Here is a 68,768-nt window from a genome sequence, read left to right as displayed (position 1 = left end):
GGCCCACTAGGGCTTTACACATAGAGAAAGCCATCTTCCCGCTATCCGCATCAAAATTTACCAAGCTGTGGAATCCTTCATGATTGAACACTCAAAAAATTACATCATTAGAGAGAGCAAATATCTGCTGAATGTGTGATTTAGGATGCCCAAAAGGTGGGACAACTAGATTCAAATGTTTATTTTGATAAAACAATAAGAAAGCTAAATTTTCTGTTGCTCTTTTGAAATCCTAAAAGTATTCCTGCTTTATGCCATCCACCACTGATTCTCATGTAAGGTAAGAATGAAAACAATGGATAAATAAAAGGATAGATAGTTTATTCTATTAGAGGCCCATGCAAGAGAATTACATTATCCACAATTATATTTTCCACGTAAGTTTCCTTGAAGCTCCACATTATCCCCTATGAGTTAAAAGCACTGCAGAAAGTATATTGCAGAAACAAAATCTTTTATTGAACTGGGAAGGATACCAAGTCGAAGCAAGAAACGTTTCCACAGATTTTTCATGCATTACAATTTGGCTATGACATTGTTCTTTCAATAAAGGTAAAGAAAACCACTTAAAATATTGGATCTGACTTCATACCTTGGATAACAGAGAACAGCAAGCTCTAGCAACAATCTTGTTGCCTTGTTCACCACTATCATCAATACATCGGAGAACTGCATCAATACCACCACTTTCAGCAATGGATTTACATATTTCATCCTGCACTAGGAAAATCTTAAGAGTCAACAAAAATCCAATAAGTCGATACAATCTCATACAAGTATTTAGTTTTTCTATCAGTACAAGTTAGTTGCAAAATAAGACAAAATTGTCACTGAATCATTCACCAACTATGAAATTTAATTACTGTATTGTGCACAATAAGAAAATTTGTCAAAAAAAATGTTCACGAAGAACTCTCAATATCTTTGTCCATCTTGCAAGTAAAAAGATCATACTACTGTTTTAAACTGATAAGAATATCAAGGAATGATTTTAGTTGTTTTGATAGGTAGATGTAACCAATGCATTGGCACATGAATTAAATATGTAACCTCACCCTCTTTCTGTTATTTTTTAGGAAAAGATATGCTATATTATCCAAATGTGGCTAAAGCAACATCAAGTTAACTTTGGCAACTTGTCTAAAAACTTACATTGACAGCAACAGCCTTTAAAGCGACACTTGCTGAAACTAGACCAGGTGAGCTAAGCCCTGCATGTAGTGAGTCCACTAGAGCTCTTGCAACTCCAATTTTCGCAAAAACTCGTGCATAACCATAAACCTGAAGTTCGCAGACATCACAGATATACTTTAGAACACTTGCACTTTAGCTTTAGCATGAGACCCAATTGAATGCAAAAAGCATGTAACACCAAAAGAAGCAAGCTTGCTTAGTCTACTATCCAGGACTCCAAAGAACCACAATCAGGGTTCAAAGCCCAATCTCACACAAGTTTACCACTGAGAAAGGATATTCATGTACCTTCAAATATTTTATCGATCAATTTGTTAAGGGCCTACTTCAATGACCCATGGAATTATCATAGTCAACTGTTTATGTTTCGTTTTGTCTTGAATGTGGCCAATTCTGGAATGATGCCATTGACAAAACTAATACTAGAAACTTGAAATGGGATGAATTTATTATTATTTTTGTTCTTAACTGTTACTTTGCAAAAGTTTATATGACATGAAAAACTGATAGTCTCATACTTCCAAGTAAATTTTGACAAATCCATTTCTTAAAGACAAGAACTAACAGTTCTACATCTATTACATGTTGAGTTTTCAGAAGTAATTGCATTGTACAAAGGATTTGTCTGAGTTTTTATGAGTCTTTTACTTACTTGAGAAGCCACAACACGGTTATCATCTGGTGTTAACAGAACACGTATAGCGTCATATATACTCTGGATGCTGCCTCTACTCTGCCCATGCTGGTCACTCAGTATTCGCATGATAAGCTCATCAGTTTTCAACTCCATGAATGACTCTTTGATTACTTCATTACCAGTTGAGGCCGCGGAAACAACCATGAAACCATTACTCAAGATGTCTAGATTTTGACTGTAATCATTAAGAATACCCACCACAGTAGCCGGTCCACCACTTGTGCGAAATGTTTCTGTACTTTGAAGATCTGCAAACAACAAAACAGAAATCCATTTCAAACTGAGAGTACACAAACTCAAGCATGCCACAAGCTATAAATTGGTGTATCAAAAATCACAATCCCACCTCTAATAGATAACCTACAAGGTATGTATATCATAGTAACCAATCTAATTATAAAAAAAATATCTTAGTAACCAATCTCAAATAATTATTCCTATATTTCCTTGTATCCAAACTTCTTTTCTGTTAAGACATTCGGTTTTTATTTTATTTTACTGTTTTTCCCACTTCTTACACTACCTTTTGCATTTCATTATTGATTATGAAAATCCCGAAGATTCCACTAAAACCAGCTTTTAATCACCATATCCAAAAGGCAGGTATGATTCATTTGAAGATAATGAGCGTATAGAAGAATGCCTGCTAAACATTACTCCTTAGACATCTTATGATATTATCCGAGTATACTAACTCCTCAATAAAGAACTAAGCACGGTTAAATGTAGGAGAGATACACACGCGGAGGTCACCAAGTGAAGTCTTATATAACATGTTAGAACTATTCATTCTTCTGTTTGTATATTAGTAGATTAGGTATTCCAGCACGCGTCGAACTCCACCACAGAAGCTTATATTATTTCCACAACTAAAGTAACATTAACTATAAGGACCAAAGAAATAGAATGCATCCTCTATAACTGTAATACCATGAAGAAGTGATACCAATGCCCTCAAAGCCGAAATGAGAATCTGCTCGCACCCACTTCGAATCTTTGAACAAATAGAACAAAGCAATTCCACCCCACCATTCCTTGTTGCTATTGCCGCATTCCCCGATACTTGGTCACCGCACAGCTCTGTAAGCTTATCAAGAAATTCCAAAAGGTCGTTCAAACTCTTTTTGCTGATTTCATCCTTTAAATCCGAATCCAGCTGCTTCAAGGCAACCAAGCTCTGTATGACTGGATTATCCTTTACGCCACCCTCTCCTGGAAGGCTCGTGACGATCCCTGCAACATAAATAATAGGCTTTGTTTGGATGTGAGGATGTACTTGGAAGGTTCAATCATTATAGGCTTTGTTTGGAAATATGCGAGAAACAAATAGAAATTGAGATTTTGAATTTCATTATTGCGAGATCTGTTTTCACTCTTTCCACGGAGTAAGCAATATCATTTCATCTCAACGTTCACGAACATTAGAAGCATCCAAAACGCCCACGGCACTAAGGAAAACCTCTTCCTCAAATAAGAATGTAATGTCGTTTAATTTCATTTCTATTTTGATTTCACTGCATTATGTAGGAAACAAAACTGGTGGTAATGTAAAAGTGGGAGTTTCAGAGGGTGGACCGGAGAGATCGACGCCCTGGAGAGTTAGGGTTTGGATGGCGTCCTGGAGGGCCTCGGTGGGGTCCATTCCAAGATCGTCAATGTTTTCCTTAACCAGATCGTCGAAGGCTCCCTGCGAGATCGTACGACCAGTATCCGCCGCCGCGGTCTTCTTATTTGGGCCCATCTGCGTCGCGATCCGTCTGATCCTCCGGAGTTGGAGTTAAGAGTGTTGAGCTGAGCAGGTGCTCCGAACAATTTTGAAAATAGAAGCAGGGGGTAGAGGCCAGAGAGAGAGAGAGAGAGAGAGCATGAACATAAGATGAGTTGGTACTTTCGGGCTACTTGTCTGGTAATTTGTCTTCTCTATTCATCTAATTATTATCATTTTTTTAAAAATTTTTATATAAAATATAATTAATAATTCAATTTTTTAAAATTTTAAAATAAAAATTATATTTTAATAATATTTTATTTAATTTTTAATTCCTATCCCATTTTATCTCATCTACTAACCAAACAAGTCTTACCTTCACTGCTGTATTTTACCCAAAAACTACTTGGCGTACAGATGCTGCTTCTTTAGACGACATGTAGGTGTAGCTGACATTGGCTATGGGCCTTATCTCGAGCTCGAATTATTTAACCCGTTTGACGGGCCTGAAATATGAGCCCAAGCCTACCCAAAATCATGGGGGATGGAGGAAAAAATTTCCAAAAGGTTACCATTTCCCTATCATATAATAATAATATGATAAATTTTACGGAATGAATGATGTTGTGTGCAATGAAAACATCATCGTCACGTCAGCAAATGTATACGTAAATAATGAGTTGTTCAGCCACGTTGGTCAACCAAATTCAGTTAAAGCCCCATGCCTTTTGAATTTCCATTACCATTGGAATATTGACTGGTTTTGTTAGTACTTTCACACTTCAAAAAGATAATGGTTGAAACGCGAATTTCCTAATTAATTCCAGGAATATGTCACCAACCCAAAACTGCAGATACGCAACTCCAGCAGCTTGGATATTTCTTTGAAGAATTTTGTATTGCCTCATGATCATGTGCTTCCTTCCTGCATAGCGTTGATTAATTCCTTGGATAATGGGAGATCAGCTCTCTTTTTTCCAAACTAAAGTAGTATTTTTTTTGTTGAAGATATATATACCTAATTGACTTTCTATCAATGCCAGTATTACTTTTGTAGTAATAGGCCGAGTGAATATCGGCTTCGATACTAGTGGAATTTATTGTATATTTTCAAATTTGTACCAACCCAAAATTGAAATTAAAGGCCGTGGCCGTCAATTTGGCCGTTTTGCACTACTGTTAATTCTCTCTGCTGATCTCTAGCTAGCTCCCTTCCTCCCCATTGTATAAATATCCATTAACTTCACCCTGTCAATGCACCAACCATCTTATTTTACATTGTTTCCTTCCTTTGGTATCAACGAGCTTACCTCTAAATACAGTACTACTCTACCCTGTAGTTGCACTCCGATAAAAGATATGGGTGGTTTCACTATCGCACAGGCTCTCGTCCTGATCATTGTGGCTGCTTCCATGTTGGCAGTTAGTACGGCCAACAGAGGTGCCCCCCAATGGCCATCCAGAGGTAGCCGTTCCCATCAATTACCAAAATGTAAAGAAGGTCCCAAGAAGATCATCGTAGGAGGGTCGGAGCAGTGGCGCTTCAACTTCACCTACACTGAATGGGCTCTCACCAATGGCCCCTTTTACATTAATGATACTTTGGGTGAGTTCTTTGCAATATAATATTCCAGCTTGTAATTTTATCATCTTTCTGAATGCATGCATGCGTCGTCTCGTTTTGATGTTAATTGTATTGAAGTAGCTGTACTCTATATATAAATGACAATATATATATATATATGGTGGTTGCAGTTTTCAAGTATGATTCACGTCACAGCGTATACTTGCTACCAAACCTTCGGAGTTTCTTGAACTGCGATTTAAGCCGAGCGAAGTTGGTGGGGAATGTGACACAAGGAGGTGGGAAGGGGTTTGAGTACAAGCTGCAAGAGTGGAAGCCTCACTACTTTGCTTGCGGTGAGCACGATGGCATTCATTGCAATCTTGGACAGATGAAGTTCTTTGTGATGCCAATGCTCCGTTGGTGTAGATCATAATTAACAGATCAGAACGTGCCACAAGAAATTTACTGATACCTGCTTTTGCTACTCTTTTTTTTTTATAAGTTTGTGTTGTTTTTTTGTGTGTTTTGTGTTGAATAATGAGAGATATTTTTTCTCCTTCCGCTAGAAGTTTGTGTGACGAATTCTAAATGATTGAGAGGATAGCTAACTAGTGAATAAATGTACTCCATAAACTTGGTATTGATGTTTTGCATAGGTACTACTATAAACTTCCATTCTCAATGTTTTTTTATATATAGTATATATGGACTCGGCCATGTAGTGAGAAACTGAAATAATCAAAATTTCATTATTTATGCGCTTTAGTAATATTGTTCTTGTACTCTTCGTCCGTCTATATATACATGCTTAAATTCCCAACGAAAGAAACATCGATGTTACATCCTCACCATCAATAGTACTGATGATGATCATAAAGAACAAGCACAATAAAATCTCTAGAGATCACAACACGATCCGTGCATGTCTCCGTGTGCAGTCCTAACATAATATGCATGTATGTTACATCAAAATGACTCAATGTTAAGTGATGCCAATCATGTCTTCAAAGCCTAAAAACAAACAGAACCTGCTCGCTTGGACCCCATTTTGAATCTTTGAGCGAATAGAACTAACCGCACCACCCACTATTTCTTGCTATACTATTGCTGCATTTAGAAAAACTACAATATCAGTCTTGCAGCCTCGTAACTTCCAAACCTCGGAAGCAACCAAAACGGCTCAGACAATTAGAAAAACTTCAATAAAAAATGAGAATGTAATGTGCTATGATCCTGAATGTTAAAAACTTAACCAAATTTGTATCCAACAGTATGATCGTGAGAGTAATTAAAAGTTTAACCAAATTATTAGTTATATACAACAGTTTTAGAGCTTTTGAATCAATGCTCGGGTCTTTAGCATAATTTTATTTTGTTCCATCTTCTTCATATTTCCCGGCCCTACATTTTTTTGGGAACGAAGCGGGTGGAAATCATGTAAAAATATTGAGGGTACTTTCAGAGCTTGGACCAAAGAGATCGACGCCCTGGATGGTTAGGGTGTTTATGGAGCATAGAACGGTCTCAGACCTCGGTGGGTCTTGGACTGCCTCCTAAAAGATTTTCATTTCTCATAGCTGAGTTTCAGCCCTTAAGTGATCGACCGAGATCATCGGTTCAAGTTTTTCAAATCTTTTTGAAGGAATAAAGAAAAAAATACTAATGTACACATATACGTACAACTAAGAATACTTGATTAATTAGATACGGTATGATATAATTAAACACCCTTTTGAAAATGTCAAGAGGCTATGTTTATAATATAGACTTCCGACGTCCAAACAATTAAAATTTTCTTAGATGGTAACATATCCATCTCGAGATCGTCCATGTTTTCCTTGATTATCCAATTGTTAAAGGCTTCTTAGGAGATCGTAAAGTCAAGAATCCCCGATCGATGTAGTACTCGTCTTCTTTGGGCCTTGTTGTGAAAACAATGACAGACAAAGCAAAAGCAAATACAAACAAATCAATCACATGATACAAAATTAATGTAGTTTAACAATGTGCCTAGGTTCACAGAATTGTTAAGGATTTTATTGTATTGAGGAATAACAAAAACACTTTGGGACGAAATCTCACTATTCAAAATATTAAATTATTCATTAAGTACATATTTATAGTGTCATACGGGAGAAATCCTAATTTTTATTTTTCTACATTATTTGCTTGAGCGGAGTGATGCCGATTCTCTTTCTGCAATCGGTGAACCACTATGGGATCATGAGATTTTCAATCTGTTGGTTGGGCTTGACAACTCCTACAACGCCATAGTCACCTCTATCTCCACCCGAGTGGATCAGTTCTCTCTATATAATGCTTTTGCATATCTCTTAAACTTTGAACTTCGACTTGAGCAGCAAAATGTAGAAATTGATATCTTTATTGGCTCTGCTAACATGGCTACCAGGAATCATGGCCGTGGGGGAGGTCCCAACCATCGTTCCTCACCAAATGGTCGTGGTTGTGGGTAGTGCTATAAGGATCTATAATCAACCGATGAATTCAAACCGATAAGTGCAAAAATGTATATTTTTATATTTTTGTCTTCTTTTTTTTAATCATTTGTTATATATCTTTAAACATTTTTAAAAAATAGAAAAAATACAAATTCATTAATATTCACTTTCTTAACCATTAAGTAAAAAAATTTAAAAATAAAAATAAAAATAAAAAAGGCAATTATTCATTTTTATCGGTCACTATTATATGTTCAACTAGCATTTTCTATAGTATATATAGGACAATCTGAAAAAATCATGTTATCATCTAATTATTTGGAAGAAAAATATTTGGTTAACAAAGCTATAATATAAAAAAGTTATTTTTACAAATTAACCTTCATATCATGAAGTGTATGATATATAGGTTAATTTGTCATTAAGAAATATACAATATTTATCAGTTTTTAGATTTTCTTCCAGTGGGTTCTCTTTGCCTAGCTAGGGATTGATCTATCAGCTGAAATCGTGTCTAAATCGTTTATAATTTATTAAGTACTAATTAAGGGCTTCGAATGGATCATGTGATACATACAACTCAGAACGAATCCATTTATTTTATGGTGCAATGAAAGCATGATCATCCTCACGTCGGCCAAAGTATATATAAATATATATATATATATATATATATATTAAGGCTTTTTTTTGTAAAAAAAAAAAAGGAAAAGAAAAAGGAATTTACATATATATGTCTTAAGAATTATTAGTTCTCGGTGTTGAAGAGAAGAATTTCATAAATCAAGCCACGGTTACAGAGTATTAATGTCTTTCCTTCTATGTAAAACAAAATATACATAAGTGTAAATCTTTCCTCATATAAATACAATAGCACACGGGCCTCACTTGATGGTGTGAGATTGCCTACCATTATTTTATTTCGCATTTCCACAGTACTTTAAGTCAAAAGTCTCTTTTTTTTTTTTTTTTTTCTTTTTTTTCAAAGGCCTCCGTCACCTCCTGGATCATCAAGCTCTCCTTCCCAAACAACACTCCTCAACCTGTAGAGTTTGGTAACTATCAAACTTACAAAAGATAATTACCTTTTCCAATGTGCCCAGATTTTACCTTACCTACGTGGCCAACAGCTCTTCGTCTATATGGATGGCACCATTTCTAGCCTTCCCCGTCTCCTAACTATAGAAGGATCTTACACCAACCCTCAATCCAGCATACCTGCAATGGTACAATCAGGATCAAGTGATCATTGGGGGTCTCATGTCATCACTCTCGGAGCCCATAATCACACACATGGTTGGAATTGAGACCTATAGAGAGGTATGATGTGCCCTCAAGCGCATGCACTCCAATCATGCCTGAGCCCACATCCTAACCATTCGACTTCAATTGTCTACTCTGAAGAAAAGCAATATGTCTATCAAATTATTATTAAAAAGTAAAGAGTGATGTCGATACTCTTGTTACAATCGATGAACCACTATGGGATTCCGAGATTCTCACCTATCTGTTGGCTGGGCTAGACAACTCCTACAACACCATAGTCACCTCTATCTCTACTTGAGTGGATCAGTTCTCTTTATATGATGCTTTTGCATATCTCTTAAACTTTGAACTTCGACTTGAGCAGCACAATGCAGCAATTGAAATCTTCATTGGCTTCGTCAACATGGCTACCAGGAATGATAAGAATCATGGCTGTGGGGGAGGTCCCAACCATCGTTTCTCACCAAATGGTCGTGGTCATCGCGACAATGGACGCGGACGTAGCTCTCACTCTCAACCCTCTAGTTCGAGTCCAATTTGTCAAGTATGTGGCAAAACTAGCCACTCCACCATTTAGTGTTATCATCGCCTTGATCTCTCCTACCAAGGCTCACAATCGAACATGTAAAGCTTTTACTGTTCAACCTCAATCTCAAAGTGATCTCAACTAGTACATAGACACCGGAGCCACTAATCACCTCACCAATGATTTCCAAAATTTGAATCTTGGTGTAGAACCATTCCATGAGATGGACACTATTCAAGTCGAGGACGACACATGTTTGCCTATTAAGCATATTGGTTCTACCCACCTCTCTCTTCCCCATTCCAATTTTAAATTAAATTCAGTTTTACATGTGCCTCATATCAAGAAAAATTTTATTTCTGTTAGTTAGTTCAGAGCTGACAACAATGTTTTTATTGAATTTCATGCCGATTATTTTTCTGTGAAGGAAGAATGCACACAAAAGCTTCTGTTCCAAGGCAAAATTGAAGATGGGCTCTACCCTTTCCGTCTCACATGTCTACCATCATTTCCTTCATCTCTCCAAGTTCTCTCTTGTCAACGTGTTCCTTTGGATATTTGGCATTCTCGTCTCGGCCATGCCTCATACAAGACTGTCAAGCACCTCGCCTTCACTGCTTTACTTCCTGTCTCCTCAAATAAACAACCAGTTGTCTGTACTTCATGTCAACAGGGTAAAAGCCATAGGCTTCCCTTCAAAACTTCGAATACAGTTTACACTAGTCCTTTAGATTTAATATTCTCGGATGTATGGGTTCATTCTCTTGTAATGTCTGAAAATGGAAATAAATACTATGTTTCATTTGTTGATCATTTCAACAAGTTCACATGGATTTTTTCAATTCCTACCAAATCATTGGTGTTGTCAATTTTTATCTCTTTTCAAAAACATGTTGGAAAGACTACTTAGCTGAAAGATAAAATGTGTTCAAACTAATTAGGGAAGGGTGAGTTAAGATCTCTCAGCACATTCTTTGGCCAACACGGCATTACACATCGCATTACTTGTCCTCATACCTCCCAATAAAATGGGTTCGTAGAATGCAAACACTGTCATATCGTTTAAAGTGGTCTTTCTCTTCTCTCCCACTCATTTTTGCCAAAATCTCATTGGGATAGTGTCTTTTGCATGGCAATTTATATTTTCAATCGGTTACTCCCCTCACCATTGGGTTCTTTCACTCCTTTTGAAAAAATTTTTCAAACTAAGCCCGATTATTCTACCCTCTGTGTGTTTGGTTGCTCTTGCTAGCCTTATCTACATCCTTACAACAATTGATCACAAGTTTGATTTCTGCTCTAAAAGGTGTGTACTCATGGTTGTGGCTACTTACATGTTGACAGTCAGTATGGCCAACAAAATTGGCCCCCATTGGCCGTCTTTCAATGGTGGCCGCTTTCATCAGTCAAATTCATGTAAAGATCAAGGTCCTTTTTTTATAAATGACACTTTGGGTGAGTTCCTTACAATATTCATCCTTTTATATATCATCTTTATGAATGTCTCATCTTTTTATCATTTTTATCTTGGTAAAAGCCCGGCTGTTATAATTTAAGTCTCCATGATTCACATCATAGTTTAATCTGAATTGAGAGTCAAAAAATAAATTTATAGTTTGAAAATAAATAAAAAATTAAAAACTGAAATATAGACCGATACGACTGGTACAAAATATATATGAAACCTATATTGGCCCAATAACCAATAAGGCAAATACTGGCACGATATAGGACGAGATTAAAAATAATGATTGGAATACGTGCTGCGAAAGTGGCAGCCTCACTACTTAGGCTTCGTTTGGATACTAAACTCATCTCAACTCATCATTACAACTTTTTCAAATTCTAATACAAAATATAATAAACAATTCAACTTTTTCAAATCCCAAAATAATAATAATATTAAAAAATAATATTCTAACAATATTTTATCATCTCAACTCAACTCACTTCAACATTTAAACACAACCTTAATTTGCTTGCGGTGAGCATATGGCATTCATTGCAATCTTGGACAGATGAAATTCTTTGTGATGCCAATGCTCCGTTGGTGTAGATAATTGTTGGAAGAGAACGTGCAGCCACGGGAAACTTATTGCTACCAAGCTAGCTAGCTAGCTACTTGCATGCTACTCTCTCTTTTTAATTTCAGCGCTTAATTGTACTAAATAATGAGAGATCTATATATCATTTTTAATTCCCCTTCAGCTGAAAGATTGAGTGACGAATTCTCAATGGTATTTGAGATGATGATAAATAGTGAATTGATTGACGTGGTAATGATGTTCTGCAGAAGGAGTACCTTAGCCTTCCATGCATCCTAGCTACGCTGTTTTTGTTTTTTATTTTTATTTATAATTTATTGATGAAAGCACGAACTGATCATTAATAATAAACCAAGCATTACTCAACCAAGCTGTTCGATCGGCCAATACAATCCATGACTGAATACTTGAATATGCATGAAGGCAAATTATATGTGTGTGTCACTACAAGAAAATTACTTATTTACGATCAGTTAATTTTAACCAAATGACTATTTATAACTAAAATTAATTACGAATAGTCTTTTGGTTGCAATAAATTAGTTACAAAAGCCTATTTTCCTTGCAGTGTGTGGAAAATTCTATACATATGACACCACACCATCATTTTATTTTCATCTCATTAAGTAAGATGTGACATATTTATCACCATTAAATGATAATTTATTGGATGCATCTTTATCATTCAATAATGATGAATATGGCACATCTTACTTAGTACGATGAAAGTGAGATGGTAGTGTGATGTATAACATTATTCTATAATATATCTACTCTATTATAATAAGTGGTTATCTAACTATGAATAATAACTTTTATTTTTTTTCATTAAGTCATGTTTTATCAATAGGCCCTTAAAACTCTTGATCATTTGACGTACAGCTCCCTTATAGAATTTAATAAAGTATCATGTTTTATCAAAAGGTCTTTAAAACCATTAACCATTTGACATGTAGCTCTCTTGTAGAATTTAATAAATGATCATGTTTTATCAAAAGACCTTTAATAGCCCCGCGGCGCACATGTTGAATTGACATATCTTTTTCATGTCCTTTTTATTCTGACAGTGTACTCATTTTCTAAATACTTAAAACACTCAATATATATAATATTAATTATTAATTTAATTAGAATATAATTATTATTAATATTTTAATTAGTAGAACTATAAAATGTGAGAAAAATAAAATTAAAAAAATTATTAATTGATAATATTTTATTATTATATAAAGAGTAAATAGATAATTCAATATGAATACATACCAATACTCATATTTTATTAAAGTTTAGATTTTTTTTTTTAATTTTAATTTTTTATCTTTCTTTAACTTTATATTTTTTTTAAATAAATAAATTATTAAATTTTTTATTCTTTTTATTTAAATCATTATGTCAGTACACGGGGCGTTACCTGTATATATTCAAATGTACAGTACTTTCACGTAAAGAGTTTTTGGGGAGTACTCTACTACTTCCACACAGCAGTATAGCCTATATGGACTAGCGAAACCGGTGGAAATGTGAAAAGGATGGTTTTGGAGCTTGAACCGGAGAGATCAACGAGCGCCCTGGATGGCTAAGGTTCGAATGACATGTTGGAGGGCCTCGGAGGGTCCTTTTAGGAGCCCAACGGCTGTTCCAAAAGCCTGATGGCTAAACCCTGAACCCCATATATAAGATCCGCGTAACAGATCATACATCGATCCCGAGATTGTCCATGTTTTCCTTGATCATCGAATCGTCGAAGCCTTCTTACGAGAACGTCGATCCGTCTGATCGTACGGCGTTGGGAGTTCGGAGAAGTTGAATCCCATACAGAGACTCAAAACGATTTGAAATACGAAGGCAAAACGACATGTATATAGATAGCTAAGCCACTCAATCGATCGAGTTCACTCCCAGCCAATTTATTAATTGTATGTCCACGACATGAATTAATAATTATAATTTATAAGTCCAAAGTGAAATTAGTACGTAATAAGTGAAATATCATGATCTTTATTCTAGATTTTATCATCACCCATTATACTAGCTGATGTGGTACCTTAGGTCCTAAATTTTAAGTATAATAAATCAGTCACTAGTTGACTGTGAATGATAAAAATAAAATAAAAATAGCATTGCTAGTATTAAAAATATAACCTACAAAATCATGTTATCTTTGTCCTCAAATCGTGTCTAGAATTTATATATATATATATATATATATATATATATATATAACACGATAAAACGTACATTTAGTTGATGTATCATGATCATGTGGATCATCCCGCGTTTTTATTGTTTTTGAAAATATTGTCAAATTACTAACTACATATATATAACATGATGCATGCACGGACGGATAATGTAAATGAACGAGAATGATCAGACCAATGGCTAATTTAGATTTATTACCGAAGCTGTAGTACACAAACAAATTAAAGCTTTTAACTAAGGGGGCTTGGTGTATGATCATATGATATCATGTTGCTTGGTTTAGGCCTGATGATATCCAAAACTAACATTGACCCAAAAGCTAGCTAACTATGGGGCGCATGCATGCAACACGATGGTTTTGAAACAGAACAGAACGAAACCAAATTTATTATGCAATGAAAACATCATCCTCACGTCGGCCAACGTATAATATAAGTTTAATTCTAAACTTTAATTCTCAGCCATGCATGTTTGTCAACCTATTTCAGTTAAAGCCCCATGCACTATCTGAATTTTCATTATCCGGTTTGACTTTGTTTTGGAGATGATCATGACTAGCTATATAGCTATGAGAAATTATATTACAGTCATGAAACACGTATGCGTTATGGAATCTTTTTAAAAAATATGAGTAAATACAAGATTCATGAAAAATAAAATTTAATAATAGATTCTACTTTTTTTCAAAACAATTACATGATGCTTGCATACTCTACGACTATACGTAGGATTACTCTATAGCTATCTATATTCATACTGTTGATGGAAAATGGAAAATGATTCTAGCAATTTGTGCTGACCCAGACTTTTTTATTTTTAGTTGAAACGCGACGTTTCTTAATTTCAATGGCACCAACCCATTGCTGATATGCATGCAGCTGCTTGGATATTTCCTTCCTTCCAAAATTTTTGAGTGCTCCCACATGTAGCATTGTGTCGATCGACGCGGAGGTCATGAACGCATGCAATGCCATGATATGATAGGGTGAACGGAAGTGACTTCATGATCGTAAATGATCAAAAATAAATTAAGGACAATAAAATAAAATAAATGACGCAAAGATTTATGTGATTTAAGAATAATTCTATTAATTGAAGTTCTTTAGATCATACACATGCATGCATCTACGTTGCATATATAATTTAATTTATTTAGAAAATAAATTTTTAAATTTAAATATTACAAATCAAATCACATAGCTACGTGGATGGTTGTGGTGCAAATGATGATTTCGAATAACACAACTCGAACAGTTAGCTAGGTTTATTAATTTTTTTGACCATTGCTGCCTTTTGGCCGGGATGTCATCATATACAGGAATATCGGAGGAAATAAAAAAAGAAGCAAGAGAAAAGAAAGTCCAAATGGTAAGTGGAAGACTAAACTCGTGGAAAATTGAATTTAATGAAGGTGCTTCACATTTCTTTACTAACCCAATATAGCAATAGGTCATGAATTTGGCGTTTTGCACCAGTACCTTTTCTCACTGTTTTCTCCCTTCCTGATCTCCGGCCTTGTATAAATACCCGTTATCTCACCCTGTAAATAATAAATATACCAACATCTTATTTTATAATCTATCATATCCTTCGGTATCAGCCTCTATATTCACTAGTACTCTTCCTTAAAAAGCTGCACTTTGACAGAAGATATGGGTGGTTTCACTTTTGCACAGGTTCTCGTCCTGATCATTGCGACTGCTTCCATGTTGGCAGTTAGTACGGCCAACAGAGGTGGCCCCCATTGGCCTTTCAGAGGTCATGGCCGCCGCTTCCATGATCAGCCAAAATGTGAAGATCAAGGTCCCAAGAAAATCATCGTAGGCGGGTCTGAGCAGTGGCGCTTCAACTTGACCTACACAGATTGGGCTCTCACAAATGGCCCCTTCTTCATAAATGATACTTTAGGTGAGTTGACAAGTGACATTAATATTATTCCTTGTTCTATATATCGTCTTTCTGAATGCGTCATCTGGTTTTATTGGCATGCATGAGTTCCCGTTATCTTGGGATTCTGATTCTTATATATTTTGCCAAATTTCCTAGCTATACGAGAAATATAATCTTTTATATATATGATCATGACAATATATATAATATATATATGGTGGTTGCAGTTTTCAAGTATGATTCACGTCACAGTGTATACTTACTACCAGACCTTTGGAGCTTCTTGAACTGCGATTTAAGCCGAGCGAAGTTGGTGGGGAATGTGACACAAGGAGGTGGGAAGGGGTTTGAGTACAAGCTGCAAGAGTGGAAGCCTCACTACTTTGCTTGCGGCGAGCACGATGGCATTCATTGCAATCTTGGACAGATGAAGTTCTTTGTGATGCCAATGCTCCGCTGCATGGTGTAAATAAATTTATATATATATATATATATATATGTGTGTGTGTGTGTGGAAACATATAATATACAGCAAATACTGGCTGGCCTACTGATCATCTCTATTTTAAAAGTTTGTGTTTGTATCAAATAATGAGTTTTAATTAAGTTCTGAATAATTGATATGATCAGAGCGAATAAATGTACCAGTAGTGTGACTTGGTGTTATATATATATATATATATATATATATATATATATATATATATTTATATATATGTATACCAGCGAATAATTAATGTAGCAGGCCAGTGGTATGGAGTATTCTTCCATATTAATCCTGGCATGGCTAGCTAGCTCATGTTCTCTACTGTAAACCTTTTGCAACATGGAAATTAGTTGTATACAATTGGCTCTCACCCACGTTATGGCGTATCATTATCATTATTTTTTGGGTACAGATCATATATTAATAATATCAACGGTATGGATGATCAGTGATATAAATCTCAACAATTAAACATATATGATTCCGTTTTCATTTTTTATTTATTTAAAATGTAGCCGCACTAATTAAAACAAGATAGTTAATTCGAACATAAACATGACAGGGAGTACATCTCGAATATTACAGGACCTCACAACGCATTAAAATTGTGTTACAACCCCGAGTATCGGCCGGATTTAAAAATTAAAAAAAAAAGAAAAAAAAAAGTGTCTTTTGGCAAAAATATTTGGTTAACCTGGATACTCGATTGAGTTCCAAATAATTTCAAAAATCTGGATCCTTCTCTATTAATTAGGCAGGTACCCGAGCCGCATTATGATTATAAGAAAATTATTTATTTGTAATCAGTTATTTTTAACGAAAATGATTATTTTTTATCAAAATTAGTTTATTTTGATCACAAATAATCGTTATCGTCACAAATAATCCGTCACAAATTGTTGTTTTTCTTGTAGTGATAGGTTCAAGTCCGGATCCGAGTATAGCCGACTATCCGAATCAATACCCGAATCAACGAACAATACTAGTTAAAAAATAATAGGTTCATACAGGAAAACTTATAGTACTATATATGGAATTGAACCCAAGCTAGATCACTAGGCAGCTTTCCCTTAGCTGATAATTCTTTATTACATATCATGTTAAAGAATGTACTAAAAACTAAAAATGAAATCAAATAATTGATCTGATTCGAAGCTTTCCTGCAATTCTTCCCGGTACGGAATGGGTAAAGAATGATCAAGTAATTATAAAAAAGAAGATTGTGGTGAAGATGATCAAGAGGGTGTACGTGCACAATTAATGAGAGTATGTCAACTCTAATATCAAAGGAAAGTAAAAAGACTTTTAGAAAAAAATCAAACAGGTCAGAGCTGTTTGAGCAGATTTCGAAACCTATACATTTATTAATTAATGTTGTATCTCACATGCACACCAATATTGGAAAAAGGGCGTGGGAGTGATCATCATATGAACCTAATCGTGTGGAGGTCGAAGATGATCATGTCAAGGCCAGCTGCTGGTACAATATTAATGCATATAACAAGAGCTATTAGACAGATCATCATAAATGCATTTACGCGTTAAATTTATGTCCGACTTGTAAGACTCATGCAATTACAGGCTAGGCCGTAATCAGAAATACGAGACCGACCAATATTAGATCGATCGGACACTGAGTGCAAGTCCATGCATGAGAGATGAATATGGCTTGAATGAGGCTCAAAATTAGTGATAGATCAATATATATCGTTCTTCTAAAGTTCGACAGAAATTCTTTGGGGTTAAAACTTCTTTTAGTTTCATTTTGCCGACAATGGCTTGTAGGGGAAAAATGAAATGAAAATATACATTAAGGTGAGGTTTAGATAGTTATCAGTTAAGATGAAATAAATTGAGATAAAAATTAAAATTAATTAAATAAAATATTGTTAGAATATTATTTTTTAATATTATTATTATTTTAAAATTTAAAAAAATTAAATTATTTATTATATTTTATATAAAAATTTTATAAAATTATAATGATTAGATGAAATAAATTCTCAATCCAAACCATACCAAATGGCCGCGAAGTGCTAGACCTGGAAGTCAAGAAGCTCAGGGCTCTCATGGAATATGAACACGTGGCATTTCCACCCTAATAGAGCATGCAGTTGGAGCTCTGATCATTTCATCTTGTTTGATGTGATTATTTCTTTTTCAATTAATTAGGACTTAAAAAGTAATTAATAATTTTTAAAGGGTTTCATCTCATGAGATGTGCACGTTAAAAAGGCCTTTAATTATATATAATATTTTGGTCAACTTTCATACTTATGGAAAGATAACGGAAAATGATTAAATTAGCATTAATTGTGGCCGACTCCATAATGGCTGAAAGAAATAGAATTTCCTGCCCTGCCGGCATCGCCAAACCCATTGCAGACACGCAGCTCCTCGGATATTTCTTGATAGTCTTTGACTTTGAGTGCTTGCCTCACAATCCACGACATGTATTCGATTTTTTACCTAACCAATCTAAAAGAAAGTCAATTAAGTAGACTGTTTTGCACTACTCCTTCTCGCTGTTCTGTCCCTTCCTATATATATCTAGCCCAGCTAGCCCCTCTTCATATATATTCATGATCATCATGCTGTAATTGCCAACTTACTTCTGATAATACAAATTTAATTCCTTCAGTACTCTCGCGCTAGCTAGCTCTAATAATTTCACTCTTCGATCCTTGAGTTGCACTGTGATTGGGAGATATGGGTGGTTTTAGTTTTGCACAGGGTTTCGTCCTTATGGTAACTACTACCATTTTGTCTGTTTCCTTTTCGGCCTTTGGTGCGGCTGAGAAAGGGCAGCCTTTTCCCGAACTTCTCGCAGAGGGGCCAAAGAGGATCGTCGTGGGAGGCCAGACTGAGCGGTGGCGCACCAACCTTAACTACACTGATTGGGCTCTCAAAAATGGCCAATTTTACGTAAATGACACTATAGGTGAGTCTGTCATTTTTAGTTTTTTCGTCTCCATGAGATGCACTACTGATCATGATCTGTTTTTGGAGGTAATTATATAAGGGCAAATATATTCAATAATCTAAAGAATATGAATATTGCCCGTCGATCGAAGCTAATTTTCATTTCTTTTGCTTGCATGCATGTAAGGCCTACCCAACACATGAAATATTATACCATCACTGATCATTAATATTATACGACGATGAGGAAAAATTCAGATATCATGCATGCATGCTAGCGCTTTTAGAAGAGCTAGGCCGGTTTTTTTATGTACTTTAGGGAAGATTTGGACAGTAAGATGGGATGAGTTGAGATGAAAATTAAAAATTAAATAAAATATTAATATAATATTATTTTTTAATATTTATTTTTGTTTTGAGATTTGAAAAAAGTTGAATTATTTATTGTCTTTTGTTTAAAAAATTAAAAAAATTATAATGATTAGATGAGATAATTAGTTAAATTCTGAATCCAAACAAGTCCACGAAGCAAACTTTTTACAAGTTAGACTATTTACTCATCTTACAACTCAGTGACTCACATCCAATTAATTCTCGAGATTTCATTTTTACATCGCTTATGAGCTTGCATGTTATAGTACGTAGCTCAAGATCAATAGTTTAACATGGTTGTTATAACGTCCAAATTGTAGAAAGAGAAGAGAGGTTATGTTTATAATTGTATTGCATACACGTACGCCAAAAACTAACGTAAATGATAGTACTCGATCGTGTATATATAGATGGGTGGTTATAATTTAACTTTAAAAAGGATAATTAATTAATGGAGACAATAAATGAGAGGACGGGATCGGTCATTAGAATAACTACTCCACCTATCATCTTAAATTTTAATCCATGATCAATCACGACTACACATGATGCACACGAAGTAGCTAGCTAGCTGCTAGTTTAGTTGAACGTTCGAAATTAGCATTAATTACTTCTTACACGCATGACGCACGAATAGAATCCATAAAATATCATTTCTATACAACCAAAATGGCCCAAAAGATTATGATGATTGCCGCGACAGTTGTTGTTATAATCTTCATGCATGTGAGTGTGATATATTATTGAAGTTTCCAAATTTAATTTGTATTTTATTAAACTTTCTAATATGTTCCTTGTAGACTGATCGATGAGAAAAATAACTTGGTATTGGATGATAATGTGGTGAGTGCAGTTTTTAAGTATGATCCACCGAATGTCACTGATCAGTACAGTGTATACTTGCTACCGGACATGTTTAGCTTCCAAACTTGCAATTTAAAAAGAGCGAAGATGGTGGCCAACGTGACACAAGGAGGCGGCGAGGGGTTCGAGTTTGTGTTGGAGGTGTGCCGTCAGACTTACTACTTTGCTTGCGGAGAGAAAGACCATTGTAAGAATGGACAGATGAAATTTTCTGTGACGCCCGAGTCTCGTTGATATATATATATAGATATGACCGAACGACGACGGGACCGCGGGAAAGTACTGGCGGTATTGCTGTCATGTGATAGCTAGCCTTCTATAGTTTCCATATTTGTATCCTCAAATACATTGAGAGTTAGATTTGCTTTTAAGAATGTCTTCAACGTCATAATGTTTTAGAAAAAGGTCGTGAAAGAAAATCTTTTGCACCTGGAAGGACATACAATACTATTTAGTCCAATAAATGAACTCATGTATTTGTATAATACAGGCTAGTTTAGAATAAAGGATGCAAAGCATGATCATGTGGCATATATGTTAGATACATTAATATTTAAGTTATTAATTATGAGACGTTCGTGAATCAACATGCATTCATGCGTACGTAAAAGTTAGCATGCACATAAATGCTAGCTAGCTAGCTTTTGCGTCATCTCAATTGCGTGTGTGCGTCTGTTTTGTTTTTATGAAATCCATGTGATCAACATGCAGCATGCTACGTTTCCAAGTTTACATCAATCATGAAATTTATGCTCAACTTGAAAGGGAGTGCATGCAAGTGCGACGAACGATATGGCTTGAATTTATGATCAGGTTAATATTGAAAAGTGATAGATAGATATATATATATATATATATATATAATATCGTTCTTCTAATTCCTTCGTCAAAATAAAAACGCTTTTAATTATTCTTCCGTCCCGTGATTTGAGGGAGAGTTTCTTAGAGAGATTTTAGAGAGAGAGAGAGAGAGAGTACTAGATCTAGTCCTAGCTAGGGAATAAGTACTTCTCTCAAATTATAAACCATCATCTGTCAATATATATGATCGATCTTTCTAGCTAGCTTTGCATGGTACTGCCCAGGAAACAACCAAGTTAAATTAATATTCGACCGAAGATCAATTCCTCCATTTGTAAATGAAGTCATGTATAAATACACCATTTCATGTTGTTATGATATATAGTACTATACTTACATAAAGTTACAACATTAACATTCTTTATTATTGTGGGACCCACTTAGACGTTAATGTTGGATGTAATCAGAACTAAATATGCTAGCTTGTTGATAGAAATTTTCTTGCACCCTGTTTTGGAAAAGTTGAAGTACTGGATGAAAACAGTGTTCTTTCACCGCCGTTTTCCTTCCTAGGATTGAGGTACTGCTTGTTCTTGATCTGCAACTAGATTGTCATACGCATGCATGATGGCGTCGGATTGCGGCCACTTGCCTTTTTTTTTTTTTTTTTTTTGAGAATGGGGACAAAATGAAAGGAAAGAGACCCTAAAAGAGGAGTGGTGCGGAGTGTTTCATGTTAATTAATTCTACGATTCCATCGTTAAAAGACCTTTGTTTTGGTCAACATTCATACTTTTATGGAAAGATAGCGGAAAATGATTATAGGCTTATAGCTGCATTTTTGGCTGACCGGACCCCAGCTTAAATGGCTGAATGAAGAATTTCCTACGTACCATCAGCATCACCAACCCCACTGCAGACATATTTTCGATTTTTTTACCTAAACAATCTAAAAAAGTTGGCTGTTTTGCACTACTCTTTCTCGCTGCTCTGGTCCTTCCCAGCTAGTCCAGCCCCTCTTCGATCACATACCCATCTACTGATTCATGTTGTAAATGCCAACTTCTGATAATACAACTAATTTAATTCCTTCAGTACTCTCAGTACGCTAGCTCTAATTTCACTTGTCCTTGAGTTGCACTCTGTGACTGTGCATGCATGAGATATGGGTGCATGGTTTTAGTTCTGCACAGGGCTTCATCCTCATGGTGACTGTTTCAATTTCGGCTGTTGGTACGGCTGAGACAGAGCAGCACTTTGCTGGAGCTCTGAAAATTGGCCCCAAGTAGAAGATCATCGTAGGATGGTCGTTGGACCAGTGACGCTTCAACTTTAACTACTCTGATTGGGCTCTCAAAAAAGGCCCATTTTACCTAAATGCCACTTTGGGTGAGTCTCTGATCATTCTTTGTTTTCTCCGTCTCCGTGAGATGTGCTGATCCTCTCTCTAGTTTTGGAGGTGAAAGCTAAAATATTCAAATCTTTAAGGCCGGTTTGGATATAAAAGAATCATCTCGTATCATTTTTATCTAATTTAATTTTAATTAATAAATTCATCTGATCTAATCTAATTTCAATTAATAATCTCATTATTATTCATAAATCATCTCAATTCATTATATTTCATTTCGCTATCCAAACGAGCCCTAAATGAATAAAAATATTACCCATCCAGGCTAATTTTCATTTCTTTTACTTAGCCTCCACAACACAATCGTACCATCACACATCATTATCATATGAAAGAGAGAGAAAAATTTCAGATAAATTAGATGCTTATAGATGAGGTTTCTGAAATGGAAAGTGTTTGAGTCACAGCAAGATTCAAAAAAAATTAATTTATAAACTAATATGATTTTACGTAATTCGTTAGATATAGTTTATAATAAAAATAGCATTACAATCTAACCAACTAGAATTTTTTTATGACTAAGACATTTCTCTTCTTAAACATACTTCAAGTAAACCAAAGTTTTTACAAATTAAACTCGTGTTATTTTAGTATGAGTAAATTAAATTGGTATTGGATAGAGAATGTGGTGATTGCAGTTTTTTAAGCATGATCCACCGAATAACACAACAAAATCTGAGTGTATACTTACAGTATACTGCCGGACATGTTGAGCTTTCGAACGTGCAATTTAATTAAGCAGAGCAAAGATGGTGACCAACGCGACATAAAGAGACGGAGAGGGGTTCGAGATTGTATTCGCTAGCTTCAGCATCTGATAAGTCCACAAAAAGTATTGTCGTTAAAAGCCGAAATCATATGCGGCGTGTCGCTCCGTCGTCGTATTTAATCCCTTTTTAATGGATTTGATCATTTCATGGATTAATTATAAGATGCATTTTGATTTTATCATGTTATCGAATAAATTTTAAATAATTATTAATATTTATAATTTATATTCCTATTTTTGTTAACTTTAAGCTCTAGGGATAATAAAGCTTAAATAACATTGACCCCATTAGAACTTTTTAGAGATGTTAATCTCTCTTTGTAATATTGTATAACATGCTTCTTGAAGTACGGTATGGACTCTTTATTTCATTCATATATGGACTGAAAAGCCGAATCATCTGGAAAACAGAGGGGGGAGAGAGATGAGCGTGTTCGGAGGAGATAGCTGGGCGAGAGAGGCGCAGCAGAGGAAGCGAAGGGTGGAGGATCTGGCCCTGGAAACACTCGATGATGCGTCTTCCTACAAGAAGCTGCTCAGCGGCAAATACGTATGCCTCCTCTGTCCTCACTCGCCCATCCTCGATTCCCCTCTCATGCTCTCTGTACGTATCTCCCCCCCCCAAAAAAAAATCCCTCGTTTCCTAATCTTCTCTCTAAATTTCGTTTCTTTCGCTCTTTTTACCTAATGGATTTGTTTGAAGATCGCCGTTGTATGTATGACCTTTTATTTAGTAGTATTATTATACAAGTAGTTCAATTACGCTTGGTCTGGACGTGTGATTCAGAAATTCCTAAAATTCCGTCTGTGATCTAGTATTAACTTCAACTTAACAAAAGTTTAATTGAGTGCCGTATTTATTCTTCCATGGGAGTTGCTCAGGGGTTAAAAGCTTTGTAAATAAGGTGGGAGATGTTTTGTTGTTTGAAATTTTGTTTCAGGAAAATTTTGCTTTTCCCTACCATCTGCTTGAGACCTTTAATATGATGTTGAAAATGTTTTCTGCTGGCTTGCACCTTAAATATTGCCCACCTTCTGCTTTGTGAAAGCGGAAGGCATTTTCTACCTCGAAGGCTAGTTTCGTTTGACCCAGATAAATGGATAGTTTAAACTCAGGGAAATGAATTGAAGGATTTCCTAGAATTAGTTTAGGAAATGTGAAATCACTGCCTGAATCAAAAGGGCGAAGGAGGGTTTTGTCACTTGTTTGCTCTAAATTGTCTTTTGGGGCTTGAATCAGAATCACTAATGTGCGATGAAACGTAATGTGTTGAAACATCATGTAGCTGATATTTTGGCTCCGGATTCAAACTTCTAAGGCAGCTTACTAGTTGCATGGGAAATTTTATTTTATTTTAGTTTTTGTTTTTCTTTAGATGCTCACGTAGTGAATGGTTTTATCCTTCTGCACATATTTCTCGTTATATACCTTGTTTTCTTGAGGCTAGCACCTTCTTGTTTCTCTCCCCTTCAATTAACCTTTTTAAATGTTGCAAATCCAACAAAGATGCATAGCAAGGGATCGCGCCACCGTGCCGCAGAGTCCAAGCTAAAGGAAAGAGAGTTGGCGAGACAAGATGAGGTAAATAAACGAATAGCACTGTCAGACTCTTCTGTTGGAACTGCAAACCGTAATAGCTACCACCAAAAGTTTAGATCAGTTGGTAAACCATTGATTGAACTGTCACAAAAGGCTACTTCAGAGATACTTTGCAACCAAACTCCTCAGCAAAGTTCCAATAATCGGAACAATGATGTTCAACTAATTTTGGATCGCATTACAAGTGGGAATTCAAATTCGAGTCAAAATAGCTTTTGTCCTGCAATTGAAGCAGTTGACAAGGTGATTGCACAGCAGCAACATTTGGATCTCCAGGAGCGCCGAGAGATGGAACTAAAGTTCACAGCTGCAGGTTGGAAGCGTGATTGTCATGGAAAATGGTTCAGAGATGAAAATGTGAGTCTAATTTTTTAAATGAATGATCCAAATTCTGGTAGCTACATATGTTGTTAATGTTCTTGATACTGCATGTACCCCCATGGGTATAGAATTGGGGTTCAAGATTACAATATGTCAATACATCACTTCAATCGAAATGAATGATTGTCTCGGTTTTTTTTAAGGGTTTTCTTTCTCGTGATGTCAGGTTTAGTGATTTATGCCACAAATATTTCCTTGCAGGTTGAGTTTGATTCCGATGAAGAAGATCCAAATGTATGTCTTGGTTGATTTATATTGGAAGACTGTACCTGATAGACATACAATACGATCCTGATCAAGACTGTAACTAATTGGGCATTCACAAACAGAGTGCTAACTTTGTTACTTTCCAAGAACCTGGAACAGAAATCTTTTTGTACAGCGATTTGCCTCGAGGTGAGTTGATGCGTCCGTGTCAAAAAATACAGGAAGCCGTAGCATTCAATTAACCTATGTAAGAAGCAGTTGCTCTTGTGCGATTTTGTTTATCTTTGACCTTTGACGTACTAACAATAAACGATTGGGTGAACTTCGACACACCGAATTATGGACCTACGGTCGAAAGAATTTCCTTTCTTTGGAAGTTGTTTTCAAGCAGGCCCCAAGGGGAAGCAAAAGCCCAAGACTGCGGGGCGAACTATTTTTTCTTCATTGCACAACCTTACTGGGCCCAAAAGCCTTTATAATTTTCCCTTTATTTTTTCTTGATTTCCAATTCCAAATGCTTCCAGAATTAATTCTTCAGTATTTTTATATTTGTGAATATGAGTCGAAAAGACAAAGGATGTGTCTTTCTTTTTTTTTTTCTCAATAAAGAATTTAAGTAAAAAGTTTTGAAAAAGAAAAGGTCACAAAATTCACTCGATATTATCTTCCAGAGAGAAAGGAGAGAGTAATTTGGTACACACCAACATGCATTTTAGTCTTTTTCCAGGAAGTTTCATTTTCCAGAATTCCAAATATCAAACTTAAGTAATGTCTGAGTTGGTTGGCTGCCGGGAAATGTAAATGGGACCATTTGTAATTAAGGAAGACGTCAACGGCACTTCAAATTTTGTCGTTAGCATTCTTTCACTACTTGTCTAAGGAATCTCGCAGTTGATGATGGAACGCAAGGTCCCAACAAAAAAATTGCTTTCTCAATTATAAACCAAGATCAGATACTGTTGGCCACGAAATCCTTTTCCGTTTTTCTTCGGTCATTTCTGTAATTCATTTATTTTATTTAATTTGAATGAGTTGGTTCTATTGATATGGATTGACATAAACGACACGAGCTCCCTGTTTGTGTCCTGAGTGATCAAGGTCATGTGCGTCCTTTCTGTGAGCTTCTATTTCTTCTTAATAGCTGTGTGCATGATTTTTGTGCATCACACGCATGGCCACCACTCGCAGGGTCCATTCGTGGGCATTTTTGAACGATGATCATCCATTGGATTGTGGATGTCGACAACTCTAGTTCCTCATAGGTGGAAGTGGAAGTGACGGTGGGCTGTTTTCCTTAAAGCTTGAGTACAATCCTTATGTCGTTTTTATGTTTTGTTTAAAGAAAAAGAGCATGAGTAATTATTAGATAATTTTTTAAATATAAAAACATCTTATTCTCATTTTCTTAAATCAAATAATTTAGTGAAAACTAATCATATTAGATAATGTGTTGTACTTTTAAGGACAGTTTTTTTTCCTCTCCCATTTTAAATTCAAATCTTGCCTTTTGAATTTTCAAAAGTAAAAAAAAAAAAAAAGTCCTCTAAACGAAACCGACAACTAATTTGCATCGAGACAAGTAATCATTTTTTAACCTAAGTGGTTTGATTAACTACACAAAATAAATATGGAGGACAGATTTGCATGCATCCCATGTTAAAAACATCTTGATTAAGAAGAGATTGTGTGTGTATATATATATATATATATATATATATTCTCCAACAATGACATTTAGTGGGGAACCCACTCACATTGTACAATGATGGTACAAGGAGAAAGAGAACGATGTACCATAATCATTTTAACTTGCAATAAACAATCTTGAGGACCCTTCAAGGAAAAAAAAAAAAAAAAGATGGGAGCTGAAAAGGGATGGAAACTGTAAAGCAGATGAAAAATCAAAGGATGGTGGGGGCTTCGGGTATATATGTTTGCTGTAAAAGTCATCGACAGACCACCGTTCAGCTAGATAGTCACATTCTAGACCCCATCTTTCTTTATGTAGGGTTCCATTTTTGACCATTTTGATGGCAGAGAGAGCATCTGAGTATGGTGGGTGAAAGCTTTTTTGTGGGAGGAGTGCATGTTGCTATTACAATTAATGGGCATCTTGAGATGTACAGGGAAAGGCAACTTCGGCCTCTTTTTACACTTCCTCCCTTATTTGAGGGTCCTCTAGGCCTTTCAATGTACCGTGCATTTCTCTGTAAGGAATTAAGAACATCGAAGAAGATGATTTTTTTGCCCGCCAAACTAGTGAAAGAGACAATTTTTCTACGGACAAAAAGGCATGGTTTTGAGTGGACTGCGGCCAAAAATGTAGTTGAAAGGCGCATGTTGCGTGAATGAAAAACCCTCCCCAAAGACTTGTATTTGGGAAGGATAATGCTTCACACCCAATTCTTGGAAAGAACGTCCCAAAAACATAAAACAATTATTCAAATAAATATTAGAAAGTAGAAAAAACTTCTTAAAAGATAGACATAGAGAGAGCATATTTGGAGTAATACCCATGTTGTGGACCCCTTTGGTTAGTCAAAAATGTGCGCACTGGGATGCCACTTTTAAGTTCTTTTGCACAGGGGAAGCAAATAAGATAACCCAATTCAGAATAATTTAGTTGATACCTTAATCACCCAATACTCTACTTAAAAAATATATAACCAATCAAAACTTTTCTACAAGGAGTAATGTTAGATTAAAAATGATTTAGTTATAAAAAAATTTCATAAAAATAAATTTATAAATTGACGGTGACTTGATGTGATACGTTAAATTGTAAAATAGATCTAATATATTATTGTGATACGCGAAATAAAAGTTTAGATAAAAAAACTTTTAGATGAAATATGTTAGGTGAATCAAATAGGAAACTTACAATATAATTACCTTTTTATAATAACATGTTTATAAAAGAAAGAGATCCGTGGACGACGTACCTTATAAACAATTACAGAGATATCCAGAATCGAAGTGGACAAAAGAATACGGCACACCGAACTGTTATCGGAACAGAGCCGGTCCACATATCGGTCATACGATCATTATTACGGCTGATTGCATCGCAAAGACCGTCAAAAGTCATATTGACCAATCAATTTTGCCAAAGAAAAAAGGTCATAAAATTAATTTTAAACTTCATCAACCAAGATCACGAATCACTTATTTTAATTTAGATAACTGTTCACATCACACGTTATATATTTATAAAGTATTTTTTATAATTAAAAAGAAATATATTTTTTTTTTCTTGAATTATAATAAAGAGTGGGACAAAGTTAATTGATTAATTGGATATTAATGATTTGTTGTTGGGATGATGTTGAGAACATGGGGGTTGGTACGTCAACACTGTCGAGTTGTTTATGTACCAAAAAGTTGCGGGCAGGATAAATTAAATTGGTGCATGTGCAATGCAATGTGATTTGACCCCTAAAACCCCTTAGCTCACCATCCTGGCCTTTTTGTATGTTCCGGATCCGTACATGTGCCTGTGCGCAACCATTCATTTCCGTTGTCTCCTTCACAAAATCCAGTTTCTTTTTTATTTATTTATTTTTATTATTAATGGTTTAAAAGATCTTAAATATATATTTTTAAAGATGAAATTTAATGATGATTATTTATTTTATATGAACAATAAGAGCACTCTTATTAAATTAATCAAAATTAAATAATAATTTTGATAAATGTAATAAAAATTTAACTTTTGATTATTCTATTCACATAAATCTTCACATTGAAATAACTATTTTTTCAATGTATAATAATAAAATAATATAAGATTAATTTTGTTTTGGTTATTCACATTAAATCTCCACATTAGATTATATATTTATTCATTATATGGTAATGAATAACTAATAATTTCAAAAATATTTAAAAATTTTAATTATTAATTTATTTAATTTTATCATATTTTACTATTATACTTATTATATGTTAATTAATAATCATGTTCTTATTAAATTAATATATCACTAAGTCAAATTAATATATTAATTGTGATAAAATATGTGATATAAAGAAAGGGAGAGATAAATAATTAATAAAATATGTATTTGATGTATGTATAGTAACTTTCAAATTTAAAAAAACTTTTGAAAGTCACTGTAGTTAAATTTTAAATATTTAGAATTTGACTAATCCAATGTAAGTATATTTTACTCTTTAATAGTTAAATACTCATTAGATTTAATTTTTAACTAATCCAATAAAAATACTTTAAAGGAGACGATAATTTAGAAGAGAAAACATATAGTCCAGTATTTGTACTATTTGAAATAATATTAATGACATTCAAACTTAGTACGAAAAAGCAACCCATGTCTATTAACTTTATATGGGTGGTTATGACGATATATTGTTATTAACTATATTGTCGTAAACGTAAAATCGTTTGAATTTGTGTCTTTTCAAAGGTAATATGTGATACGACTCGTTAACTCAATACGAATACGATACGATAATGATGGGTTTGAGTTTAGTCTTAACGGGTTATAATCAAAACAGGTTAATCTGTTAAGATACGATTACTTAATAGGTTGATAACGGGTCAACCCATTCAAAAATTTAAAATTACAAATACACTCTTATACTTAAAAGTAAAATTATTATGATTTTAATTTTGATATTTTTATTGTTTGGGTTGTAATTTGGACTTGTAATTAGTTTTATATTTTTTAAGAGATATTATGATTTTAACATTTTGTATAAAACTATGTTAAACTTAATTAGGTCAAATGGATTAATTTTGAATTTATTCAACTCATTTATATAAGTAGATTGAAACGGGTCGAGTTGTGTTGTGTTAACCTATTTCGTAATATTCATTAATCGGTCAAAACGAGTTGTCATGATACAACCCGTTATGTTAAGGAATCGTGTTAAAATTTGAGATTTTGACACGATAATTTTAATGAGTTGTGTTCAAATTAACCTATATAATATAATATACATATTTTAGCATAATATGAAGACGATCCGTTAATACAATTTGAGACCCCTAGAACTTCACAACCTTTCTAGTTATAATGTTCTCTTTTTAATAAATATAATATACATATTTATGCATGATACGAAGACGACATGCAATTTGACACCCCTAGAACTTCACAGCCTTCCTAAGTTATAATGTTCTCTTTTTAAAAAATAAAGCTCAATCAAGCGAGTCTCTATTTTATAATCCATTTCAACTATCAATGCACAATCTGCAGGGATTGAGGTTGTGTTTGGATATTGAAGTGAGTTGAGTTGAGTTGAGTTGAGTTGAGATGATAAAATATTATTAAAATATTATTTTTTAATATTATTATTATTTTGAAATTTGAAAAAGTTGAATTATTTATTATATTTTATATTAAAATTTAAAAAAATTATAATTATGAGTTAAGATGAGTTTGGAATCCAAACGAAGCTTGGGTTAGCGCCCATCCACGGCACTCAACTTTTACAAAAATAAATTAAAAACATTTATCAATTTCGTCACATTCGATATAAAATTGAATACGAAGAATAGAATAGGATCGAGAAGAAGGAAGAAAAGAATTTCACGTGCAAGACACGTGGCCAGTGAGATCGTACAGATCACTGGCACTGCCCTTTCACCAAATCCCACAAAGACCCTCTCTTTCTCTCTCTCTCTCTCTCAAAATCAAAACTAAACAGAAAGAACCACCGTCACAGTGCACCAACCAAAGCAAAAAAACCAGCTTTGAATAACACCATCCATGGGCACCTGCACTTCCAAGCCACCCAAGCCCAATCCCTACGCTTCCAGGGACGAGTCTACTGAACCTGACCCCCCTTCCCAGCCTCACAAATCACCTCTACCACCACCATCTCCCGCTTCTCTCCCCGGAACCGACGTCCTCGCCGGCAAACTATCTCGCTTCTTCCCCTTCTACAGCCCCAGTCCCAGCCCTAGCCCCGCTCACTTCCTCAAGAAATCCCCGGGCCCCAAGAGCGCCAGCTCCACTCCCGGGCGGTTCTTCAGGCTGCCGTTTCCGCCTCCGTCTCCGGCTAAACACATAAAGGCCGTGCTTTTGCGGCGTCAGGGTAAGAAGACGAAGGCATCTGCTGCTATACCGGAGGAGGAGGAAGAGGATGAGGAGGTGGAGTTGGATAAGAGGTTTGGGTTCTCCAAGGAGTTGACGAGTCGGTTGGAGGTTGGAGAGGAGGTGGGACGAGGGCATTTTGGGTATACTTGCTCCGCTAGGTTCAAGAAGGGCGAGCTCAAGGGCCAACGGGTTGCTGTCAAGGTCATCCCAAAAGCCAAGGTATTCGCTTGTCTATAGTTCTTTCTTTCTCAATCTCTCCGTATCTCTTGCATGTTCGATTCTTTGCTGTTTTTGTTATGTTCTCGTGCTCTGGAAATGGTGGTTCTTTTAATCTTATTTTTTTTAATGAAATTGAAGTTCATGTGATTCATTTTTTCAGCACTAGGATTACATTTGCTGGCTCTCTCTCATTTGCTTATGTTTTCTTGGCGGCTGAACCATTTTCTTGTGTGCACTATTTGAAGCTGAGTCTTCTGGCTTCTTGTTGTGTTATTGGATTTTTGAGGTTTATTTATTTAATTTTTTAATTTTCTGTGCGTGTGTGGGTATTATTTTTATTTATAATACAATAGTCTGAAGACATTAGTTTGAATGTGTTATGGAATTGAGGGCGATGTTAGGAGAATCCGTTCAAAGAATTTTCCTTTTTGGAAAAATCCTTGCAGAGAAGAGAGAATATTAGGCATAATCATAATTGTCTAGGACTCCATTTATTTTAAACTTTGAGTATAGTATGAGACACATAAAGTGACCAACTTGTTTGTTCATTGGCTTTTTTGGTCAATGATAAGAATCGATCGGCTGGCCCACTAGTGACCATACCACCTCGAGTGGTTTGTTGCTATGCTTAGCGGACCTGATTAGGATATTATATATTTTTATGTTTAAAATTTGAAATCACAATTCGGCCTCAAAAGTGCATTTTGAATGACTAGGCTGTATGTTTGGCAAGCTGAAAAAAGCGAATATTGTATGATCTGGAACGAAACTATAATTTAAATTTCTTTTTCCTTTTTTGGTGACTTCTTCATATAGTGATTAGTCCATGTCTAAGATGTGACGGTTCCTACTAAAGGATCAAGATATGAGGTAGTTGAAAAAGGTCACGGTCTCTAATGGGACCTTAAGAAGGGCCTACGATTAAGCTAAATCATACACACTGTATGTTGATCAATGCCCCACGTCCGGCCCAATACTTACAGCCACCATGAACTGGCCAAAGCTGGCATCTGGATCAGACACATGAACTGGACTAAAAATGTAGTCCCGCTCATAATTGTCAGTTAGCACCTGGATTTCTTTGTGAGTGACTCGAACCTCCTCTGAAAGGATAGAAACATTTTTTGTGGACTTTCAAATTGCGTGTGATCTGATTGATATGAAACGTGTGGTAGTTACAAATAATTGCAAATCTTATTATCCAAACATGGAGTTAACCAAAACTAAAGAACAAAAGCTTTATATCAAGGGAGAATATCAGTCATCTTACCCATTTCCAGATGGAGGAATCAAAGATGTGAACATCTCATTAGAATCAGACGATATGCTCTTGTTTTTTTTTTTTTAAGGACTTATCTTTAATAGACATGTATATGTCTTTTACGGATTTCCTTTGATGCACCTGATTGCAAAGGATTCAGATTTACATAATGAGTTTTTGAATTCTTAGTAGCTATATAAATCAGGGCTAATTACTTTTCAGTAGCCCATGTACACAAGGAGAGAATGTTCATGAGTTTTTGCTTTCTTTTCAGCTTTCTAGAATGTAACTAGGTGTCTCTTTTGCATACTTCTTGTGTACATGGGCTTTGCCTAGTTTTGTTCATTCAATGAAATTTCTTACTTATCAAAAAATAAATAAATCAGGGCTAATTACTAAATTGGTCCATGTGGTTTGTTTTAAATCAAATTGCTCTGTATGCTTTTCAATTGAATTTTTTACTATGTGGTTGTAAGATTGATCACACTGATTCCTCTACCAAAATTCCGATAGTAAATCTTAGACATGCTGATGTGGCACACTACTCACAAGGAATCTTATAAAATAATTTTTATTAACAAACCAAACTCTAAATTTCTTAAAATAAAAAAAAATAAAAAGATGGGGCCCTCCTAGGTGGCTTTTGTTGACAACTCATTGGGTGGCCCAAGCCGAACTACCCAAGGTTGGCCATTGTTGGTGGCCCTTGCAAATTACTCCTTGGGTGGCCTAGCTCAACTGCCCAACGGATGATCAACTTCTATCACTCCGCCTCGTGGGTGGCTGGGAGGCGGGTGGGGATATCCTCCCCTTTCCACTCCACTGCCAAGACCAAGGAGTTGTTGCACGGCCACCCCTTTATTTTTTGTTTTAATTTACATCTCTTTTTTATTTTTTAAAATATTTATTTAATTCTTTTTGTTTGGTTTTTTGTTAGTATAAGATTTCTATTTTTATTTTTATTTTTTTGCTTCTAAGTTTTCTTTCATATGTTTAATTTGTATTTATATTTTTTATTTTGAAAAACTGAGATATTTTTTCACTAATAAATAATACTTTTTAATAATAAAAGTTCTTCTAAAGTAGAAAATCCGGCGAGTCAATGTAAAAATGAAATATGGAGCGAAAGTAATCTTTACATTGACAATGAGTCCATTCAGCGACGAGGCATTTGCTTGGTAGTAGAGAGCAACCTTTCTGTTAGAATGATGGGGTTGGAGCTCTCATGAAAATAGTTTTAACTCTTGTGACAAAAGTTTCTACATAAGAGGACTGCCTTTGACACTATCGGTGTTACTAGCACCTCATGATCTCTTATAAGTGCTGAATCACATATATTGAAAGTGAAAGAAGAGATGCATGATCTTGTTGGCTGGAACAGGATGACCTTGTAGTCGAATACCAGACAAGAATAAAGTCCTGCTTGAGTAAGACTAAGAAGGAATTGAAGATGTCATGCACTTGAAGCTGTAAATAAGTTAAGGAGTGCGCATAACCTTTTGGGCTGCTTGCGTTCTTTAGACCATGCTTAGCTTGCAAAATTTTGTTGTGATATGTTTTTTCCCCTCATTTTACTAAATCTCTGGACTTTTTGAAGTTCATGGATAACTGGATACTTGACATCTTTTTCATATTTTATCTCTCCCTTATGGGTTATTCATAATCCTTATTGCCAGATGACGACAGCAATTGCGATTGAGGATGTGAGAAGGGAGGTGAAAATATTGCGAGCCTTGACAGGACATAACAATCTAGTACAGTTCTATGATGCTTTTGAAGACCATGATAATGTCTACATAGTAATGGAGTAAGCATGGAACATCATTCACTGCCTTTTGACATTGGATCTTGTTTTGCTGCTGCTCATATAACAATAACTGATTGACATGAATATTGACTTTATGTTTCCTTGACTTTTCATGAGAGCTCTTATTTTCCATTTATTTACCATTGATGCAAGGATACAGTCTTTGTCATTTTGGTTGTCTAAGTATGATTTACAGTTCATACTTTCTTTCACCTCATGGAATTTAATTACTATTTTGACGTCTCACCATATGGGATTTAATTATTACTTTGACTGTTCAGGTTATGTGAAGGAGGGGAACTTCTAGACAGAATACTTTCAAGGTAGTCATCTGTTTATTTCTTTATTTTCATAGATGTGTCCTCTGTGCCTTTCAAATGTGAAAATGTGCTTCAGTGTGGCCTTGACTAGATGTTGTATTACTTTTGTAGGGGTGGGAAATACTCAGAAGATGATGCAAAGGCTGTCATTGTGCAGATACTGAATGTGGTTGCATTTTGTCATCTTCAGGGTGTGGTGCATCGAGATCTCAAACCAGAGGTGGAACACTTTTTCGTTTTTTTTTTTTTTTTTTATTCTTATCATGAAATTATATCATGATATGTCTACTGGGAGGTTGCATTTATTAAGAATGGCTTTGTAGGGAATGCAAGTGCCAACGGAGTTACCAATTTGAGAGTTTCCTAGTTTAGAGTTGGCATGATGAAGAGACTGTTTCGATATTTCTGGTGCTGGACCAGATAACTCCACTTTCAATTATTTCTCTGTTTGCTTTTAGCTTAGTCAAAATTGGTTGTGCACTAACCTTTTGCCAAATATATTGACTTCCAGACAGCATGCTTGTGATATCAAACTAAGATAACTAAAAACCAGTCCCTCAATGTTCAGCTGACTGGGTTTGGGATTTTGAAAAAGTCCCTGCATACCTATAAAAAGAGAGAGAGAGAGAGAAGAAAAGAAGAAAAAGTCCCTACATGAGTTGGACCATTCAAATTGTTTTTGCTTCACCTTTTGTGCAACTTGCATCTGTTATATAATTAGGCTGATTTCATACTTCAGTAGCATAACTAACCCCTTGCTGTCTCCTTCCCATCTCTTTCCCGATCCATTTATAAACAGTTGACAGGCCACAGGCCTTGTGATTTTGTAGTCAAAGTTGGCCTCAGATATATAATAAAAAGTCAGATATAAGTTGAAACTTTGTTATTTTTAATCTTTTCCTAATTGGGATTGTGCAACACCATGGCAATAAATACTTGCTAAATAATGAAATTTTGGACCTACCTAAGAAACTCTTGGCTCCCTTTCTCTATCAATCGTAAAAAGTTTAAACTGCCTGTTTTACTCGTGGTTTGATCAATATGACATATTTTGTTTCATGCACGTGTTTACTCTCTCCACTCTGATGAATAACTGGATCTGGGTCGATAAACTTTACTTCTTCTTCTTTTTCAATTATTTGTATTTATATTGCAATCTAACTGTGGCTTCTTCCTGGATCAGAACTTTTTGTATACTTCTAAAGATGAGAACTCAGAGTTGAAAGCCATAGACTTTGGCTTATCAGATTTTGTCAAGCCAGGTTTGTCAATTCATAGGAGTCCATATTTGCTACCTATCTCCTGGAATTTGAGAATTTTAATGGAGTTCTAATGCTTATGGTGGCTTTCAGATGAGCGGCTTAATGACATTGTAGGAAGTGCATATTATGTCGCCCCTGAAGTTCTACATAGGTCTTATGGTACAGAGGCTGATGTATGGAGTATAGGAGTAATTGCTTATATTCTTTTATGTGGTAGTCGCCCATTTTGGGCTAGGACTGAATCTGGAATTTTTCGGGCGGTCTTGAAAGCTGATCCAAGTTTTGATGAAGCACCTTGGCCTTCTTTGTCTTCTGAGGCAAAGGATTTTGTCAAACGCCTGTTAAATAAAGACTCAAGAAAACGAATGACAGCTGCTCAGGCACTAAGTTAGTTTCTAGATTCCTCTAAAATTATTGGGGTTTCTTTTTTTTGGCTAGATAACTATTGGAGTTTCTACATTTTGGTATCATCCTCCTGGCAATAATCTGCTATGTTTCTTTCTTTCTATTCTTGTGTGCAGGTCATCCATGGATCCGAAATTATAATGATGTAAAAGTTCCTCTCGACATACTGATATTTAGACTCATGAAGGCTTATATACGGTCATCATCCTTGCGTAAGGCTGCTTTAAGGGTGTGTATGTTTACACTTGATGAGAAAAATAAAAAAAATTCTCCAAGTCAATCCCATGCATCCCTTATATTTCTGACCTTCAAGTAAATTGATTGAATTAGTGATTCATCCTTTTCAAATAGATGGACTTCTTGTTTTATGAGCCCTAAAATTCTAGAACTTGAATTTTTTGTCTTATATTTTATTCAATTATACTAGCAATAAAATGCTTAACCGTTGTTTCTTTCTCGGTAAATTATGGATAACCTATAATACAATAAAACATGGTATTCTCTAATACAATAAAACATGTTTCATATGTGAAATTCTGAATTTTTATTGTATATATTTTAACAATTACTATTCCATCTGATATTGCAGGCCTTGTCTAAGACACTGACAGTAGACGAAGTCTTTTATCTAAAGGAGCAATTTGCTTTATTATTACCGAACAAAAATAGCTGCATAACCTTGGAGAGTATCAGAACGGTCAGTCCCCCCCCACCCCTCTCAGAGGTTGAATATCTAGATAGTTGAAAGTGTTTGTGATTCAACTGTTCTGGACAGGCTTTGATGAAAAATGCAACGGACGCAATGGAGGAGTCTCATATCCCTGATTTTCTTGCATCGGTACTCTTGCATTTTCTAATTGTTTGTGTAGATGCTCCATTATTTTTATATGGTTATAGGCTTATTATAGCTTATATAAGCTCCTACTTTTTTCAATTTTTATGCCATGACAGCTGAATGTACTTCAATACAGAAGAATGGATTTTGAAGAGTTTTGTGCAGCTGCATTAAGTGTGCATCAGCTGGAGGCGCTTGATAGGTGGGAACAGCATGCCCGGAGTGCATATGAACTTTTTGAGAAGGACGGGAACAGGCCTATTGTCATTGAAGAACTAGCTTCAGTAAGTTGGATTTTTTTTTTTTGGACAAGTAAGAAAGATTTTATTAATATGAAAATAGGCATAGCCCATGTACATAGGCAGTATACAGGAGGTTGCACCTAATCAGAGCATTGGCATTGGTTTCATCAAATTCATCTTCAAATTTTGATGAAAAGTACATGTTTTTCATAAATCTAAAGTCTCATTAGCCATAACCCCACATTGGATTAGCCATTGGATTAGTCAAAATAATACTATAATATTAGTTTTTTAATAATAATATTTTTAATTTATTTTTTTCATATTTTGCAATTATACTAACTATATGTTAATTAATAATTTAATTTGATACTTACATTATTATTTCCCAACTTAAATATATTGTGGCTCAAAATTGAGAAACAATAATTTAAGTAAATAAATCATGGTTATAGAGATGAACATGGGGTCTTCAAATATGGAGATGAACTTAAATATACTGTAGCTCAAAGTTGGAGATTTATGTGTATACCGAATCCAATACAGTGATTTGAAAGACAAACTTTTCAAATTTTGATGAAAAGCAGCGTTTGAAGAGGCTGATGCCAGTGCTCTTAGGAACTAGAGATAAATACAACAAATTCATGAAAGCTATAAGTCAGGATTTTTATAAGGAAATTTACTTTAATATTACATTTCAGTTTTGTTAAGTTAAGAACTATATGGATAGCTAAAGAAATAGGGAAATTCACAATCCTTGGAATTCTGGAGTGTTGATTTCTTAACTTGAAATGATATGGTACTTGTGAAAAAATGAACATATATGGTTCTTAAAATGTCAAATTAATTCTACATGATCCAACTGCTTGTTGTAACAATGCCACTGATCTCATAAAGCTTTCTAGTTGGTTAATCCTGGAAAGATCGATGGCCTGTCAAGATAATAAAAGATTAAGCGATTTGTTTATTTTCTTATTTTCACTTTGACTGCAAAAGTTTGTGAAGCTCCAAAGATGAAACTATGACCGCTGTTTCAGGAGCTTGGACTCGGTCCCTCCATTCCTGTTCATGCTGTTCTTAATGACTGGATAAGGCATACTGATGGGAAGTTGAGCTTTCTCGGGTTTGTGAAATTGCTGCATGGTGTATCCAACCGAACCCTTACTAAAGCACAGTGAAAGACACGAATGCCATCATCTTTAAGAAGTTCTGTTGTTCTCTCCATGCATTTCGGCCAAACAAATTGCATGAGAGTTGGCATACATGCTGCAGCTGTTGAGAAAATTCACATCGGCACAGGTTGAATGAGCCTTCACTCATGCCAATGCTTTGAGAGGGATCGAACCGTGTCTAAACTGCAGGCGTATTATTGATTAATTAGAGCCATGAGAGTCTTCCGGTGTAAAGATGTAGTTAGGTTGCCCAAACAGGCAACGATATTGTCGTCAAACTTTCTTATCGATGCTTTATACATGTTTCATTTATCACGTCCCTACACATTTGCTCCCCGATTTGCCTTCAAACCACAATATCTTTCTTTTCCTCTTTACTTATAAAAAAAATATATATCTTTCTTTTCCTCTCCATGTTTATCAACACGAACAATAAATAAGACTGATTAGTCTCAATAATCACTTGGTTGAAGGGGAAATCATTAGAAAGGAGCTCGAAGTAATTCTAATATGCATGCAAAATAAATGTTGTGCATTGCTCTATTGATCAAGCATCTATGCTTGCAGTCCAGTGCCACCGTGATATATGAAGTTGAATAGGCCGGAGCTGTAGATACATCTCGCGTCGCTATTCATGGGTGTATACAGTACTGTACAACATTGCAACAAATGCTGGACAAGTGCAGATTCATCTCGCGTCAACGGCAGGTTTGGATAGGTTTTTAATAAAATATTGTTATAATATTATTTGTTAATATTATTATTGTTTTGAAATTTAAAAATTTTGAATTGATTATTGTATTTTATGTAGAAATTTTATAAAATTATGATGATTAGATAAGTAAGATTTTTTTGTATTCAAATCTAGCCTTAAGGCCTCGTTTGGTTACACATGAGATGAAAAATTTATGAATAATAATACGATAATTTATGAATAGTAGTAAAATGATTTGAGTTAGGATTTTTATGAAATTTTGGAAAATGAAAGAAAAAAAATTAAATAAAAAAATTATAAAGTTAAAAAGGGTTACAATATAATTTTTTTAATATTATTTATGTTTTGAAATTTGAATTATTTTTTATGTTTTATTTGAAAATTTAAAAAAATTGTAATAATTAAATAATAATTAGATAAAAAATTAAATATTTTAAATTGAAAAGTGTTTGTATTTGTGATATTTGGTCGTTGAGATGAAATGAGCACATTTTGCAATCCAAACACGCATTAGGCTTGGTATGACTTCACAAGCCTTTCAAACTATTTCATCTTAAAATCCAAACACTACAGATACAAATATTTTTCAATTTCAAATTTTTAACTTTTTCATCTAATCATTACAATTTCTCTAAACAACTAAACAAAACACAAAAAATAATTCAATTTTTTCAAATTTTAAAATAAGAATTATATTTTAACTTTATAATATTTTTATACAAACTTTTTCTTACTTATTTTTTAAAACTCTATAAAACATCTTAATTCAAATTTTTTCACTATTATTCACAAATTTTTTTACTATTATTCATAAATAATTTCATCTCCTCTAAATATCAAAAGTAGGCGTAAAATCTGAACGACCATAAGATTGCAATATAATAAATAATAAATCAACCGTTCCTACATATGATATGATGGTTGTGCGGTGGCACTTTCTACTTCAGTTTCAGTAGTCTCCAGTGTTCAGATTTCATTACCAAATCAGTTTATCCCATCTAGTAGAATAGAGCCAAAATCTATTTCTAATGCTCACTAAAAAGGTCAAAGGGCAACAAAGAAAACACATGATATGTCTTAAACGCATTAGAAGATGGAGAAAACTCCAACCTCGCATAGAGGTGAAGGTGTTCACAGTAAGATCCATTTCACAATACCATCTAATCGTCCTATCTCGAAGAAAGTCTTTGGTGCAAGTCATCAGCTAATACCTGCCTCAAGCTCTCTCCATGATAATAAAATGATTTCTCACCGTCGAGAACCCTTGGTGGAGTCCCGCTCTCATCCGGCTCCTTCCAAAGCTCCTCCGGCTCTGGCTCCCTTGCAATCTGACACAAATTATGCAACACACAACAAGCAACAATCGTCTGTGGCGCATGACTGAGTCCCACATTCAAATCTTGGAGGATCTTCCACCTGCCCTTAAGCAGCCCAATTGCCTCAACCACCACCGAACGCCCCTTCATCAGCATTCCATCAAACAAGTTCTGGGCAGGCACGCCCATTCCGATTGGCGAGAAGGGCGTCAGCAAAAATGGCATCAACGGATAGCTCCAATCCCCAACGATGTAAGGCCGAACATTGTGCCCCCTTACGTTGATAACCTTTTCCCACACAATGTCCCCTGAAGTAAGCCTATTATACAACAGACTGTCCCTAAAATGCGTGGCGTCATCGGTCGCACCGGGCGCCTTGACGCAAACGTCCCAGAAGATTTTCTTGTGGTCAGCCACAACCTGAAGCTGAACTGAGGAGTACCCATATCGGCATTTGTAATTTGCAGCAAGATTAGGGTCATTGGGGAGGCTATGAAGCTTGATGGGGCTTCCATCGATGGCTCCACACATATTGGGAAGCGAGGTAAGCTCCTCGAAAGCCTGCGTGGTCTCGATCAACCGCCTACGGCTCACGGGGATTTTGATGAATTCTGGATACAGCTTGGTGGCCAGGAGACGGGTGACCATGTTGGTGATCTTGGAGATGAGGTAAGGCTCTAGTGAGTAGCGGGAAGCAAGGGTTTTGGCAGAGAAACCATGGGAGAGTCGGGAGAGGACCATGGCGACCGCATAATCGGAAGGAAGAGAGAGATTGGAGAGAGCGATGTGGGGCTTGAGCTTGTCAACGACGGTGGTGAAGACCGGGTAGGAGAGCCCGTAGAGGGACCGCCACTGGGCGTCGCGGAGAGGGGCCTCGAGGGACCAGATGTGTTCAGTGGAGAGAGCGCGAAAGGCCGAGACGGAGAAATCGGCGGCCGAGGCGGAGGCGTTGGAGGATTGAGGGGGAACAGGACGAGGGGAAGAAGGGGTGGTTTTGGGGCGAGAGGAGGCAAGGAAGGAGAGGACGGAAGCGATGGTGAAGAAGAGGAGAGGGGCGGCAGAGGAGGAGGAGGAGAGGAGGCAGGTAGGGGAGCCAGAGGAGGTGGGGGAGGTCGCGGTGCCGGTGGCGGAGGAGGTGGTAGTGGAGGAGGAGGTAGAGGAGAGGAAGGAAGTGGTGGGGTCGAGGGAATTCTGGAGGTGGAGTAGGTTCGACAGCATCAGCAAGAACGAGTGATCCATTCTCTCTCTATTCTCTATTGGAATTCCGATGGCTCTGCGGAGAGGGGAGAGAGAGAGAGAGAGAAGTCCAAAATCAGAAATTAGGTCATCGATTCAGCTCGGATCGAATGCGCCAGTGGACACTCTGAGTGCGAGAAATTTTCTTTCTTTTACCTTTTTTTTCTTTTGCGGGAGAGAACTGAATGGAAAATAGAGGAGCGGTGCCCGGTGGGGGCATGGTAGAAAGCAAATGCCCTCTGTGGTTTATTAGTCCTTGTTTTAATTTCAACTCAATTTTGATTGAGTTCGAATCTAAATATAGATATTCTATAGACGCGAGAATAAGAGTAATTTATACAAGTGTGTAAGATCATATAATTTTTTTAAAAAAATAAGATTTATTATTAAAAAATTAATTTTTTTACATAAATTTCGTATTTATTTTTTTTCAAAATAATTATGTGCGAGATTTACTTTTTTTTTCTCAAAATAATTATACGATACTTATATATTCTACAACTGTCAATATTATTTTTAATAAAATATAATTATCATCGTATTGAACTATAAAAATCATCTCTAATTGTTCCACTTATTATTATTTTTTTTTTAAAAAGGCTATTTACTCTTTTAGCTACAGTCGATCGATCAACTATCTCCTTAAGTTATGCCCTATTATAAAAATAATTAAATTAAAAATAAAAATAAAATACTATAGTAAAAATTCCAAAACCTAATAATTTTTATGATTATATAGAAGAAAAAAAATGTTATTTTTTCTTTTAAACTTTGTCATCTACAGTCATGTAAGTATTTAAATAATTAAATATAACTATTACTTAAATGAAAATTACTTAAAATAGGACATATTAATGAAGAATAAATCTTCTTCTTCACACTACTGTATGAAGAAGCCCCAGCACACCTAACGTGCTGGGATTAAAAAAAAAAAAAAAATTAATTTATGAAGAGTGTGCTGCGGCTTCGACTGATGTGCGCATCAGCCCATTAATAAATAGATATAAATAAAAATTAAAAAAATACCCGTATCCAAACAAGAATAGGCCCAAGTTATGTGATTGAATTTGGTCTTTATCAAAAGCGCTGGGCCCTGATGGTCAGAATTAGAACAGCCCAAGTTTTGCGTTTGGCCATGACGTGATTATAAAAACGAGTTTTTCTTAAAAAAAAGGGGGGAGGCAAAAAACAAGCAGGTTCACCTAATCCTTGTGTCGGAATCGAAAGAGATCGATCAGGATGGTTGATTCTTACGAGCCAACCTTGCATGAATGACCGCTGAAAGTATTTTTTCAAATTTCGGGAGGAATTGATTCGGGCTGGCCACTCCAAGAGGTGAATTGGTGAACGAGGTCGGGCTGGTAAGTGATTAGCCCTAATTAGGGTTCAGACGTAGATTCCCAATTATCTGCAATCAGCTTCTGCAACTCTGATTTGCAGCGATGACTGAGGTATCATCTACCTCAACCCTTTTTATGAAACCACCTTATTCATTCTAACCAAGTCAGATCAAAGAGTTCATCTTTATTTTTGTTGTATTTGCTTGCATCCGTTTTAGTTTACATGTATCTTTTTTAAGTATTAATTGTACCTTGTTTCGCTTGTAATGCAATTCTATAACATTGGCCGGGATACCAAATAGTGCAACTTTCGCCTGTGGTTGAGGTTACGAGTATGAAGTTAGCTGATTTCTTAAAAAATAAATTATAAAAAAAAAAACTAATGGCATCAAATGTGGTTCTTTTCAACAATACTAACTTGTTTTGTATGCATTCACCTACGAAAAAAGTTCCTTTATTTCTTGGCAAGTTTTATTTTTTCTTTGATTTGTTTTAAATTCAGCTTCGATGTCGTTTCCAGGGTTTTTATTTTTTTTCCCGGTCATTGATGTTAGAATTCTTCTCTGTGTGCATTTTTTTTTTCACTTTTTTTCTTTTTATTTGTAATCTATTTCTGCTCATCCGATTAATGCTCGAGCTTTAAGTTTTTGCATAAGAGTACTTGGCTGCTACTAACATTTCAATCTTGTTGCCGATTATTTTCTAAAAAATTTTGCCTTTTATCTTCTATTTCAGTACTGGGTTAGCCAGGGCAACAAATGGTGTGATTTCTGCAAAATCTTCATAGCAAACAATCCATCTAGCATTAGAAATCATGAGCTCGGTCAACGTCACAAGGATAGTGTTGCCAAGAGGCTTGACACTATGCGAAAAGAGGGTGCTGCCAAGGAAAAGCAACAAAAGGAAGCCGCCCGTGCCCTTGAGCAAATTGAAGCAGTGAGTATTAAGAACATTGACTGCTTTTATTCATTAGTAAAGCTACATATGGACATCATCTCTCTTGATATGATGGTGGTTAATTGTTTTTTCATTGAGATAATTCACTTGCAGCATTATTGCCAATGGTTTTACTTCTTTCTTGAATCCTGCAGAAAGCAAAACGGAGCTATCAGAAGGATATAGCAAATCTTCAAGAAGCCAGAGATTCTCATGCCCAAGCATTAAATTCTCAAGAAGAAGGTGAAGAGAGTAAGTATGGCAATTTGCAACTTCTTGTGGTGTTGAAATTTTAAATCAAATATAGCTTAAACTTTTAGCATATAATGATGTGATTACTCCTCGACATGATAGGAAATTGACTCAATTAGGACCTAGGAGAATCCAGCCTCTTAAGATGCCATCAGCAATCTGATCTGCTTTCTTTAAGTGAAGGATCTGGTTTTTTTGAGTCATTAGCTGTCAAGTTGTTGGGTCCTGAATATATTTTACTCGGGCATAGTCGCATAGATTAAATGACCCAAGCTACCCACCGGCTTCCCAACTACTTGTGCTTGACTCACAATGATACTTAGGCAGGCATATATGGTGTTAGACCAGACAAGATCAGGCTAGTGTAATTTGCTTGATTGTTCAACAAGCAAGCATGAGAAGCACTAGTTTCATCTTGGTTAGGATTATGGATAGTTGATGCATGCTTCTTGCAGTTGTAATGGCAATGGTGTTGTCTTATGGTACAGTTAACCATAGAAAGTACTTCAAAAGAGATTCATAAAGGCGATTCATACCTATAAAAAAATATAAAGGCTATTCATTATCAAGTCGTAAGATACTGAACCGTTCTGTATAACTAATTTGTACTTGATTTTACCAGCTCTACATTCTGTGACAAAATTTGAGAAATTGAGAAACGACGAGCAAAAGGTGTTAACAAGTTCATTTTGACTGGCGAGCTAGCTCAGAGTTTGATTTGACAAGGGGTCAATGTTTGGCATGGTTCAAAAGTGAACAAGCTGAGCTAGAACAGCCTATTCCTGAGCTAGCCTCACAGTTGGTGGGTATATTGAGTTTTTTCTTTTCATGGGAAGGTTAGCAACTATAGGTGTTGTTTGGGAGAGAAAACATTCAACTTGTTATGTCTTTGAATGAGTACGATTATTTTAGTGGTTCATGAATCATTTTTTTTCCTTTATGGATAATGATACTCTTACACCTCCTTTACTAATGTTTTACTACTCAGCTGTTTTTTTTTTTTCCTTTTGTTCTTTGAATCTGGATTAGAAATCTCAGATTATGAGCTTCTTGCATAATCTAGAAGAAAATAAATTCAATCAATTAACATAATCATGTAATTTAATTAAATTTTTTTATAAAACTTGACCTTCTTTTGCTCTTTTAGTCAATTTTTATAAAATTGAATTAATTTACATGATTAGTTGGTTGATTGAATTTATTTTCTTATATATTATGCAATAAGGTCATATTCTGGAATTTTCAATCCAGATTTAAATAGCAAAAGGGAAAAAAAAAAAAGATAACTGAGTAGGAAAGCAGTAGTAAATGAGGTGTAAGGGTATTATTACCCCCCTTTTTTTTTTATCATGGCATTGTTTCAAACTGATACAGCTGTTTATGATGACAGAATGGGAGCATGACAGCGGTTCAGGCTATTATTACAACCAAAGCAATGGCTTTTACTATGACCCAAACTCAGGATTTTACTATTCTGATGCAATAGGTACGGAGTCATACAATTGGATTCTTTAGGTTTATGTTCTTTTCTTCTACTAAAAATATCTATTTAACATATTAATGGTATATTTACGAAGAGAGAATGTAACAGGCAAGTGGGTGACACAGGAAGAGGCATATGCCACACCACAGTTTTCTTCATATTTTAAACATAGAGAACCCACTTTGAAACGGCCATTGTCTGCTTCCGAGGTAGGATCAGTCACAGAAAGTAAAGGTGCTGCTAAAGTTCAAAATAGGCCAGCACCTGGGCCTGTTGTTTCCACTTCTTTAAATCCCATGAGATCTGTTAAAGGTGCTCCATCATCACTTACTGTTGGCAAGAGGAAGAGGCAAGACGAGAAGCCAAAGGTTCTATCCAAAGAAGAAGCAACTGCACTTAAAGCAAGGGAGGCTGCAAAGAAGAGAGTTGAAGAGAGAGAGAAACCTTTGCTGGGCCTCTACAAGGCTCTTTGATTTGAACACTAAAGCACGTTTCTCTGCTTGACACAATTTGTAGGCTTTCTGATTTTTCTTTTCAATCATGTTCTTATCTCCATTGGACTTTAGCATATAGTTGACACGCTACCCTATACAGTAGATAAAGAACCAGAATGTTTGCATCCATCTACATATTTCCCTCCCAGTCATGCTTCATATGATTGCCAGGATTATGCACTTCGCAATCATGTTGTCAGGATTATGCGTTCTCATAGTGCATCGTGGGTCTTATCATATCATTTGGCTGGTCTGAATAAGAAAACTGTGATTGGTTAGTATTCTCGCACTGTTTTAGCCATTATTGTCTTAACTATTTGATACAAATGTTGTGGAGGCAAGAACAGGATTAACAGATGGAAGTATAGTCAAAATGGAGAACTTCACTGCCCATTAATTAAGGGAAAGTTGTGCCAATAGAACTCCCCAAAGACATAGTTAAGATGGACAGATTTTATACTGTAAAGTGCATATGCATTTTCTGCCCGCCCATAGCATATTTGCTAGATTCAGTTGTGTAACTTTGTTTCGCAATTTCAAGAATCCAAGTTCACAGATACTTATAGCGATGATGAAATACATCAGTGAAATGTCATTGCTGGGATTTCCGTGGCGATCAACTTTGGATGGCTTTTAATGGGATGTATAAATCTGTCCTCAGCCTGAAAGTTGGGGGGATTATGTAACAAAATGCAAAACCCATAATTAATTTGTAGAAATTTCCCAGCGACTCATTTCTCTGGTTCAAAACCAAACCATATTGGACTTTAATTGATATTTTCTGCTTTCTGTTTGCAGGTTCTTGAAGGTTATTTGCGTAGGCCAGCTACAAAGGAACATGTATGGTCAACCCCACATTGTTTTCCATCCCAAGTAAAAGGTGGTCCAAAATCTCAACTTCTGATCTGGTTTCTCTCATCCTAACTCTCTTATTAATGAAAACTGTTTTTTATATTGCCAAAATTCGGTGAATGAAGAAACCGTGTGTGATTGTGGTAGCTTTGGTAATGTATGTTTTAACAGTTGGCCTGTCAAATGCACACTTTGGGTTAAAATAACTTCATATCCGTCACGTTTTATTTTCCTTTTTCCCTGGTGTTTCCTGTGTGTCTCCCAACTTGACTCCGACAATTGCTATCGTAATTCAAAAGAAAGAATTTATGAGCTGACATTAGTTTTCAGGCATGTTTTACTTGAGGTGTGTATTGTTTAAGTCAGTTTTTGTGATGTTTTTGCCCATATTTTTGGACATACGATTATGTAAAATTTAAAATTTAAAATTTAAAGAAAATTATAATTTTTTTTATTAAAGTAATATCATTATATTGAAAGGTTATAAACAAGCAAATGAATATCATTATTCATAATAAAATGACAATCATAATATCTTTTTCCCTGCCCCTGATTGAGTCTGATTAACGCCCCTCACTGTTTTACAGAGAACTTTCGAGGAGCTAGTCATCGTAGATTTTATAGGCTATGAGTCATTGTATAACTGTTACAAGACAGAAGACACTTGACAGGACCACTATATAGGAGCTATGCATATGGCATCTTATCTATGGACTACTAAATTAATGGATTGATCCAGATTATCCATTTTTAGATATAGAAATGTCTAATTCATAGATAGTTTTTATAAAATTAAATTTATAAATTAAGGTGTTTTTATATGAGGTATTAGTTTTAAATTTATTTTTAGTCACATCAACTTATAAATTTTATTTTCGTCTTGCACCCAATAATAATATATAACATAATGAAAGGAAAATTGCAAAAAGGTGTGGGCCAGTCGTGGGTATTAAATAACTCAGTTAATAAAATCTATCATCGTCATCAAACAGGAAATTTGACTATTACTTGTGGAGCATTGAAGTTCTCTTTTTTTTTTTTCATGAAAGAAAGAAAGGGGAAAGAAACCGCCAATACCATGTTTAAATGGATGAGTTTTTGGACCAACTTGATATATAAAAAGACAGATTTTATTTTGGGACCATCACATGATTCAGACCAGAATATCGCACGCAGCCTAACGTGGAAATTGGTGGGAGTGGGTACTGCAATCGCAGCGGCAGGTGCATCTTTAGTCCCCTGCAATTGAAGGACCATTTTTGGGTCAGTCGATTGACTTGTGAGGTCAGAGATGTCGGCCGACCACACAAAAAAGTTGAGGAAGAAGAATGCATTACTATTATTATTTAAAAGAAAAATAAGAGAACGACCTCCACGAGCTTATGGCTTGCGGTTGACCACGCGGTGCATTACAATAGGACAATTCATGAAGCTACACGCTTGGTATTGGACTTGGTGTTGAACATCTTTTAACTGGTTTCAAAACAACAATCTCAAAGAAGAGAATGGCATCTTTTAACTTGTTTCACAATAACGGTATATTTAGATAAAGAAATATTATTCGAAGATTTTTATATCATATCATTCACATGATGTAATTTTATTTATAAAATTTAAAATTTAAAATTTATTTTATAAATTAAATTATATTATATAAATTGTGTGTAACGTAAAGAATTTCAAATAATGTATATATATATATATATACACATACATACACATATACATGAAACAGTTGGTGTTAGATGGAAATTTCTATGAACCGAAGCTTGAAGGCTGAAAGAACCACTTGCCAATTACTCGCTGGACAAGAGATGGGTGGTTGTCTACTTTGCCATATTTTTTCATTGGCTCTTTTATGTAGAACCACTTTTTTGACCTGTCTTTGTTACTTTAAGAAACCATGCCCTTGTCCCGATCGAATTTTTTACTCTCAAGCACATCAATTCATTATCACCTAAAGAAAGTCTAAAAAAGAAATCAGTCAAAGCTAGACCTGCATGCATTTCAATCTCATCAAGGAAAATGAGTAGAAATTAATTATATATAATCAGGTTATATATATACTTGTTATTGAAGTGTAAGGGCCGGAGTGCCTTTCTTTTTCAAGCACGTACGTACGAAGGTGGCTCCATACTAAAAAGAAAAAAAATACAATAAATCACATGCATGGATGTGTATATATATATATATATATATATGACTCAACACCAACATTAATTAACCGACAAAAATCATGTGAAGCTACATCAACTAATATACACACAATATTTCCTGTTGAAGAAGCTAGCCGGATGATCAGATCAAACTAACGTAACATGCATGCACAAACGACACTGAGAGAAGAAGGCCAGCCGGCAAGTTTTTCTATCTGAAGTGTGGACATTTTTAATTAAGTGCCTATAATATTCAAAGTTTCGATCGCGGAATTAATTAGAGTTGATTCATATTCACATATTGACAAGAATCAATCCGTTTCACATATTTTGTATAGAGTTGTACGTGCATGATCAAAGCTGATTATTCTAATTGCAATGGTCGAGAGTTCTTCAGATTTGGGTTTTTTTGTTTTTTTTTTCCTATTACCAAATGATTTTCTTTTCTCTGAAATGAAGAATGAAGATCTTACGTACGGGGGAAAAAAGAGTGGGCAAAACGTGAAAAAAGCTATAAATGTTGCAGCATGTGAGAACAATGGACCATCTATATATATATATATGTATCATGTATATATAGCTTGTTCATTGAATTCGTGCATTCATCAACAACTACCGTCATTATTCACCAAAAACCACGCAATACGGCCGGAGTTTGTATAAGCATGTATCAGTACCATAGCATCATCATCATCATCATTTTCAACATGTTCATCATCATAAATGAGACAAACTTTATAGTTATAAAGCATCATGCATGGCTATATGTACTAGTTGTATATAACATGCATGGCCATTTTCTCCTCGATTACTTTTTCAACCCTGACAACCTCCAAATTATCTCCAAGGAATAAAGGAGATAATTGAGGTGACATCATTACTACTTTCACGTGGGTCTCCTCCATAATCGACATGGCTGGCCTTTACATAAAGCTATTTTTCCATGGATATTGCAGCTCGTCCCTCCTTTTCCCTGCAGGAATAGAACCAGCTCTTACACAACCGTACAACCCATAAAATAATGAATTATCTCACTATTTAATGATTTTTTTATTTTTTATTTATTGAGACTCAGTTATGTTTTAACATAAAGAAATAATTTAAAAGGTTATATAAAATAAATTGAGATATATATAAATAGTTTAATGTTGTATGTTTATTTGTAAAATTATTTTTATTATAAAATAAATTAATGATCAATTTATAAATTTAAATTTATAAATATTTTCAAATTTATAGCAGCTATCTAAGCACGTAACTTAAAAGGGTGGGGACGGATAAATAGATGAATAAAATGGTAAATGTGTTTGAAGTTGAGTTGCCCGCTTTGACACTTTTTTTTAATCTTTTCGGTGTTCGATCTCGTGGTTTGCAACTTTAAAGTAGGAGATGACGTAAATTAGTAATTACAGTGTTGCATACATCTTAATTCCAGGCGTGCATGCAGTACTACTGCCTGCCTGCCTGCCCAGATGGCTTTCGATTAACCCATTTGAAATTTTATAGCTGTTGTTCTACAAACTGTTAATAATCATTGCTCATGTGCAGATTCATGGATAATTAATTATATATGGTCGAAAATGGGAGGGAATTAAAAGGTATTTTTTGTTTGTTTAATTTTTTTTTTAATATGTATAGTCTTTAAATAGGGATTGTAAATTTGTATGGTAAATTTAGTCAATTTTATTTTTAAATTTTTTAAAAATTATAATAATATTTTTATAAAAATGATATTTTTTTATTTAATAAAGATTTTACACGTAAAATTTTTAAATAGAAACTGTAAATAAAAATTTTTTTTGTTAATTTATTTGAATGATTCGTCCAAGGTACCTTCACTGGGAACTACGGGTAATTTGGTGCCAACAGTACCCAATCACGCAACTTTACACTGTACAAGATGATCAGCATCATTAGATGTCATTATTATTCCACAAACTAATCATTATTCTTATAGAATTTCTTTTGATACCATGTGATGGCAATGGCATCCTAATTCATATCCTACTTAGTTTTACCCTTACCTCCCTCTTTATTTATTGTCCAAATTAATAAACCATCCAACCGTGTCATTCTTTGACGAAAAATGATAAACTTGATCAACTAGTACCTGTCTGGGAATGCATAAAAGAACATTTTGGATAATATTAAAACCGGATCGACTTTTTTTTTTTTAAAAATTAACTTCCCTGTCTTAATTAATTAATATCTATGGTAAGAGCTGGCAGATCATGAGATAAGATCAGGAAATGAATGATTTGTGTAAAGGCCTTAGTTGGAATGGATAGCCTCGTTAATTAATTTTTGTGAAAACTCCAGCAAAATTATGCAAATGCAATAAGATCATGATGATACATACTCATGTGTTGATTTTCTCCTCTTCTTCTTCTTCTTCTTCTTCTTTTTCCATTTATTCTATGCTACGGATCAAGTGATCATGACCAATGTCAAACTGATCTCAAATGTCATTTTCATATGTCAATGATCTTGCCGTGATGTTTTTGTCAGATTAGGATTTGAATGAATTCAGCTGATAAGAATTATTATGACAGTTTTCTGCTGTTTAATTTAATAATGTTTACTTGCATTTTACCATATCATGATAAGCCAAAATAGTTTACTATTTTGCACCCAAACAAACGCAATAATCAAATACTCTCTGTAATCTCTTATATGTCCTTTTCGTAGTTGAAAGAAACAATTTTCATACGATTTCAGTCCCTTTTATCGATAGAGACACACATCGAAGAACAAATACAGGAAGCTATCCAGATTAAGCTAATCAATAAAATTACAAAACATCATAGAGAATTATCATATATTCAGCAAGCTAGCTGCAGCTAGGGACCCAGATGAGAGATCTGGATCATCCACGTGTCAAAGAACCAAATGCCTTGGTGACCTCATGCACACCAGGGTTGAACCCCAAGCACCCCAGCAGGCCCTGCTTGTAAGGCAAGAAGGTCTTCCTCCTCATTTCCTCCGAAGCCGCCCGGTTCACTGTGTAATGCATCTCGTGGGCCGAAACCGGTCCTCTCCTCCTCGAGCTCGTCGACACAGAACCGGAACTGTCCGTCGACCGGAAGCTCGAGTTCTTGACATCTTCGGCCAGCTTGTTCTTGGACAAAACCGCATACTTAGTCAATGGATCTTTGCCCGTTGCCCGACCCTCAGACGCGCTCCGAAACAACAGAAAATCTTTCAGCCTCCATTTTCTGTAACCTTTGGAGAAAGAAAAGGATGACAAGAATGAAGAATATGCTGAAGAAGGAGTGCTGGAAGCTTTAGTGTTGCTTGCTGTTGAAGGAATATTGATTTTCGGTGCCGGTGAATACTCCTCTTCTCCTAAGACAAGGTCAGAGACTCTCAGAGGAGACAAGGATCTTGTTCCTCTACGTAGAAAACTTGATGAAGATGACCCTACAGAGAATTTTCCTCTCCCTCTCTTTTGTTCTTGTTCTCTCCCCTGTCGCTGGTCGAGCTCTCCTTTTTTTCGAGTTTCCTCTATTGCCGCGGCGAATGGATCAAAATCTTTCTTGTGACGCGGTGATAGTGCTTCTTGGACCATCCTCTTTCCCTGTGAAATTCTTGATCTTGGAGACCTTGGAGATGAAATGGACACCGAATGGTCATTAGCTCCGGTGCCAACTTGTAATCGAGGTGGTGGCTTTAGAGGCTTTATCTTTCCGCCATCGAAGAGCTCGTCAGCAGACAAGGAAGTCCGCTCTAAGTGCCCACTAAAATCGAACTCAAAATCTTCACCACCATCGTTGTCGTTATCGCTTTCGCCATTGTTGATAGCTTTGGATTTAGGAATCCCGGGCCTTTCTTCCCAGTTAAAGGGGATCGAGGAGGCTGAGCTTCTGGGGATCACGTCGTGGAGAGAGAGACTGTTGAGCTCGTGGTAGAAGGCGGAGGCGCGGGTAGGACTGGTGGGGGCGCTGAAGTAGAAGTTGCCGAATCGTTGAGGGCTGGAAGGAGCAGTCATGTATGGAGAGGAGGAGGAGCTGTCGAAGTTGAAGTCCACGGGAGCCACTGGTACCACAACTCCCATCTCCATTATTGGATTTGCTTCGTGTGCTTGAGGGTTTGTGGTTGTTTGATCGGGAAGGTGAGGGATGGTCGCACTGTGAGGATTTATACCGTATGCGCTGCGTGTGTGTGTGAGAGAGAGAGAAAGAGAGGAGAGGAAGGAGAGAGGAACGAGAGGGGGTGGAGGATTTTGACTAGCAGGCTAGAAAGAGGAATGGTATTATAAAGCTGCGGCCTTTATAAATCCATCCATATATATTTTTTTAAATAATTTATTACTCTTTCTCAGGGGCTTTTTATTTTTATTTTTATTTTTATTTTTGGTTAATATTAAATGGTACTGCTATTTCTCTAATTAATTACAAATGACGACATTTTTTAGAGCATCTGTGTGGGCAATAAATGGTTTTGATTTTGGATATGTTGTTGGATCTATCTTCCTTGGGTTTTCTTTTACAAATTCCAGGCTTTCTTTCACCGGGGAGGCAACCAGAAAACTTTTGCCGACAGGATATCCCGTTCCCCACTTGTGATAAAACAATTTTGACTTTTTCTGATATGTTTTGTTGGGGGAACGGGGGTGATTCACACAGTCATTTTCCCTTTTAGCCAGAGCTGTTGACTAATTTACCTACGGACAAAATTCAACGTACGTGTCAGATGTTGGAACTCAAAACCCACCTTCGATAGATAGATAGATAGATGCATCCAACTTCCAAGTTAAAAACAAATATCACATCATTTAACTACAACGATCAACTTTGTATCATATGGTATGATTATATATAGTTGGTTTTTTTATAATTAATATATATTAATAAATATCCCAATTGCATGCTGGGAATCGGTTTCACATCCTCCTTAATTCACACATTGATCTTAATTATGTTATATATAATAGAATGGCAGCCTAGCTAGCTGACTCGTTGATGATGTTTTGGCGACATCCTAGCTAGCTACCAACAAATAAAACGTGGAGGCGAAACATCAAAAATGGTGGCTGATTGTTTGTAGCTGTCTTCTAGACAAAATGATAAAGATCATTCGCACTGTCATTAATTCTCCCATATCACGATCAGCAAGGACTAATTCCCATTTTTGTATATATGTCAAACTGAATTCAATTTGAGACCTCCTTCCTCTTTACTAATCCACCTATGAATAGTTTCTCAACGAAACGTACATCATCTGCAAGATGATCATGATCTGGTGCATGTGGGGAGCTAAGGTCTTCGATTCTTGGGTCACTTGACTCGAACGCTTTTTGTCTTCTTTCAAACTAAAGCTAGAGCCCGTTACTTTAGGACGTTATATATTTTGTATCACATATCAAATTACATACATACATGTGATCTATAGTCTTAAACTATCTGCAGCCTCCATTTAAAATTATATCATATGTATGCTGTGTTCTCACTTCTCGGGTAGAACCCGTACGTAGAAGACAATTTTGAATCGCGAGTCAAACCTATATACATACATATATATATATATATATATATATATGAAAAAATATATTTATAATTGCCGCGTAATTGTTTTAAAAAAATTAAATAAAATATGAGATCCACATAACAAAATTATTTTTTTAATAGTAGACTCTATTTTTTTTTAAAGCAATCACACGACTTTTACACACTTCACAATTGTATGTATAATTACTATATATATAATAATAATCTAAAACAAAATATGGATATAGATATACACACGATCAAAACCTATATATAATATAAGGTGCATGCATGTACAAATGTGTACGTACGTTACAACAGCTAGCTAGGGAAGTAGATAAAAATTCAGCATGCAATCTCTTAATTTCCTCCACTTATTTTTTCAAATTAAACATGATATTGAAGAGGACGAAAACAAGTTAAATACGGCACAAAGTGGGAAAAAACAAACATTATGAAATAGTATAGAAATTCAGAATTAATTCAAGACAAGGAGATCATCAGTATGCGACGACATGGTAAGTTCCTTCTTCCATGATATGTCTAATGCTGGCCAGCCTCCATTTCATCATTTTATGCGTTGTTTTATGATAAATACTCTAGTCACAAATAAATTACATAAAAATAATCTCACAAACTGATTTGACTTGATGTGGTTCGTCAGATTATAAAGTTACTTTTATTATAAAATAGATCTAACGGATTAGATGAAATCACATCAATTTATGAGAATATTTTTATGTAATTCGTTTGTAGATATAGCAGTACTCTTATTTTATTGACTTTTTCATAATGGCAGGTGGGCTCTATATATTATAAATAAGAATTTAATACGTTACATTATTCATGCATGGGCAATTTTGTTATACCATGCAAGGAGTTTTTTTCCTTATCGCCCTTAAAACAAGCCCACGAATTAGGACCACTAGGAAAATAAGTTAGAGAGCCCGGCCGGGTCAAGTCAAGCCCAATGATCCTTCTCTAAAAGGAGTCAGTGGGCCTTTGTAGAGTACTAGACCCATGAGCAAAACTCACCTACGAAGCAATACACACATAGGAAAAGTGGACGGTAAGGGTAGATGGAACTCGTTGTCCTGAAACCACCCCGATGACAAACTACTCGAGAACCTACGCAGGTGGGCAAGAAATATGGAGAACCCGTGATCTCCTGACAATAGGCATGAAGATACTTAACAGGGAACGCTTCTGAATAAAGTGAATCAGGGAGCCACATCGCATTAAAAGATTCTAATTAAATGAACAATGGAAAGGACATGGGCCCCTCAAAGTCAGGAATGGGTTGTCCCCACCAAAAATCTAATATAAGAGTCAATCCCCAGGTACGAAAAATTCTCTCTAACCCTCTAAGCTTAGGCACCAACTACTAAGGAGATAAACTGATTTTGGCATCGGAGACTCCCGGCCACTACCAAGGCCCCTCATTCTCTGTGTTTACTTAAGTATACAGGCCAAAGTCCAGAAATCCAAATTACTGGAACCCGGCCCAAAGGCATACGAAAGACAACGTTAACATACCATATAATTAAGAAGAATGATCTTTCAATTCATCAAATTGAATACAATGGATTTTTTTTTAATAATAAAAGAAAATCCATTTAAACTAACGTGTGACTAGATTATAATTCTAAAACTTCTAGTCATGTCCCAATTGCATGCACGTACGTAGCAGCTTAATTAGATTAAATCACTTGGTTACAATATATATTATCTTTTGAGGAATTTGGTTAGAGAATTGCAACCGCTCATGAAGACCAACTTAAATTCAAATTCAACGTAAACTCATGGAGAGTAAAATTAGATTCAAATTCACAGCCTCGATCTCTTCAATGAAACTTATAATTAAGCTCGATCTCACAACCAATTCAATAGTACCATATATAGGCAATTGCTCATAATTTACTTGTAGCAGAAGCCGGGTGCGCAAAATTATAAGAATAATATTAGTATGTCTTTTTATTTTGTTCTTTTATTTTGATCTCTTATTTTGATCTCTTATTTTGATCTTTTTGTATTTTTTTAATTTATTTTTTACTTACTGATTAATGAAGTAATTATTAATGTACTGATATTTTTTATTTTTTAAAAATTTTAAAAATATAAAAATAAAAAATAAAAAGGATAAATTTTACCTAGCTGCCTATCATCACTCAAATTATAATATCTATAATTAAATAGATGTCAACTGTTCTGGTGGTTGATCCATTTAAGCACAAACAGATGAGTTAATTAATTGTCTGTCTGGCAATTAATCTGATGGCACGTCTCAAGAGTAACTTAAATTAGATGTGGGATGGGGTTTATGATTCATCGTTGAAAGAGACGTTAAGACAGGATTTACTGCGGCTAAAAATGCATGCATACATCAGACGGTAACTTGGAGAACGAGGTTTAATTCGTAGCGGCTAGATCGAATGCTGGCTCCTTTTTTTTTTTTTTTTTCAGCAAATAAGATATTTATAGATAACGGTTACAAGATACAAAGTTTAAGATGTGAGTCTCCTATAATCTTCTCAAAATTAATATATTACAATACAAAAAATAAAAACAAAAGACGAGTTTCGGAGTCAAATAAAAAGCGGGTTTTAGAGCCAAATAAATAGCTCCCACCCAGTTCTCACAAGGGAATACCGTTTGGTGACAGTTCTTAAATAGAAGCCGCAGTAAATGGTTGTATGCTACAATATATTGATCTGGACTAGCTGGAAGAAACTTCATCTACTTTCACTCGATCCTTGGTTAGAGAAAGCAGGAACATAGGAAAATAACTAGAAACTGAGACAAATCACTGGCGAGGGGCCACCATTGTCTGTGGCGGCACATGCAGTACACGCACCACACTTGGAGAGGAGTGGAAGGTCGGGTTCCGAAGACTCGACGCCATTGATCCCGACGATGCCGCACGTGGTGGTAGGAAACTTCCCCCACGCACGGCATAAGCCGCACGTGAGGCTTACACACCACTCGTATAGACAGATTTCTTCTACAGTCTTGAAAATCGGTGCCTGGGAAGGCTAATTGCAGGGGGTGTGTTGGACTTTGCTCACCGGAAAGCAATAGATTAACTAGTTTTAGTGCTCACAGGTAAAAGCGAACTAGAAACAAGAAAAAAAAAACAAACCTAAGCATAAACTAAGGCTGGCGAGGGAGGGAGGTGGGTGGAGCCGAAGCTCCAACCCCTCTCCCCTCAACGAACGGATTGAAGTCCTGGAAGTGACAATGAGTTTTGCGGGAAAGAGAGAAAACAGAGCTCGAGTCTTGTTCAGACGAGAGAGAATGTCTGCTTGGTTGGTTATTATTTGTGTCATACGCCATTTCCTGTTGTCTTCTATATATGTATTACTACACCCAAGATCAAAAGTTGTACATGTTGATTTTATCTGCCTTCTATGTATTTGGATAGATCGTCTTAAATCACTCTTTTTTTTTTAATAATTTGAATTAAATGAAAGTTTCACGGGTCCATATTTTATAATTTAAAGATATAATATATCAATTTTAATAATTTTGAGTGTCGAAATATATATAATAATTTTAAGAGTTTACTCATCATCCTCACGCATAACACATCATATTTTTAATTTTATTTTATTTATTTTTATTTTTAAATTAATTGAATTGTTCTACTCATCATCCAGATATCATATATTTGGTAAAAAAAAATTAAAAGAAAATAGTGTGAATAATAAATAAAATTTTTCTAATTTTAAAGAAAATATATTATGATTTTAATAGTGTGTAGCTTCGATTATGGTACGAGGGACGAATAAAGGCAGTTGAATTCTAGAGTTAAATGCAGTATATTTAATAAAATTTTTATAAAAATGAATTTATAAATTAATATAATAAGTGACTAAAAAACTTGTCGTATTTTTGCGAGACTGGGACAGCGAGAATGGACCGGTAAGCGTCAAGTCGTCAAATACGAACAGGAAGCTTGGTTAGTAGCTTAGATGCTTGGCTCCGGGTAGGCCGTAGTTGCAATAAAATTAGTGCTTTTTTGGGTACAATTATTGGATATTTACGTCTGACTTGGGTCTTGGAGTATTATTGCTCCACTTTTCAGTAAAATATTCAAAAGCAAAGAAGACCCACTTCCATGTGAACGTAACGTGACTAACGTCTTGAAAACTTCACAACAATTAGTAGTTCTTATCTCTCTCTTCTTTATTCATATTTATTGATTTAATATATTTTTAAAAGCTTATATATGAATCACTTAAATGGAAGTCATTTACTCATTTATTTTCATAACTCTTATCAATTTATATCATTTCATTTAATCATTACAATTTTTTTAAATTTTTACACTAAATAAAATAAACAATTTAACCTTTCAAATTCTAAAATAAAAATAATATTAAAAAATATATTCTAACAATATTTTATTCAATTTTTAATTTTAATCTCAATTCAACTCATCTGCAAAAACAGACGAGACTCTTACCATTTAATTAGTATAATTGGAGATAATAAAATCTAAGATCAAGAAGAACATTTTTCCTTTGTAACTTGATAGCAGTGAGGGAGATGAAGGCACATAATATCTTAACTACAAATGATATCTTGTTCTTAACTACAAATGATGCCTTATTTTTTAAGAAGTGTTATAGCTATAAAAAAAATAAACTCACAAATTGGCATGACTTCATATCAAGAAGAACATCACGTCATTCTATTGATTTACTTTGTAAAATCTCTTTAGCTAAAACATTATTGGATATATATCATAATAGACTCGAGGTTTACTTTGTGATTTGGTCACGGGGGTTTTACTCAAAATGAAACTTGTACCAAACCAAGCCATGCTGGAAAAGGCAAAGAACGAAGGAAAAACCAGAAAAAGGGCAAGAGATTGTGGTGGGTAACAAAACAAGTATATGACCTAATGAATCCAATAAATGAAGGCTCTGAGCAATCCAACGACAAATAGATGAGTTCGAAAAAGAATATATATTTTTCCATACACTTGTCACCCCTGCAACACCTAAGATTTGCTCTTTATGCCATAAACAGGCTTACATAGATACATAGATCGCCCAAAAACTAATAGAGAACAGTGCAAGCAATAGAGCCTACTCAAAAAAACAAGACAGGAAATGGTTCCATCTGTTGGGCGGCCGCGGCAGGGGGAGGGGGGGCACGGCTACATCTATTGCCTCTAAACCACCAATATTCAGTTCAAAAAATCCTCACCTTTACGTGTCCTAGTCTGCTCGCTCAAGCCTATATATCAAAGCTTGATAACTCTAATAACAATGATTTTAAAAGACATATGAGCCACTAGAAGTTCAAAAGTATTCTGCATTTGTCTCCGTGTGTTTGATTTTGAACTATCCCTAAACCCCCCAAAAAAATATTTCATCCATCAAGACCTTCCACTAAGACCCAAAGTTGCAAATAAGTAAGTATTATACAATCTTAAAACAAGAGCAATATATCAAAATTTAATCCAGCCACAAAAGTGCAGCTAAAGCCATCCTACTTCAATCATGTCTTTGATAACTAAATTAACAAAGCCACTCCTGTAAATTCAGAATCCCTGCTTTTGATAATGGTAGCTATACCCACATCATGAAGCTCCGTGAACTGCGGCTGTAGCATACATGCCTAGACCCTGATTCTGTGGTACAGCATATCCATACCCACCATAGCCTTGCCCTCTGTTATGACTTCCATTCCACTGGTTACTAGAATCTGCTCTCCACTGCAAAGTCCCATGTAATTAAGAAATCATGAATAGACTGGTCAGACAAGATATTGGTAGTTTCATCCATTGACAAGTCATTCCAAACAAGCTTATTCCGATGCTAGAAAATAAGAGAAACTAAATAAAGAGATTTTGAGAGAGACTTTGGGGAGAGGGAGAGGGGGGGTTGGGTTGTGTTGGCGGGGGTTTCTGAATCAGCTAATTCTGATCTTACCTGCTTGCCTGCTGGACTGCGGCCCCAAGAAAGACGAACTGTTTGCTTGCCAATGACTGTCCCACTCAAACTTTCCATTGCATCCTCGGCATTCTTTCTATGACCAAAGAAAACAGACAGGAATCATTACATGGCCACACTAGTGAAAAATTAAATATAATGGTGATGTTGCCATCTACATTCTAACCCTTCATGAACTTCACCATCGCCCATGTTCTCATGCTTAAATTTGTATAACTTTTACACCTTAGTACATTCACAGAAGGAAGAACATAACATTTAAAAAAATAACTCAGATAGTTTATGTAACACTGGAAAGAGCACCTGTTAGCAAATTGCACAAATCCACATCCTTTTCCAACAGGAATTTTCACAGAGACAATCTCGCCGAATTGGGAAAATGGCTGTCTAAGATCTTCATCACTGACATCAGAGTCTAGCCCTCCAACAAATATCTACAATAAACCATGAATTAATGATATAAAAAGAGTCCCGATACTTCACAAGTAAGGGTCTGAAAAAGACTCACAGTAGTGTTATTTGACTCGCCGTCAGATTGGGAACCTTGGGTGACAGCACCATTTGATGCATGCCCACCTGCCAGCACCAAAGCTATTTAAAGAATAGAATTAGAATTTCAAACCAAAGTGCAATTTGAGAGGTTAAGATATTAAGAGCTCTGCATTTATCTAAATGAGTATATTATAGCTAGCTAAATCCGCAGCTACAATGTCGAGCAAAAATATAACAAAAAGACATTGATGGAAAGACCCATTGATATACACAAGCTTTGGGGGGGAGAGAGAGAGAGAGAGAGAGCGAGAGCAGTAGCTGCGACATATAGTAATAAACATGAAAATATTACTACTTAGGATTCCGGATAAGAAGCATGAAATAATAATCTTGACCAGCTTTGCAAGACCATTTTTATTCGTACATTATTCATCCCCCTTACTCCAAGAATATGTGGCAATCAACATGTTTAGTAGAAGAGAATTGCTAGATCCACAAAAGAATCTTACAAAAGTATACTCACAAACTAGCGTGTCTTGATGTGAAACGTCAAATCTACTTTACAATAAAGAGAATTTTATAATCTGACATATCGCATCAAGCCATGTTAGTTTGTGAGTTTACTTTTGTGAAATTTCTTTGTGAATGAATAATTTCTCTTAGTAGAAAAAGAGTTTCTTCTTACAATTACTTTATAAGGGAAAAAAAGATATAGTACTAGTGGTAGATGTTAGAACAGCGACAGCCAATTCTTTTAGGAATGGTTATTTGTTAGCATACATGACGCAATTCCATAAGAATAATAGACTACAAACGGAAAACAAATATTTGACTTTAAAAAGATTCGGAAGACTAGGAAGGCATTCAAACTCAAAGTTAGACTAGTGTACATGAATACCAAAAGATGAACTCAACGACATTTTGAGACCCTCTCACAAGTGATTGGAAAAGCATTGCAAATAAACAATCAGAGCCACAAAAATTACATCAACAAATTTCCAACCATTTGGTAGGAGGCCCACTTCCATTAGTTTGGAAGAGTGATTCATGTAGCTGATGCTAATCAGGTACCAAGGCTCAGTTGGGTGAGTGAACTGAGTTGTGGAGTGGTACCAAGAGCAGGTAAGGAAATGAAGGTAAGCTGGCGGCAACCAAGTCTACATAAAATATTAACAAGGATCATTATGATAAGAACAGAAAGAGCAAGCTCACTCGGAACCATTGTGCTTGCCTCGAGTTACAGAGCAACAACAAGCATTTATGGAACAGAAGACCGAAGCATGTAATTTCCACAAGAAAATACAAAACGTTTAGGAATGAAGGGTATACTTAATATCAAGAGCAGATTGAGTAAGGCAACACAAATAACATTTCTCCCCTCTATTTCTCCTGTCTTATCTTTTTCTTTGGCAGGGGGGAATCGCATTATTTTCACAATTATGCAAACAATCACCTCAAATACAACCTACTGAAACAGAAGATTGACTTTGTTTGTCAAATACACCAAGATAATTCCATGGGTTGACTGTTGACCGTAAAATGACTAGATGAAGCAGAATGTAATAAAATATACCAATAAGAAATATCGAAGCAACAGACAACCAAAATTGATTTCTGAATTGGACATAAAATGTTAAAGAGTTTAAATTCTACAGGCATCAGTAACAGATGAGAGGTCTAAAGTTACCTTGGGAAGAATACTGCTGTTGATATCCAGATGATTTCTTGGGGGTTGCAACACCTAAGCGCATGGGTCTACTGGAACAATACATGCCATTCATTTCAGTAATAGCCCTTGACCTCTCACTTTCATCACCAAACCTAACAAATCCATAACCTTTTGATCGACCTGTATTTGAATCAATAACCACCTTTGCTCCTTTAACAGATGGATATCTACTAGCAAAGGTTTCCTGCAACATGGCATCAGTTACATCTGCTGCCAAATCCCCCACAAATATGGACAGATCAGAACCAACATCTGATCGTTTATCACCCGCACTAAAGGTTGCCCAATTTAGACGGAAGGGCTGCTCTGTATTTGGCATCACAGCACCATTATAGCTCTGCAAAACTTTCTCGGCGGTTGAATGAGAATAGAACTCAACAAAACCATATCCCTCTGATTGGCCAGTCTGCTTATTGCGTATAACCTTTACTGAGAATACCTGCAGATTTTATGGTGCCAAAAGTCAGAAAGCAAGTCCATGATTAAGAGTTAGGGAAATTCCTCTTGTGGAAATGAGAGAGAGAGAGAGAGAGAGAGAGAGAGAGAGAGAGAGAGAGAGAGAGAGAGAGAGGAGTGTGTGTGCACAAGCATGCGCAATTAATTGCAAATCATACTCAAATGAAATCATAATCTATCAGTTTGTAAGCAAGCCTATCAAGAAAAATACAAGTTGGAGGCTCAATTCTAAAATTAATTGTGCATATACCAAGATGAATGGAATGACATCAGTTGCAAGAAATCACTAAGAACTAAAATCCAAATTCATTCTAAGTCGCCATGAACAAGATGATGTCCATAAATCAATACATTCTCACAAAACCATCAAAGTCAATGTAGAATGCAGATCATGTTTAAAATCTAGGAACTTTCTTCAATAACTGAAAATGGAAAAGCCAACAGGTCTTCGAACTTCCAGCCCTCTCTCTGCATTGGTAAACTTTGCAGGTGCAATTCCAAATATCCATAGTGTAATATACAAGCATAATAATAGTGAGGGAATGGGACTGTGGAAAATATTTTGCGTACACGTCGCAATCTTTCACCTTAATTTTATTTGAATCTGGTCGCAATATTATAATATGATCTGATCTTATGTAATTACAAAATTTGCTACCTTGAGTTTCACATAAACCCCTAAGGGGCTCATTGAACACCCCTCTCCCCCGTCCACTTCAGAACAAAAAGGTAATCACCTCCATCATTATACACAGATTCTTCAAAAAAACTCATACATATAAAGTCGGAAAATATTATGATATAGATACATACATACATATATATATAATATACGTATATATACATAGAGAGAGAGAGAGAGAGAGAGAGAGAGATTAGTGCAGACCTCGCCAGTGTGAGCAAAGCAGTTGTGGAGGTAAGACTCGTCCATCCAATGGTGGAGGTCACCGATCCAGATCGTCTTGACCTCGTCGGCGGACCCCAGCTGCTGCTGTTGCTGTTGCTGTTGCTGATGCTTCTGATGCTGTATTTGAGCTTGCGGCTGGTGTTGCTGCTGATAATGATGAGGATGAGGTTGATGATGAGGATGAGCGTAGGGCATGTAATTGTACATCATCATCTGCTGCTGCTGCTGCTGCATCAGGGCCATAGCCGCTGCCGGGTATTGCATGGCCATCCATTGCTGCTGCTGCTGCGATTGCATCCACTGCTGTTGATGCTGCTGTTGCGGCTGCGTCTGCGGCTGCGGCTGCTGCTGCTGCGTGGTCATATCACCGCCGTTGGTTGCCTGCGCCATGCTCTCTGGTCTGGAACAGTTCCTCTCTCCCTCTTTTTCTCTCTCTTAGGGTTCCGGACGCGTGTGTGTACCAGAGAGAGGCGGAGGGAGGGACCTGGTACGAGAGAGAGCAAAAGAGCAGAGAGAGGAAGAGGAAAATGAAATTGTATTGGGTTTAAAAGGAGGCGGCGGATCTGGCCTCTCCCCTCTTTGTGCTGTACAGTAGAGTAAGACCCTCGGTTACACCGTCAGCAACACGGGTTGCCATTCGTGACGTGTGGGACCCTTTTTTGCTGAGGTCCACCGCCGTAATGGACGGTGTAGATGCAATCATCATGCCACTGCCGTCCACCGTGGACCTTTTTTATATTCAAGTTTCAACGTTCTTTTTAGATCGGTAAAATGATAGGGTTCAGTCCCCAGGGGCCGAGACACCCGCTTCTTGTCAATCGGAGCGATTATATACATTTATCACCCAAATAATTTGAGAATAATAAGCTATTCCTTTTAAAATTTTAATATATAGTTAAATGTCGATAAAATGCAGAATATAATAATTATTAAATTTTAGTTGATTTTGACGTGCGCAATATCATAAACTTTTACTTTTTTTTTGGTCCGGTGCTACCGTGCTTAGCAATTCGTGATCAGTATTATGCACGTTTTATATATATCATATAACTATTAAAAAAAATGTTATTTATACTTATAACTTTACTTCAGTACTAATATGTTAGCTATTAAAAATGATAAAATTTTAAAATTAAAATTAAAAAATTACTGATAAATTGAGACTAATACTCGGTATATATAATATCGTATATAAAACTATGCGTATGTGTATCACTATTCAACCACGAGAAATATTGTTTTATGGGTTTAACAATTTTTTTTTTTATTTATAATGGTTTAGGACGTTAGTTTTGTACAAGCTATTTAAAAAATAATGATTCTACATTAAAAAATTATGGGCTCGTGATCGATGTGGTCCGTCCGGTCAAAATATGGCTTTTTGGACTGTGCATGTCGTCGCGTTTACCAGTCAAACATGATACAGAAAATTGCTCATGTAACCAAATTACAACGTGATTAGTAATGCAACGAGATTTTTAGCTGATTAGATGTTATATATATATAAGAGGATTTCGAACTCTATACCTCCATTTTATCTGTTAGATGTTCTAAATTATACATATATATTTGCTTTGCCTTCAAACATGGTTTTAATTTCAACCAACTCCGCTGTAAATAACCATAATGGCTCGCATTGCTGACCCCAAAAAAATAAGGAAACAAATTATCACTTGCAACCAAACTATATGCAACTTTTCTCAACTATCTAAACGAATGCAAAAATTAGATTGCTCCTTAAATTGCAGTCTCTGATCTTTCAAATTTACACAAACATTTACGTCTAAAGGACCCAAAATTTTCATCAGCGAAGCAGGCATTTTTCTTCCATGATTAGCTCAAATACAACTCTGTTTATCCAAAAAGGGAGGGGGGGAAAAAGAATCAAAAGAATATTAGTTGAAATCAGAAACACAAAGAAGTTGAAAGCAAAATGCAAATGACCCGGCCAAAATTTCAACAGGTCGGTGTCCTGTTGGCTCCTGCGGCTAAAAAAAATGGAAGGGTGAAAACAAAAAGGGTTAAAGATCGTAGCATGGAATATATACATCATCCCTGCATTACTTTCGATAATCTGAATGTAGGAAATTTTCGTAATGAGTTCCCTTGAGTGTCTTTTGGACATCATCCCAATTCTTAATCTGACTAGATAGGGAACCTTTGTGTATCTTCACCTGACGACTCTTTAATTCTCTAAGTGGAACCTTCAAGAAATGTTGAACATCTATTAACTTCTGCAGACATGTAAAAATACCCATCTTTAGAGGGTCTACTCTCTCTCTTTTTTCCTAATTTGGGTGGGGGAGAAATTTTTCAAACATTGAACCTGATGTTAGAGGTTTAAGTAGTATTTGATAATGCACATGCTATAAAAAACAGTTAGGGGAAAGCTTTGGCAGTGGGACTTACAGTGTGATTCTTGACTACGTCCTCATAGTATAGAATGATGTGCCGGGTGCTCTTAAAATACTCCAACGCTTTGGCCGTTGTTTCTTCTACTTGCTTCAAATTGGGTATCAGCAATGTTGCATTGATTATAGGCTTGTAGTTTGCAAGTATTTCTGCCTGAAACCATTTCTCTTAATAAGTTGAAGAATCTTACATATAAAAACCACAAAAGTCTTCTTTCAAGGGGCGAAAATTAAGTTGAAAACCTTGTGCACGCACGTGTTTGTGTGTGTGTGTGTGTGTGTCAGAGAGAGAGAGAGAGAGCAACCTCATGGGGTGAATGCACATGAGACTTGTGGGTTCCATTTAATAGCTTCACATCTCGGTCATACGAATTTGCCAGAACCGATATCATTCTACGCAAAAGATTCCTTCGGAAGAGAAATATAACTGAAACTCCCCGAGTATTGAAGTACTCTACAATGTCTGCATGATGCTGCATCAGACCCTGCAATAATATACCAAAATACAGAATTTATGGTAAAACAGAGCAGAATGGCATGAATACAACAGTTTCGTGAGTTTAATTAACTACAAGATGCCAACCAGACCAAATGTAAGTAGCAAAGTACACAGAAACCTCATCCTGTACAGTGCACACAAACACACACCTCAGAAGAAAAGCACACATATATGGGAACTTATTCTTAAATTATAATTCTGAATTAGCTCTTAGACCCAAATACCAAGCCCCCACAAGTCCTGGAGGATCACTTCCTTGTTGCTAAAGGCTTTCATTCCCTCATACCAGTCAAGAGCTAATCCAATTGACAAAATTTCTTCTTTTTTTAGTAAGCTACATTCACCTTTTGAGTTTTGAACCCATAAACTTACCTTCACCCTCTACTTACAAGGAAATGAAATGCCATTCGAGCTAAAGCTCATTGGCTTAAATTCAAAATTCAGTCCTCTTTTCTCCTCCTACTCACCAGAAGCTAAGGAAAGAAGGAATACTCAAAAAGAAAAGAAGTGATTTTTATTTGGCATTTGGAGGAAGTTGTGAGGGGGAAAAAAGCGTAAATGGAATGCATTCCGACTTTTCAGAAAAAGGTTATTGTGTGACAGAAAAACAAAAGGTGCAATTATATTTAAATCTTTTGGGCATCAACAACACTAACCACCAGCTCTTGTTTTAAGTACTTCATGATGAGTCAAATATTCACCATCACTAAAGGACGCACCTATGCTGTTTATTCACCGAACTTATATTCGCGGGAAGGGATAAGGAGTCGAAACTTGGGCCAACAGAAATCCCATGAAAAAAGTAACTATGAAAGACCCATTTTATCACTCATCAGAGAAAGTTTTACACTCTGAGACAACACATCCTGAGCTGAAAATGCATTTGAAGTGAAGGAGCTGCAGCCATGGTAGAATCTTTTGTTGAGTTGGTTAGGATGCAGGAACTAGGGCTCGTGGTTTAAAGAAACAGAAATATCCGTGCTTAAAATGGGTTTATAGATATCAATTCCTTGTCATCATTATGAAATTTGAATTTGAAGATCGTTGATCACATCATTGTCCATGAGTTACTAATCATGCACAGAAACAACA

General features: G+C 35.6%; 11 protein-coding genes across 22 annotated transcripts in view; 6 read left to right on the top strand and 5 right to left on the bottom strand.

The window, feature by feature from the left end:
• Positions 1-3,796, bottom strand: part of LOC109002357 (armadillo repeat-containing protein 6) — a 5,330-nt gene extending 1,534 nt beyond the window's left edge. Inside the window, exons 1-5 of the mRNA XM_018980059.2 lie at positions 3,467-3,796; positions 2,822-3,124; positions 1,847-2,139; positions 1,153-1,281; positions 593-715 (exon numbers count right to left, since the gene is read on the bottom strand). Of these exons, the coding sequence (XP_018835604.2) occupies positions 593-715; positions 1,153-1,281; positions 1,847-2,139; positions 2,822-3,124; positions 3,467-3,632 (1,014 nt within the window). The 5' untranslated portion in view covers positions 3,633-3,796. The remainder of the gene's footprint in view (positions 1-592; positions 716-1,152; positions 1,282-1,846; positions 2,140-2,821; positions 3,125-3,466) is intronic.
• Positions 3,797-4,876: 1,080 nt separating this feature from the next.
• LOC109002353 lies at positions 4,877-5,776 on the top strand. Its single transcript, XM_018980056.2, has 2 exons — positions 4,877-5,205; positions 5,355-5,776. Exons 1-2 carry the CDS (start codon positions 4,959-4,961, stop codon positions 5,597-5,599), a joined length of 492 nt encoding a protein of 163 aa, XP_018835601.2. The 5' UTR covers positions 4,877-4,958; the 3' UTR covers positions 5,600-5,776.
• Positions 5,777-15,316: 9,540 nt separating this feature from the next.
• Positions 15,317-16,023, top strand: LOC109002355. Its single transcript, XM_018980057.2, has 2 exons — positions 15,317-15,572; positions 15,782-16,023. Exons 1-2 carry the CDS (start codon positions 15,317-15,319, stop codon positions 16,021-16,023), a joined length of 498 nt encoding a protein of 165 aa, XP_018835602.2.
• Positions 16,024-18,750: 2,727 nt separating this feature from the next.
• Positions 18,751-20,433, top strand: LOC109002356. Its single transcript, XM_018980058.2, has 2 exons — positions 18,751-18,982; positions 20,189-20,433. The coding sequence occupies exons 1-2, from the start codon at positions 18,751-18,753 to the stop codon at positions 20,431-20,433; spliced, it is 477 nt and encodes a 158-aa protein (XP_018835603.1).
• A 3,022-nt stretch (positions 20,434-23,455) lies between these two features.
• LOC109002352 (sodium channel modifier 1-like) lies at positions 23,456-25,647 on the top strand. Of its 2 annotated transcripts, none has more exons than XM_018980055.2 (3): positions 23,456-23,784; positions 24,688-25,137; positions 25,363-25,647. In XM_018980055.2, the coding sequence occupies exons 1-3, from the start codon at positions 23,605-23,607 to the stop codon at positions 25,408-25,410; spliced, it is 678 nt and encodes a 225-aa protein (XP_018835600.1). In that variant the 5' UTR covers positions 23,456-23,604; the 3' UTR covers positions 25,411-25,647. The 2 variants fall into 2 exon arrangements, with proteins under 2 accessions (XP_018835600.1, XP_035540769.1); XM_035684876.1 differs by having other exon boundaries at positions 23,506-23,730.
• Positions 25,648-30,939: 5,292 nt separating this feature from the next.
• Positions 30,940-39,272, top strand: LOC109002351 (CDPK-related kinase 5-like). 2 transcript variants are annotated; one of them, XR_004798030.1, is made up of 11 exons: positions 30,940-31,649; positions 34,587-34,717; positions 34,999-35,040; positions 35,149-35,257; positions 36,221-36,299; positions 36,390-36,686; positions 36,821-36,933; positions 37,294-37,401; positions 37,480-37,542; positions 37,676-37,823; positions 38,819-39,272. XR_004798030.1 is itself a non-coding variant. In XM_018980053.2 (11 exons), the coding sequence occupies exons 1-11, from the start codon at positions 31,101-31,103 to the stop codon at positions 38,957-38,959; spliced, it is 1,800 nt and encodes a 599-aa protein (XP_018835598.1). In that variant the 5' UTR covers positions 30,964-31,100; the 3' UTR covers positions 38,960-39,272. The 2 variants fall into 2 exon arrangements, 1 of the variants encoding a protein (XP_018835598.1); XM_018980053.2 differs by having other exon boundaries at positions 30,964-31,649; positions 37,656-37,823.
• A 1,252-nt stretch (positions 39,273-40,524) lies between these two features.
• On the bottom strand, positions 40,525-42,484 carry LOC109002349 (protein ALP1-like). The gene has a single exon (XM_018980052.2). It carries the CDS (start codon positions 42,221-42,223, stop codon positions 40,838-40,840), a length of 1,386 nt encoding a protein of 461 aa, XP_018835597.1. The 5' UTR covers positions 42,224-42,484; the 3' UTR covers positions 40,525-40,837.
• Positions 42,485-43,396: 912 nt separating this feature from the next.
• On the top strand, positions 43,397-48,285 carry LOC109002348 (zinc finger protein ZOP1). Of its 5 annotated transcripts, none has more exons than XR_001997997.2 (7): positions 43,397-43,671; positions 44,296-44,496; positions 44,652-44,748; positions 46,139-46,234; positions 46,340-46,717; positions 47,524-47,605; positions 48,165-48,285. XR_001997997.2 is itself a non-coding variant. In XM_018980050.2 (6 exons), exons 1-5 carry the CDS (start codon positions 43,663-43,665, stop codon positions 46,702-46,704), a joined length of 768 nt encoding a protein of 255 aa, XP_018835595.1. In that variant the 5' UTR covers positions 43,397-43,662; the 3' UTR covers positions 46,705-46,717; positions 47,524-47,804. The 5 variants fall into 5 exon arrangements, 2 of the variants coding, with proteins under 2 accessions (XP_018835595.1, XP_018835594.1); XR_001997995.2 differs by having other exon boundaries at positions 46,340-46,743; XR_001997993.2 differs by lacking the exon at positions 48,165-48,285 and having other exon boundaries at positions 46,340-46,999; positions 47,524-47,804.
• Positions 48,286-52,371: 4,086 nt separating this feature from the next.
• Positions 52,372-53,975, bottom strand: LOC109002347. Its single transcript, XM_018980048.2, has one exon. It carries the CDS (start codon positions 53,791-53,793, stop codon positions 52,600-52,602), a length of 1,194 nt encoding a protein of 397 aa, XP_018835593.1. The 5' UTR covers positions 53,794-53,975; the 3' UTR covers positions 52,372-52,599.
• Positions 53,976-60,173: 6,198 nt separating this feature from the next.
• On the bottom strand, positions 60,174-65,349 carry LOC109002343 (polyadenylate-binding protein RBP47-like). 2 transcript variants are annotated; one of them, XM_018980038.2, is made up of 6 exons: positions 64,746-65,349; positions 63,362-63,842; positions 61,691-61,773; positions 61,486-61,616; positions 61,162-61,258; positions 60,174-60,944 (listed from the first exon to the last, which is right to left on the bottom strand). In XM_018980038.2, the coding sequence occupies exons 1-6, from the start codon at positions 65,154-65,156 to the stop codon at positions 60,810-60,812; spliced, it is 1,338 nt and encodes a 445-aa protein (XP_018835583.1). In that variant the 5' UTR covers positions 65,157-65,349; the 3' UTR covers positions 60,174-60,809. The 2 variants fall into 2 exon arrangements, with proteins under 2 accessions (XP_018835583.1, XP_018835584.1); XM_018980039.2 differs by having other exon boundaries at positions 61,691-61,758; positions 64,746-65,319.
• A 1,122-nt stretch (positions 65,350-66,471) lies between these two features.
• LOC109002344 (nodulation protein H-like) overlaps positions 66,472-68,768 on the bottom strand; it is a 4,079-nt gene continuing 1,782 nt past the window's right edge. Inside the window, exons 4-6 of one of the 5 annotated variants that reach the window (XM_018980040.2) lie at positions 67,483-67,662; positions 67,176-67,331; positions 66,472-67,054 (exon numbers count right to left, since the gene is read on the bottom strand). In XM_018980040.2, coding sequence (XP_018835585.1) covers positions 66,827-67,054; positions 67,176-67,331; positions 67,483-67,662 — 564 coding nt within the window. In that variant the 3' untranslated portion in view covers positions 66,472-66,826. The remainder of the gene's footprint in view (positions 67,055-67,175; positions 67,332-67,482; positions 67,663-68,768) is intronic. The other 4 variants (XM_018980044.2, XM_018980041.2, XM_018980045.2 and 1 more) reach the window with 4 other exon arrangements.

This window comes from Juglans regia, chromosome 13 (assembly GCF_001411555.2).
Source record: "Juglans regia cultivar Chandler chromosome 13, Walnut 2.0, whole genome shotgun sequence".
NCBI lineage: Eukaryota > Viridiplantae > Streptophyta > Magnoliopsida > Fagales > Juglandaceae > Juglans > Juglans regia.
This window is presented reverse-complemented; position numbering and strand designations above follow the sequence as displayed.

Bases quoted from the DNA above. Each gene is read 5' to 3' on its own strand.
- LOC109002352 (XM_018980055.2), top strand. From the start codon at position 23,605: ATGAGCGTGTTCGGAGGAGATAGCTGGGCGAGAGAGGCGCAGCAGAGG. The intron at 23,785-24,687 runs GTACGTATCTCC...AATCCAACAAAG, and splicing joins ATTCCCCTCTCATGCTCTCT to ATGCATAGCAAGGGATCGCG. The intron at 25,138-25,362 runs GTGAGTCTAATT...ATTTCCTTGCAG, and splicing joins AATGGTTCAGAGATGAAAAT to GTTGAGTTTGATTCCGATGA.
- LOC109002355 (XM_018980057.2), top strand. From the start codon at position 15,317: ATGGGTGGTTTCACTTTTGCACAGGTTCTCGTCCTGATCATTGCGACT. The intron at 15,573-15,781 runs GTGAGTTGACAA...TGGTGGTTGCAG, and splicing joins CTTCATAAATGATACTTTAG to TTTTCAAGTATGATTCACGT.
- LOC109002349 (XM_018980052.2), bottom strand. From the start codon at position 42,223: ATGGATCACTCGTTCTTGCTGATGCTGTCGAACCTACTCCACCTCCAG.
- LOC109002348 (XM_018980050.2), top strand. The intron at 44,497-44,651 runs GTGAGTATTAAG...TGAATCCTGCAG, and splicing joins CCCTTGAGCAAATTGAAGCA to AAAGCAAAACGGAGCTATCA. The intron at 46,235-46,339 runs GTACGGAGTCAT...AGAATGTAACAG, and splicing joins TTACTATTCTGATGCAATAG to GCAAGTGGGTGACACAGGAA.
- LOC109002347 (XM_018980048.2), bottom strand. From the start codon at position 53,793: ATGGAGATGGGAGTTGTGGTACCAGTGGCTCCCGTGGACTTCAACTTC.
- LOC109002356 (XM_018980058.2), top strand. From the start codon at position 18,751: ATGGGTGGTTTTAGTTTTGCACAGGGTTTCGTCCTTATGGTAACTACT. The intron at 18,983-20,188 runs GTGAGTCTGTCA...TGGTGAGTGCAG, and splicing joins TTACGTAAATGACACTATAG to TTTTTAAGTATGATCCACCG.
- LOC109002351 (XM_018980053.2), top strand. From the start codon at position 31,101: ATGGGCACCTGCACTTCCAAGCCACCCAAGCCCAATCCCTACGCTTCC. The intron at 35,041-35,148 runs GTAGTCATCTGT...TTACTTTTGTAG, and splicing joins CTAGACAGAATACTTTCAAG to GGGTGGGAAATACTCAGAAG. The intron at 37,402-37,479 runs GTCAGTCCCCCC...TGTTCTGGACAG, and splicing joins CCTTGGAGAGTATCAGAACG to GCTTTGATGAAAAATGCAAC.
- LOC109002353 (XM_018980056.2), top strand. From the start codon at position 4,959: ATGGGTGGTTTCACTATCGCACAGGCTCTCGTCCTGATCATTGTGGCT. The intron at 5,206-5,354 runs GTGAGTTCTTTG...TGGTGGTTGCAG, and splicing joins TTACATTAATGATACTTTGG to TTTTCAAGTATGATTCACGT.
- LOC109002343 (XM_018980038.2), bottom strand. From the start codon at position 65,156: ATGGCGCAGGCAACCAACGGCGGTGATATGACCACGCAGCAGCAGCAG. The intron at 61,774-63,361 runs GTAACTTTAGAC...TTCTTTAAATAG, and splicing joins ACAGCAGTATTCTTCCCAAG to CTTTGGTGCTGGCAGGTGGG. The intron at 61,617-61,690 runs GTGAGTCTTTTT...GGTTTATTGTAG, and splicing joins GCGAGTCAAATAACACTACT to ATATTTGTTGGAGGGCTAGA.